Consider the following 72,089-nt stretch of genomic DNA (forward strand, 5'->3'; position numbering starts at 1 on the left):
TGCAAGTTGCTTGTAAAAAAAAATAGCCCTTCAAATCACCACCAGAGCAGGTTAATTAGCCTTCCTTGGCACATGCAACTGTACCTATTCTCCAGTTCAAAGATCAGTGTCGCAATTATTGTCTGAGTGTTCCCCTTTTGATCTCACTTTGAGACCAATCTTGGCTGGAGTATAAACATAATGGATTTTTTTCAACCATCAGCAAACCCCTAATTTCATCTGGAACTCCTTCTACCCCAGGGGTTGCCAACATATTGCTTTCCAGATGTTGGACTAATAACTCTCATCAGCTACAGTCAGCATGGTCAATGGTAAGAGATGATGGGAGTTGTCATCCAGCAACCACATTGCTGGACAGAACTACATTGGCTAACACTGTTCTAGCCATTCCCTAGGGAAGGAAGAGCCTGGAACCCGACCTCTGTCAACAGCTTTAAGACTGCCGTACAGACCCAGATACCTAATATGTTTTACCTTTCTATAAGATAAAATGGTTTAAGCCACTTTGGGGTTAATCCTGGGTGAAAAGTGAAATATATAAACATAATGGATGAATAAATAAATGATTGGTGAAGAGTTCCCAGCACAAAACTCCTTTCCTACAACTTAAAAAGGAGCATTTTTAGAATAATTTTTTTCCTGAGGGGCACTGAACTAGGTGATCCACCTTGAAAGTGAGGCTGCTGCCCAACATTGTGGTCCCATCACAGTGGTTCCATAAAACAACTTTGTAAATTTGAGTATAAATGCAACATCCATAATCTAGTATTATTTCAGTTTTGGGCTGGCTTCAGCCTAGTTTCATTCTATCATGGCTGCTATGTACAACAAGGTATGAATAAGAACTGAACTCAATGTCTGTGTTCCAGAAAACTATTTTAGGTGCACCCAAGGGCTTGTGCATGCACAGTAAGATGTTTCTCTAGAGAGGAATAAATCATCTTCCTGATGGATTTGCAACAGACCTCCTGGATGCTATCTGAGGCAAGTAATAGGACGGGTAACAGTCCTTTCCAATGGCAGGGCCAATGTGGATAAAGAGCACTGGGCTGAAATCGGGAGAGCTGGTGATCACCTTGAAACATCTCTTGTAGGATGAACATAGCTTTCCCTAACCAGCTTCTCAAGGCTATTTGACTCAAATAGACAGCGACTGGAATTCCCAAAAGGATTGTTTGGCCCACCCACCCAAAATGAATGAGCTTGGGTGAGGGTGACTGGCCTCCCTCAGCACATTTTGAAGACCCTAGAGCAGTTTATTTATTTATTTATTGCATTTGTATACCGCCCCACAGCCAAAGCTCTCTGCTCTTATATTGAACTTGGGCTTGGAACCAGAGTGGAGTGGGAGATAACCTAAATCAAGGGTGGTATTGAATTAGTGTCTTCTGTGTTAGCCCAGCTGCTTAGACTAGTGATAGGGGAACCTATGACCCTCCAATTTCATCATTCCTCACAACGGGCCATGCTGGCTGGACCTGCTGGGAGTTGAAGTTCAACAATCTGGAAGGAGTTAGATACTCCTGGCTCATACCCACACTGGAGATGGGGTGGGTTACAGCAAAATTATCCCATTGCAGATATTTTAAACTAACGTTAATAGCTGTAACCATTATTTAACAGAAGAATGGTGTCTTGCCTCTTTATTCCCTGATCTGCAGGAAAACAGTTATTATGAAAATTGGATTTAGTCTATGCATTATTGGAATTGATGGTTTAATAAGAATGTCTCTTTGGAAATATTAAAAAAATTACTGGAATGATTTAAGTTGCAAAGCTGTCTTTTATACTGAATTGGAAGAAGGAATTTGTTGGACTGATTCAATTTTTAATTAATGATGCATTTAAGTATTCATGGTATATATTTCTTAGATACTTGGTAAATCTGGATATTAATAATTATGTTTGTAATTGAATTTGAGTGTACTCTGTGCAATATATGTGTAGAATATAAATGATTTAAATGCAAGACATGGAATAATGAGCTCAAGTTACAGGAAGCCAGATTTTGACTGAACATCAGGAAAAACTTCTTAACTGTTAGAGCAGTATGACAATGGAACCAATTAGCTAGGGAGGTGGTGGGGTTTCCATTGTTGGAGACATTCATGAGGCAGCTGGACAGCCACCTGTTGGGTATGCTTTACCTTGGATTCCTGCATTGAGCAGGGGACTCAATAGCCTTATAGGCCTCTTCCAACTCTACTATTCTATGATTTTTTTTTAAAAAAAGTTGAAATACTGTACTAATATAAAAATCAAATAGAAAGGAACTAAAGTTTAAAACAAGCTGCTATAAGCCTCAAATGTTCATAGCCTTTGTCTTTTATTCTGCAATGAAACTCCTATATTCAACTAGAAGGGTATAAAATAGACTAGCAGAGCAATCCAAATGATGGGAAGCCAGCGGAAAGCTCCACGGCACCCACTTGCTGCTTGGGAGCTGCTGGCCTGGCTGGGCAGCAGTTCCATTGGGAACTGCACACAGGAGCTGGACAGGAAGAGCCATCTCCCACAAACAGGCCTACCTGGGAGTAAGTGGTCTCTGTAGGCTACCATTGATTTTATTTTACTGTGCCGGCCTATTAGCTGGTGGAATTATTGTGGGGATGGGGACTTGGGGAAGTGCTCCAAGAGCGACTTGGAAGTCACATAAGTCCCCCTGTAGCTCCTCCCCCCACCTCCCAGAATACCCCATTTCCAGGGCTTCTGCTGGCTCTCTGTCCACTGGGCTGGCTGTCCCCAGTGGACCCCTGGTGGTGGCAGGGTCCTGGTGGTGCTGTGGCTCAGTTGCAGTGGCGGACGCTTCTGTTGGCATAGCCCAGCTATGAGAGGCTGCCAGCTCAGCCACAGGGGCTGCTTCATCCAACTCCCCCCAGCCTGGCAGAAGTATGAGTTGGATTGTGCCCTAGGAGTGGAAAATCTTTTGCCAGTCATGTGCTCAAACTCAAGTGGTATTTAATATTCTTATAAACCCCTCTTCTGTTGTTTAGCTAGTTGTCTCATGAGAATTCTTAACATTTTTTATGTTTTAAATAGTTCTTGTTTGAACTAATATAAAAATAATTAAATATCTCAGCTCTGGTCAGGCTAAAGTTAGTTATGTGACTGAGGCTGCAAGGCGTTCCCAGGAGTAAGCATCACTGAAACAGTGAGGCATACTTTTAAGTAGAAACATGTAAAAGAATATGTTGTAAGTCCAATAGAAATCAATGGAACAGGTTAATGGCAACTAATTACTTTCCATTAATTCGCATGGAAATCACTAATGACTGTTTTGTTAGTAAGAACATCCCATGGTATGAATTTTTTTAAAAGGTTGTGAACATCCCACCATTGCACTACTCAAGTGCAGGAACATCTATGCAGCTGTTGCTCATTCCAAAACAAAAAAAAAGAAGTGGCAAATACCAAACAAGATACTTGCTTATCCAGCAGAAATATCCTGTTCTTTGACACTTTATCATTTGCTTCCCTCCCAATTCCATATTCTTTAGTTCTTTGAAGGCTCTGTATCCTGCCTCCGGCCTTGTGGCATACATCGTCCCCACACACATAATTATTTTTAAAGCAGCGAACATAAATGTGGCAACTCATTGGGATAATATTAATTTTATTTTATTTAATGCATATCCCACCCTTCCTCCCAGAAGTAGCCTGGGGTGGCAAAGTTAGAGCAAAGTTACCCCCTCCATTATGTGCAGATGGAATATTACTGCCATTGGAGAACTGCTAGCACAAGGTTAGCACTAAAAACAAAATCTCCCCCCCCCCGACTATTTCTGAAGAATGGATTTCAAAAGACAGGAAATTTCTTGAAGACAATCATTTGAATGAAATCAGTAAAGGCGGCAGAGGTAAATGAATGTAGAAATGATCACTAATTTTTGCATCTTCAACACAACACTCCAAAAATCAGAATAAGTGAAGACTAAACTTCCCCAGCGCAGAAGACAACTCTTAGTTGTCTAATTTGTATTGTCTCATTTCATTTTCCATATTTATAATGTTGTATCTCTATTAAGGTTGCAATCCCATCCCCACTTAACTGGGAGTAAGTCATATTGATCTTAATAAGTCTTATGTCTCAGTAGATTATACAGCCACAAGAGTGGCTGTATACTATAGCCAGTGTGGATTTTTCGCATTACGCAATGTTAAATTGAAAATACCCCCATGCCATTCTGATGCTTCCCATAAGCTCATTCAAATCAAAACTTTACAAATCTTATAGTCCTGAACTCAGAAATGCTTGCTTAACAACCATCTAAATTTTCATAGCGATACACAAAACAGTCAGAGAAAATCGAGAGTTCAAAGTGTAAAAAGAGAGAGAAACCAGGCCACTTTTGGACTTTTTTCTGTCAGAGTTCTCATAATCTGTTGAAATTAATGAAAAGTCAGCCGTGTTCACAGAGTACCTGTAATCCTATTACTGATTTGCCCCATACTCTCCTTCATCTTCTGCGGATTAAAAATTAGAAAATAATGCTTGGCTGATTTTTAATTAATTTAAGAAATTTTACATTGAACTCAATGATAATGTTGGGCATGCTCAGTAAGAACCAACTGTCAGTGTTCTAAAAGCCAGACTCACAGCTGCTGGGCTTACCTAATCAGGGGGCCACACCTACACCAGAACTTTATTTTACTTTAGACAGTCCTGGCTTCCCCCAAAGAATCCTGGGAAGTGTAGTTTGTGAAGGGTGCTGAGAGAAAACTCCTATTCCCCTGACAGAGCACCAGTGCCCACAGGGGTTTAACAGTCAGCTGCTCTGACTGAAGCTCTGTGAGGAGAGCATCTCCTAGCAACTCTTAGCACCTTTCACTAACTTCCCAGGATTCTTTGAGAGAAGAATGACTGTCTAAAGTGACAAAAAGGTCTGGTGTAAATGTGACCAGGGCTAACTTTCGTTTAAATTTGGGTGGGACACTATTGCTGTAGAATAAAAAGGTGGGGAAAACACTGAAAAGCAATGATACTGTTCAAAATGTTTTCCTTTTGGAAAGGAAAGGGGCTTCCCCTCTGCTCAGTGCACACCCACCTAATCTCCTCCCCCTCCTCCTTCCTGCACTCCTCCTCCCTTTTCTGCCCTTGTCCTCCCCCCCGCACCTCCCCCAGGTCAGTTTCACATATCCTAAACATGACTGCACAGGAATAAATCCCACCCAACTCAAAAATCATGCAAATGATCAAACCTGCCCTCCCTTCCTCCTCCCTCCTGTCCCCTCCCACTTGCCCCTTCCCCCCTCTCCCTCCTCCCCCCATTGTCAGTTTTGCCTATCCTAGTACTACAACCTGGGAGACCAGGGTTCAAATCCCCACACAGCCATGAAGCTCACTGCGTGACCTTGGCCAGTCACTGCCTCTCAGCCTCAGAGGAAGCAATGGTAAACCACCTCTGAATACCGCTTACCATGAAAATCCTATTCATAGGGTTGCCATAAGTTGGAATTGACTTGAAGGCAGCGCATTTCATTTTCAAACATGATTGCACGGGAGTAAATCCCATTGAACACAATAAGCATGCAAATGATCAAACCCACCCTCCCCTCCTCCTTCCTCCCATCACCTCCCTTTTGTGTCTTCCTTCACCCCTTCCAGTCCCCTCCTTCCCCCTCCCACTTCTTCTGCTCTCCTCTTCCCCCTTCTTCCTTCCATCTACTCTCCCCTCCCCCATGGTCAGTTTTACCTATCCTAGCCATGATTGCACTGGAGTCAATAAGCATGAAAATGATTGCACCAGCCTTTCCCCTCCTTCCCCTCTCCTCCCTTCTTTCTTTTTCCTTCTCCCCTGCCCACTCCAGGCTTCCATCCCCATGGTCAGTTTTACCTATCCTAAGCATGATTGCATGGGAGTAAATCCCACTGAACTCAATAAACATGCAAATGATCAATCCATTCTCAGCTAATTTGCACAGAATCCCATTTCTTACCTCCCGGATTAAAAAGCAGAGAAATTCATTAATAGGCAAAAAAAGCCTTACGGTTTAAGAACGTAATTATAGCCAACAGATATTTCTATCAAACTTTAAAAAGCAGGGAAATTGGGCAGCTATAGTGAATGCACCAGGGGAGCAGGAGATCTGATCTCCTCTCTGAGATATTGTACTGCCTTACAAATTGGTCAAAATGCAAATAGTCTTTCACAGTCCAATCAACTTCCTGTGGAGCTTGGGTTTAGTATCATGTGCCTCTGAGCATATGGTGAGTGGTGGCAACAGCTGCAATCAGCCGAAATAATAGAAACAAGACAGGTGTTGTGCTGATCTTGTTTTAGCAGGGAGGAAGCAACAATATTAAAACAGTAGATATAGTTCAGATAGTCACTTTAAATATATTTGATTACTTTGCATTTTAGTGAAGTTTCCTATAGAAAATCACTCTCCTTTGCTTCTGTTTCTGTGAATATGTGAAGTACAGCAATACTTTGCAACACTAAAAAACCCTCCAAAAACAATTTTGAAATAAAGGCACTGACTGTTCTGCAGAATAGTTTCCAATGGACATGAGGAGTGTCTCCGTTTGCACAAGATAAAACACTGGGAGGTGAAATATATTCTAGCAAAATTCTAGGTGTGCTCTATGTTTTTAATTGACATTCTCACCTTGCCTTAAATGAAGTGATTTAAACATAGCAGGCTGAAAACATGCATCTTAGGCAGGCCAAGTTTGTTTTTTCCAACAGCTGGAGTCATTCCTGAAGTAGCAATATATTGTAATTAGTCTGATTTTACATCAAACTGCAGTTCAGATTCAACTCTTAATGCACCCAAAATAGAAATAGAGCATAAACTCCACTTTGAAACACAAAAGGCTGTCTTCACCATCATATGACATTGAACAATAAAAAGCCTTTGAAATTAATAAAAATAAATTTGACACAGATTTCTAGGATGAATAATGAGAGAAATATAATTTTCTAGATTAGATTCTCTGTAGAAACAGTATTAATACAGAAAAGAAGCGAAGTAAGAACACCAACAAATATACAAAAGTGTAATTCTCCATCTTTGGAAATGGCAGGTGTTTCCTCCACTCACCATATGCTCAGAGACACGTTACCAAATTCTTCCAAGCTACACAGGAAGTGGATTGGACTGTAAACGACAAACCCAAATTGTGTTTGCATTTTGACAAATTTGTAGGGCAGTACAATATCTCAGAGAGGAGGTCAGGTCTCCTGCTCCCCTGGTGCATTCACTTAAGCTGCCCAATTTCCCTGCTTTTAAAAGTTTGATAGAAAAATCTGTTAGGTATAGGTTCGTTCTTTAACTGCAAGGATTTTTTGCCTATTAGTGAATTTTCTCTATGCTATGTTAAGGACAGTAAATCCATGTCAAGTTGACATACTAAAATGATGACATACTGTAATTTGGTTACATATGCTTTGGGGAACGGTATAAATATGTGCTGTAAAAATTAAGGGGGAGAGAACATTGGGCTTCATGGTGCTTCCATGTTGGTGTGATTTCTCTCCAAACAGCTGTTTAAACTTGCTCATAAAATAAAGTTTCCTGTAATGGATCTAAACACAACATGAAGCTTGTTTTTTCTTTCACAATTTCCGATCAGAGAAATGTTTTGGTTTAAATTGTATGCTCCAAGCAACTGTGGTTGATGCTTAATGGAGCATGCTTAATGATATCACTAGGGCCCACTCCCATGACATCACTAGGGCCCACCCCTGAAATATCAGAATTTGAGATGCTGCTGATCTAGCACCCCTAACCCTGAGCTATATGCAGAGTTAGTCCTATTGGTCCATTTCACTCAGTTTGTCATCCATTTCATTGGATTGCAACAATTACATGTTGAAAGAACATCATTTCTGACCGTATCAGGACGCCTCTATGAAATTATTGGTGCTGCAACATTGGAAAGAAACAATCCTTCCTTTAATTCACTTGCTCGTATTTTAAACGTATTTTATTCTGTTGTACACCGACCTGAGAGCTCAATGCTATAGGGCGGTCTAAAAATGTAATTAAATAAATAAATAAATAAATAAATAAAACCGGCACAACTATCCTCCCCAAATGACATTCACTTTGCAATGAAAGTTTACAGCTATCAGCAACCTGTCCCCCCCCCTTGACAACCTGCTATTTTTTCTCTTTGGCAACTATGTAATTCATTCTCACAGGATGTAGTGATGGCCACCAACTTCAATGGGCTTAAATGAGGATCAGACAAATTCATGGAGGATAAGACTACCAATGGCTACTAGCCATGATGACTATGTTCTCCCTCTACTGTCAGAGGCAGTATGCCAGTTGCTGGGAGTGATGTTGCACTCAGGTCCTGATTCTGGGCTTCCCATAGAAACCTAGTTGTCCACTGTGAGGACAGCATACTGGACTAGATGTGCTTTCCCCCCCCTTGCACTTTTTATGTTCAGTGGGAATGCCCTATCATTGCATCTGAGGTCCAAAAGGTTATAGCTATAAACTAAGTGCTAGAAAAATATTTACGCTTCACAGATATGTATGCGATGAGATTCCAACTATTTAGGACCTTTTGCCCAGACTCCATGCTTTTTTGTAAGCTAAATTATTGGTGCTGCAACATTGGAAAGAAACAATCCTTCCTTTAATTCATCCATGGATTGAAGATCTGACTTCCTTATCCCCTATATGTCAGTGGGGAGAACTTTTGATCTTCTAAATGTTGTTAAACTACAACTCCCATCAGCCCCAGCAAGCATGGCCAATGTCCAGGGATGACAGGGGTTGTAGTCCAGCAACATTTGGACAGCCAAAGGTTCCCCACACCTGCGATATCTACCTGCTGTCTACTGTTGACCACTTTGTATAACCATAGACATCCACATCTAGACTGCCTTTAATGACACTGTCTGTTGAAGCATACATTACTCATGCTAAGATCCTCTGCAGCATACAAGAAACAGAAGATACCCCATTCTCCCCCTCAATTCATTTCCCCCTCTGTCTCTTCCTACTTTTTTGTTCCTGCCAGTCTTTCATTGTTTGCATTCTTAAAAAAAATGGAGAAACTTGCTAAAGCTTCAGATACACCTCCCTGCCACATATGATGAGATAACACCAATCGCTTGGAGTAGTGGAGAGAAAATGCAGGCTTAAATCCAATTACAAAAAACAGGGGGGTTCATTTGGGCATTTTAAAGAAGACAAAATAAATCATTTTGCAATATTTGGTCATTTTGGGTTTTGAACCCCCCTGTTTTTTGTAATCAATATTGACCGCCACTATTTCTTTTTTATTAAATCCAATTACCCCTTCTCACTGCTACCCACGTTACAGGTAATAAGCACTGTGTCAGCTTCTGCCCAGCTGATTACATCTTATGCAGAAAGGGAGGGTATCTGTGAGCACAGTAGTGGGTCTCTGCTGCAATATGGTGCAACTTTCATTTCAAAGTTGCAGCCTTTGAAGCCAGGTAGTACCATTACTTGTAACAAGTAGACAATTGAAAAAGAAAGAAAACTCACACAGTCTCATGGGGACAATTTCCTATCCAGGAGCAGAGCAGAGAGAAATGATGATTTCTCTGAGTTCAAAAACACTTTTTAAATGGGCTTTGTGGCAAGAGATTTATGCTGAAAATGAAGGATATTAACTATTCAGTTCCATATGGTTTTGTCTGAATAATTCTAGAGAAGAGGCAAGCTATAAATGAGCCTGAGTAAACAGAGATAAATAGCAGAATTTAAATTTGGAAATGAAGATTCCACTTTTGTAAACTAGCTTTTTATGATAACTCCTTAAAGCAAATTGGTAAAACACATGGCTGTTCAACATCACTAATCTCTAAATTGCTTCTTTAAAGTAACAAATTAGTACCTTTCTTTGTTGCTTGATTTCATGTGGTTTGTTTGAAATCATCCATTTCTGGAGAATTGGAAACTGTGAGATGGTCAAAGTAATCCTGAAAGCTGGTGCAGTCCTTTGCAATCTCTCCCCCCCCCTCCTCTCACTCATTTCTGCACTTGGAGGATGAAGAGGTGCCTCCTCACACAACAGGTTATGCAGTGCCTAAAAATGTTCAGAATACTTCATCGTATACATTTTCTTGTAATGTTTACAGCAATCCTGTAAGTACTGGGTGGTATCCAACTAACTCATTTTATCAGAGCAAGGATTTCTGCTTGTGCAATGAAACTTCCACCCTCTCCTCTCCTTTCCTCATGTGTGCCCCATGCCATCCACAAATCTGCTCCAGATGGTTGCGAGAACCCCCAGAACAGATTTAGGGACATGCAGGGAAAAGAATAGTTATGCTGGATTAATTGATTGTGATTAAAAAGTCAGTTTGTCACAAAGTACAGATATGGTTAAGGGAGACTGTGTACACCCCATACACTGAATGACCATTTAAATAACATTTATTTATTTATTATTTTATTTATATCCCACCCTTCCTCCTAGCAGGAGCCCAGGATGGCAAACAAAAGCACTAAAAACACTTTAAAACATCATAAAAAACTTTACAATAAATTAAAATAAAACATCTTTAAAAACATTTTTTTTAAAAAGCTGTCAAGACATCTTTAAAAAAAGGTTAAAAACATATTAAAAAGCAATTCCAACACAGATGCAGACTGGGATAAGGTCTCAACTTAAAAGGCTTTTTGAAAGAGGAAGGTCTTCAGTAGGTCTCAAAGTTCTCAGTTTCCCCTCAAAAAATCCTGGGAACTATAGTTTGCCCCTCTCAAAGGTACAATTCCAAGCAAAATGTGTGTGCATGCTTCTCTTCCTCTCTTTCTTTCTTGGGGGAGAGTGGTAACCCATAGGGGGTGATGACCATGGAACTCTAAAAAAATTCTTTCACAGAACCAAAACATTGGTGACCCCTGAGCAAGGCTGGCCTGACACATGCTGGGGCCCTTGGGCAACAGCCTGCCCTGGGTCCTGACACCCACACACATGCACGCCCCACCTACCTACCAGGCAGGTGGAGGAGCGGAAGGTCAGGTGGGTGAGGGGGACGGGATGGCGAGCGAGCAAGCAAGCAAGCGAGTGGGGGTGGAGGAGAGTGAGAGGGGGAAGAGGGTGACTGAGCAAGAGGGGGAGAGGGCAAGTGAGAAAGCAGGCATGGGGAAGGGTGAGCAAGTGGGGGGAGAGGGTGAACGAGTGAGCAGGTGGGGGCGAGTGGGCAGGTGGGAGCAGGTGGGAGCAGGATGGCAGGGGGCAAGCGAGTGGTGGGAGAGGGTGAGCCAGCGAGCCAGCAGGGGGAGGGGGAGCAGGCAGGGGGAGGGGGAGCGAGGCAGGGGCAGAGGCTGAGCATGCGGGCACATGGGAGAGTGAACAAGTGAGTGGATGGGATGGCGGGCAGGTGAGTGACCGAGCAGGGGGAGAGGGCAAGCGAGGGACCAGGTGGGGGCAGAGGGTGAGTGGGTGGGCATGGGGGAGAGCAAGCGAGTGGGCATGGGCGGGCCGGTGAGCAGGTGGGCAGCGATCCGCAGCAGGAAGCCTGCTGCAGAAGGGGAGAGATACTCCACCACCATAACGAGGGGCCCTTCAGGGACCCCTGTGGGCCACAGGGCCCTCAATCAAGGCCCAACCTGGCCGGCCTTTGGGGCCAGCCCTGCCCTGAGTTTGGTTATGTTGGTGTAAAGTTGTTTGGCATATAGCAAGATAGTGGAGGACAAAAAAAAACACCCTCCCTTAGGGGTATCTTCTCTCAGAGCCACCAACTGCCCTGAGGTGAGGATTCCAGGAAAGACAGAGAGGTGAGCAAAAGCAAATAAACATCAAGGCCTGTTCCAGCTGGGCTGTAACGTTCCCCACCTCAAGGCCTTTCTGCAACCTACAACCCTGAGGAAGTATCACAGTTTAATATTATTATTGTGATTTAATTAATGTATCTTTATGTTAGTTTTAAGTTGCCTTGGAAAGATTTTATCTGGAAAGGTGGGATATAAGTAACTATAATAAGTAAAAGAAAAGAAAAGAATAAATACACATAACAAATGGAGACTGGTCCATTAGGGCAAATGGGGCAATGCCCCACCAGTCTGCTGTCAGCCAGCCCCCACCTGCCTGCCTTCCTTACAACCAATTGGGGGCAGCTGAATTTGTCATTGACTCTGGCTCTACCTGTTGTTGGTCTCCCTGCCTTTTGTCCTACCAGCCCTAATGGGTACCACCCACAGCCTTGGTTAATACGGGGACAGAAAGGAAGAGACAAATTGCTTCTGAGAGAACATGAGGATAGAAGAGAGAGCCTGTGGACCCACTTGCAGTTATACTGGTTTCACTGCAACTCCACCTGTGTGTTGTGAATCTGGGGACACATGATGTCAGTCAAACTTTGCCCCCTTTTACTTAAAAAGTGGAATTTTTGAGTTCAGATGCATTTTCCCTTCAGGCCAGCTTCACTCCAACTTCAGTCAACCTGTTGTGACTCCAAGATGTGTATCATGGAAACACTTTGCTGTGGGCAGTCTTAAAAGGTCTGAGATCAGCAGTGGGGCTGGGTGTATTCCAATCAACGAATAAAGATGTGTACAATTGGGTGCAGATTTGTTTCAAGCTACACCCAGACAAAATGATCTCACTTATTTTTAAGGAACTAGTGTGCACTTAGCCAGAGTGTGCATTTATGAGGGTGGCTCCTGATTTGCAAACTATGGTCTGCGCTGGGCTAAGAGAGATAGATGCTGACAGTGACAACTAAGGTGGGAAAACAATAAAAGAAAAAGTATAGAGAAAATGTAGGTCTAGATTGCAGGTCTTTTGAGAGTGAGGTGGTGTTGAGACTGTGTTGTGTTGAGTCTAGAGAAAATGAAATGAAGCTGGAACAGGCTGACATTTTTCAAATATTTTAAAAGCTCTCAAGATCAAGAAGGGGAACAACAGTGCACCCTGATGATAAGGCAAAAATCAGTAGGGTGTCTTCTGATGCAAAGTGTTTCATTAACATTCATATTTGGCAATGGTTTTCTTTGCTGCTGAAAAGTGAACCTCAGTGTTTGACTGAGATTTAGAGATAATGAAGTGCTTTTATTAATCTCCCTACACATAGAAGGAGCTGAGTATTTTGCTCCCTAATAAGTGCCATAGCCTCTATTTAGATTGTATTTTAATGATGCAACCTGATCCACAAGCTGTCAAATCAGACCCAAACATGTCATACTCTTTGCAGTCAATATTTTGGATTGCTATCCTGTTCATTACAGAACTCTGCTGAAGGTCAAATTCAAGGAATTCAATACTGAATTGCTACTTTTTAAAGCTACAAGGGGGAGGGCACAGGTGCTGGGTATGGAATCAAGCTTGCAGTTTCCTGTGTTTTGTCAGACATTACAACACTTAGCAGCAAGAAATGTCCAGAAGGACCTAGACATTCTTTGCACAACCTCTCCTAATCCTGCTGTCATTTAAAGGTTTTGCTGAGAAAGGAGTTGGATCTGGGATTTTCAACATCACAGGCAATTTATTATTGATTTAATTATAATTTCTACATTTAAAAATGTTAATTAAAACAGCACCAATATTAAAATATTATGATTTTAGAAGGCCAATTAAAATAACATCAAATGCATCACAACATGGATTGGGTGCAGCTTTGATGAAAAACATGGAGAATTCTGGAAATCAGTTGGATATGCTACAAAGGCAATGACAAAAACGGAATGTCACTATGCCCAAAAAGAGAAAGAAACATTGGCTTTGGTCTTTCCATGTTAAAAAAAAATCATATATATGGACAACAATTTGTAGCAGAAACTGATCACAAATTCCGCTTAGTGTTTAAAAAAGAAATCTGGTGAATATGCTCTCATGTTCACAGAGATTTTTCTTTCAATTACAGAAATATAAATTTCAATTGGAGTATCAGCCTGGAGTTTGGCATTGGTTGATGCACTGTCATAGTCATTTAATGGGAATCAAGTGAAGTTGGATGAAGATTTGGATCAGAATCAGGTTCATCTCAATGGCTTAGGGTAGTAGCATAAATGGAATGGTGTGACTGGTGTCCCAACACCAGGCACATGATCGGGGGGGGGAGTGACACAAGATTGCCATTGCCAATGCAATGTAGCTTAAAATAATTACAATAGCATGAATTCCACACATTAAAAAATAATTTTCATATTTTTTTCATTATCAAAAAAGTCAAAATAACCCAGCAGTAATTAATAAAACCATTATAAGTACTGAATGATAGTTTTATTAATCCTGCATAGGTAATTTTGATTTTTTTACAGCAAAATAAACATGAAAATTGTATTTAAATGTTGTGTACACCCAATCTATGAGCAGTGCAAGACTTCCAGGGGTCCCAGTGTTTACCCAGGGTTTGGCTTCCTTGGAATGAAGGTCAGTGGAGACTGTGGTGTCTTTAGGATACATTGTTTTATTTACACACGTAAGTGTAAGATGGAGGGGTTCTCAGCATTAACAGTCTAACAGATCTTGCCTCTCCATTAGGCTTGTAGGAAGGCACCCAAAAGTCACGTTCACAGACACAGAGCAAAGTCTCTCTGTCTCTCTGTTACTGTTTTCCAGCTTCACACTCCAGACTAACTCTAAAACACAGACCACTTCTAGCTATAGGATCAGGGGACCTCCATCCAGGTGAAGGGGGATTCTTTCTTTCCTGAAAGAGCTCCTATGGCACACATTGCTCTCCTAGACAAATCCTTACACATATTAATGGGCCACTTGACAGACCCATTGTCTCACAGATTAGTCTGGACAGTGGATCAAGTTTCTCTGCTAGAGATCCCAACTTCCACATATAGGATTACAAGCTTGAAGGGGATCCATAGACACCATCTAACTCAACTCTCAAATCCTATAACAGTATGAAATTTGTTCAATTATAATCATATTAGCCCATTTAATACATTGGATTAATGTGATTTTTGTGACATTTGGATGTTTATGGGAGTTTCAGTTTAATTAGACTGAGCTAACTCACTTTCAGTAGTCCAATATTGTAACCAGTGGAGGCTCTTTTACTAGGACTACAGGGACACAGCCCTCCCAATGAGAATATCAAGCAATTTTAATCCCCCCCAAAAAACCTAAAAGCCACACACTCTTTCCTGTCTCACATACATTTTATACTTCCATGAACTTACAGAGGCTTGTGGAGGCAGTTCTATCAATCTCCTGTTCTCTGGCTAATCAGCTCTCTGCACCACTCAACCAATCCTAATCCAAAAATATGGCTATGGCAAAAAGATTCTTCCCATGTGTTTGCGCAGAAAAACCATGTGATTAACATTTGAATATTAGGATGACTGCCAGCCCCTGCTGGGAAGGCCCCCACTCCCAATATTGTTGTGAGGGCTATCCAGCAGCCACATTATCAAATCAGGGACTGCTTGAAAAGCTTGAAGAACAGCTCTGCACCATGTGATACCCTTTCAGAAGCATACATCTGTTCTGAGTATGCTGAGAGCTGTTTCTTTGATGGCTAGATCTCCTTACAGCTTTTAGCATATTCTGATAAACACAAAAGGCAACAGGGAGTGTTTCCTACTTTGTGGAGCTTTTTTTGTTTTGTTTAGTATTTGTTTTGTGACCTTGAAAGAGAGAGCGCATGCAAGCAACAGTGGATACAGTGTGAATTTCTTTCTATAATAAATATTTTTTTTAACTTCATCATTTTGAATTTATTTCTGTGAATTGGACTGGGAGAATAAATGATGCATGGCTTGTGCATATATTGGAACAAACTCCATATTAACCATTTCCTTGCATTCACTCATTAAAATTGCAGCAGCTTCTGGTTAGGCCAGGGTAGGTTAATCTGAGCCATTTGCAATTCCAGAATATTTCCAGAAAAGGTGTGTAGATCTGCTTCCAACAAGCCCCTCCCCTTGCTTAAGGTCAGAATGTGTTGAATATAGAATGGAGAGAAATATTGTTGCTATTATTTGTTGCTTGCTTTTTTGTGAGTTTGTCAGTGAATTTCTAATTTGGGCTCTATGCCTGTCTGACTATCAAACTGACTGCCTCTACATTCTTTCCCAAACCTGGAATATATTCTCCCTACTCTCAGACATAAGAGGCTGATTATGATTAGGCCGGCGTGATGTATATGAGCAGAGATTATTACTTCACATGTTCAGGACTGAGCCATGAATTCCAAATATGTTCACTGTGCTCTGATGTGTCCTGGCTCAAATAAAACAATATTTTTTTTCTGTATTGGCTGGAATACTTTGTTCTCTTAATTTAGAGAAAAATGTTTTGGATAATGAAAAGTTAAATTGATTTTTGGGGGAAGGAACACTGAATGCAACTAGAAGCATGTGTCCCTCACATTTTGTGTGTTTGTTTAGTTTTTTGGCAATAGATGTGTAGGTGTAATCAATACATCAATTCAGTTGTGAAAATGCAAATTGCAGAGCAGCTGATATTGCTCTAAAACAGAGCAAAGATTTTGATACATATGAATCATGCACTGACATAGAGAGCTTCAAGTTTCAAGCATTCTGGATTTTTTATAAGCATCTTCATTCTGTTTTGCAATGAATTCATGAATATTCTTTATCAGAAGCCTACCCTAATATTGATGTTGCATTATGGATTTTCATAACTTTTCCTGTGATCATTGCATTGTGTGAAAGAAGCTTCAGCAAATTAAAATTGGGGAAAGCCCCCGGTCAAGATATGATTCCACCGGATTTATATCAAGCTTTCTCCCTATGGTGGCGCCCTATCTTAGCAGTGCTATTCACTAAAATCAACAAAACGGGTTATATTCCTCCAGGCTGGAGAACAAGTATAATAATTCCCATCTTTAAAAAGGAGATCCTGAAATTCCTTCCAACTATAGACCCATTAGCCTTTTGGATGTTGCAGCTAAACTTTATGGTAGATATCTTTTAAACAAACTTTTAGACTGGGATAGGGATCAAGCCATCATAGCCGATGTTCAAGCTGGATTCAGGGAAGGGAACAGCACGACTGACCAGGTATACATTCTACAACATCTCATTAGGAAAGTAAAGAAGGGCCCATTTAAATCACTCTACTTGGCATTTATCGATTTCGCGGCTGCATTCGATTCGATAGATTGCCCTCTATTGTGGAAGAAACTGGATGGAGCTGGCATTGATAAAAGACTCCTCTGGCTCCTTCAATTACTCCACCATGATACTGTTATAAGAATTTGCCTTGGTTTAAATGGTCTCCTTTCTCAAAAGATCCCTGTGGGTAGAGGAGTTAAGCAGGGCTGCATTTTGGCCCCTTTTTTATTTAACTTTTTTATTAATGATATTGTAGCGAAAATGGCCTCCCCCGATCTTTTCCCACCGTCAATTAAAGGAAGGAAAATTCCGGCCCTCCTCTATGCAGATGATCTAGTCCTGCTGTCCCTAAACAAGATAGGCCTTAGACGCATGCTCCTCAGCCTTCAAGATTATAGCGATACCCAACTCCTACAAATAAATTACTCTAAATCTAAAATAATGGTCTGCGGAAAAAATAGCAGATCTAAAACTACCTGGCGACTAAATGGCCATATTATAGAACAGGTGCATACCTTTAAATATCTGGGTATCCATATTAGTAACACCTTGGCCTGGTCTCCCCATTTGGCGTACATTAAATTACAAGCACTTAGGGCCCTTGGACAATTGAAGAAATTTTTTTATACTAGGGGAGGACAACTGGTAAGACCAATGCTTAAACTTTATACAGCAAAAATCCTCCTGTCAATTATGTACGGATCCGAGATCTGGGGTCCCTCCTTGCATTCAGCTCTTGAGCCTATTCAAAACTCCTTTTTTAAGCAAATTCTGGGATTGCCTAAAGGAACCCCTGCAGCACACTTGAGAGTCGAACTGAATTATCCTTCCCTAGCGGCAAGGATAGATCTGGCGTTTTTACGCTATTGGCGGAAACTTTCAATAGCCAGTCCATGTTCCCTTGTCAAGCTATGCTGGGAGGACCAGCTTGAGAACGGAGGCTGGGCAGCAAATTTTTCGGTTTTAGGCCCTACTTACCACCTAACAGTTAGCTCGTTTAGGAATCTTAATCTCAAGCTACTCCGAAACCAGATTCTCGATCATGTTGCACAACAAGACAGAGCGAAAATTACCACGTCACCCTTTTCTATTTGGTATCCTTCCATCAAACCTAATCATGCATGGCCCCCATATTTGGATATTTTGACAAGGCCTCCTCTTCGCAGAGCTTATACTGAATTAAGATTTCAGGTCATGCCTTCAGCAAACCTACACGGTAGATATCTTGGTATCCCTTTCGCAGACCGTCTCTGTGTATCAGGTTGTAAGGTCCCTGAAGATTTGACTCATTATATGTTAGCTTGTCCACTTTTCAGTGCCCCAAGAGCAAAATTCTTACTACCTTTGCTCTCCAGGGATAAAGATCTAAGCGGACCCCAGATAGTGGTTTTCCTATTATCATCAGATCAAACACACATAATACTCTCCATCGCCAACTTTGCTCTAGCTGCAAAGAAGCTCAGAGCCAACTATGTCAAATATTCTTAATGTAATTATTGTTTTAACTGCTACCCAAATTTTGATTCTGAGTTTTTATCTTTTTATATTTTATGTACATAATTATCTTATGCTTTTGTAATAGCCAGTGGCTATATACAGTATTAATAATAAACATAAATTAAAATTAATTAAGGCATACCTCCGATCTACAATGGGCCAAGAGCATTTATCAAGTCTTGTGATATTGTCTATTGAAAGTGTAGTTGCCAAAGAAATTGATTACAGTGATATTGTAGATAAATATTCTTCATTTAAAGTACAAGAAGTAGATGTTTAAATGTTAAGATTACACAATTATATATTAATATGACATTTCTAACTTGGCTATTTGATAGTGAAACATATAGGTATATCTTTCTGAATACGATAGATCAATATGACTGACAGCTGTACCTGTAAGTGTATGAATGAAACATTGCTCAATAACAAATGTAAAGTGTAACCAAAGTCACTTAAGACTTAAGGTATAAGAAGAGAGATATACCTGCTTGTATCTGTATATCTATAAGATCCTCCGTGGCGCAGAGTGGTAAGCGGCGGTAATGCAGCCAAAGCTCTGCTCACGGCCGGAGTTCAATTCCAACGGAAGGAGGAAGTCAAATCTCCGGTAAAAGGGGTCAAGGTCCACTCAGCCTTCCATCCATCCGTGGTCGGTAAAATGAGTACCCGGCATATGCTGGGGGGTAAAGAAAGGCCAGGGAAGGAACTGGCAATCCCACCGCATATATACGGTCTGCCTTGTAAACGTCGCAAGACGTCACCCTAAGAGTCGGAAACGACTCACACTATAAGTGCGGAGACACCTTTACCTTTATCTGTATATCTATAATTCAAGTTGACGTTAAACAAAAGTTATGATTTTCATTGTGTAACATATGCATTTTAAGAGTTTATGAATATTGTGATTACCAGTAAAAAATAAGACTGTCTTGCAAATTACATTTTAGCTTTGATTGTTTATACAAATAGTAATATGGCAGAGGGCACAGAATATATGGTTCACACTAAGTGCAGTTATGGTTAGTTATAGCACTAGCTTAAGGAAATTAGTTCCTGTGTCAGATGGTTATGGAAGAAAATTATTCAGGCAACAGTAGCAGATAAAACTCTTGCAAACTGTGATGGAGTCATTGTAGGGTGAACACTGATTGATAGAAGTACCAAGACCATACAGTACATTTATGTCTGATTTATCTGTTATAAATGGAGTACTCTATTTAATTTCTCTAAATTGAAAGATCCAGTGTGGTGTAATGGTTAGAATGTTAGACCAGGTTTCGAATCCCCACTCAGCCATGACGTCTCTCAGCCTAATCTTACCCACAGGGTTGTTGTAAGGATAAAATGGAGAGGGAAGAATCATGTACACCACTTTGAGCTTCTTGGAGGAAAGGTGTTATATAAATATAATAATAAAAAATGTGTTGTTGTTATGTGCCTTCAAGTCTATTACGACTTATGGTGACCCTATGAATCAGTGACCTCCAATAGCATCTGTCATGAACCACCCTGTTCAGATCTTGTAAGTTCAGGTCTGTGGCTTCCTTTATGGAATCATTCCACCTCTTGTTTGGCCTTCCTCTTTTTCTACTCCCTTCTGTTTTTCCCAGCATTATTGTCTTTTCTAGTGAATCATGTCTTCTCATTACGTGCCCAAAGTATGATAACCTCAGTTTCATTATTTTAGCTTCTAGTGACAGTTCTGGTTGAATTTGTTCTAACACCCAATTATTTGTCTTTGTCGCAGTCCACGGTATATGCAAAGATCTTCTCCAACACCACATTTCAAATAAGTTGATTTTTCTCTTATCCACTTTTTTCACTGTTTAACTTTCACATCCATACATAGAGATCAGGAATACCATGGTCTGGATGATCCTGATTTTAGTGTTCAGTGATAAATCTTTGCATCTGAGGACCCTTTCTAGTTCTCTCATAGCTGCCATCCCCAGTCCTAGCCTTCTTCTGATTTCTTGACTAAATAATAAAAATAATACTCATGAAAAGTCCAAGACTGGTAATTCCAAACTGTTTGAGATTTTACAAAATATTCATGATGGATATTTAGATATTGAAAAATGAAAGTGCATAGCTTGAACAGTTATTTATTGGCCTGATTTGAATCATGATACAGAAGCTTTTGTAAAAAGAAAAGAAAAGAAAAGTGAGGTATATCAGAAGTATTGGAATAATCAAGTAAAATGGATTTTTTAAGCCTGTGGTCTAAAATGGATTTGTTTGAATATGGGGGATATCAATATTATTTACTTGTTCTTGACATTATCCAGAGATCTGTGAGCTAAATAAACAGAGTGCAAAGCATGTCATAGACAAGTTGAAAGCTGTTTTTTTTTTTTGCAAGATATGGTGTTCCACAAACTGTTATAGTGGATAATGGACCACAATTTAGTTGTCAGGAATTCACATATTTTGCTTCTCATTATGAATTTAGTCATGTAATGTCTAGTCCAGGATATCCTCAGGCAAATCAGTTATTAGCGAATGGTGTCAAAATTATTTAGTGAATATTATTTAAAGCTATAGAAGCAAATACTTGGTTAGCTTTATTAAATAATTGGTTAGCTTTATTAAACTACAGGACACCTTTTTTAGAACATGGATTTTCTCCTGCAGAGTTGTAGTTCAGCAGGAGACTTCATGCAGAGTTGGTGATATGGGACCTTATCATCAAATGAATAAGAGATATAAGGGGGCACATAAAAAGAAAATGTACTATGGTAGGGGCAGTGGTGTTACCAGCTGGGATGTACACTGGCTTCAGCAGAATCCCAGATCCCCCCAAAAATTGGGTTGACCCAGGCTTCAGCCAGAATGGATTGAGGCACCCCCCAAATTGCCACAGGTAAGATTGAGTTTACCATGAGCAATCCAGGGGGACAGTCTGGTGGTGAGGAGAGGGGGAAGGAGACACATGCTGGCCACCTGTGTATTTCTCCTTCTTTCCCCTCCTGACAACATGTTTAATTAGGTTTAAATCAGGATTAAGCCCCAAATCAGATGGCGGGGTGTTTAACCCTAGTTACCAGCATTGCATAAAAATGATAGAGTGATAGTGCATAACAGTAAATGTTGAAGGAAGGGAGTAACAGTAACAAACCAAGTACCTCTACATTTTTTGAGGTGGAAGGTAATAATGGGATTGTCTATAGAAGAAATGGAAGACATTTAAAACAGGTGTCATCACCTGCTTTTTAGAGGATCAAGAATGTTGTTCTGACAAACCTAGGTCTGATGTTGAAAAAGAGGTTGGAGAGCAACAAGGTACAATGGAAAGGTAATAATATGAGTTAAGATTCTACAAACACTGGGGTACCACCAAAATGGTTAATTGACTATGATACATGAAATAGCACATTTAGGTAGTTAGCTTAAAAGATTATAATACCTTTTTTAAAAAAAATGGATGTGTGTGAAAAGGGGAGATGTGGTGATATGTGTTACTATATCTTTAAGACAAATAGAATCTTAAGAACAGGTCTGTTGTTAGCTTTGACAGTTAGTAAACAGGTTAAGTTCAGTTGATATATACATATATACAGTATATATATGTCTGCTTTCTTACTAATAAAATATATGTTCTAAATTGCTATATTGAATTTGGAAACTTCATATAGGAGACAACACAAGTCAATGTGGACTATTGTGTTTATTTACCACATTTATATGCCACCCAATCATCTCTGAGTGGCTTACTGTATCCATATTCACTAATAGGCAAAAAACCTTGTGATTTAAGAACATACCTATAGCCAGCAGATATTTCTATCAAACTTTAAAAAGCAGGGAAATTGGGTAGCTAGAGTGAATGCACCAGGGGAGCAGGAGACCTGACCTCCTCCCTGAGATATTGTACTGCCCTACAAATTTGTCAAAATGCAAACACCATTTGGGTTGGTCTTTCACAGTCCAATCCACTTGCTGTGTAGCTTGGAAGAATTTGGTAATGTATCTGTTGGCTATAGGTACATAGGGAAGTACAAAGGGAGGAGGAGGAGGGAAGGTTTGATTATTTGCATGTTTGCATGATTATTGAGTTCAGTGGGATTTACTCCCATGCAGTCATGCTTAGGATAGGTAAAACTGACCATGGGGAGGAAAGCCTGGAGTGGGCAGGGGAGCAAGCAATAAGGAGCAGGAAGAAAGAGGAGGGGGAAGGAGGGGAAAGGCAGGACAGTTCATTTATTTATTTATTTATTATTTAAAATATTTTTATCGTACCCTTCTACCCTATAATAGGGCACTAACGGTGGCTTTCAATAAAATTGAACACATACATAATAAAATTGTGCACAAAAAGATCAGAAAAACATTAAAATAAATTAAAATACATTACACACACACACAAAGGGGAGTGTTAGTGAAGAGTGGTAGTGAAGGTACTAAAGAAGTAAAATTAAAGTAGAAGGCTAAAATCAGTTCAGGCTTTAGCTTCAGTCCCTCCCAAAGGCTCTCTGGAACAAGAGAGAAGTCTCCGAAACTTCTGAAGAGAGAAGTCTTCAGAAGTCTCCAGAAAACCATCAGGGAGGGAGCACAGCGGGCTTCTTGGGGTAGGGTATTGCAAAGCTTGGGGGCACAGCTAAAAAGGCTCTTTCCTGTGTGCTTATTGAATTCAATGGGATTTACTCCTGTGGAATCATGTTTAGGATAGGTAAAACAGACCATGGGGGAGCAGAAGGGGAAGGATAGAGGAGAGGGAAGGAAGAAGGGGGGAGAAGGGAGCAGAAGGAGGATGAGAGGAAAAAGAGGGGATTGGAAGGGAAGGGGGAGAGGAGGAGAGGAAGAAGGGAGGGAAGGGGTAAAAGGGAGGTGATGGGAGGGAGGAGGAGGGGAGGGCAGGTTCAATCATTTGCATGCTTATTGAGTTTAATGGGATTTACTCCCGTGCAATCATGGTTAGGATAGGTAAAACTGACCATGGGGGAGGAGGGGGGGAGGGGGAAGGAGGGGATTGGAAGTGGGGAAACTATTAGCTACAAAAGAAAAAAACAGCCAACTTAAAACTGAATTTGATAGATTAAGAAATCATAAAAGGGAAAATTAAAAAGTCTGTGCCTGACACCAAAATGACCCAATTTTATTGGGGGATGATTTAGGAATATTACTTCTCCCCCACTGCATTTGAGGTATGTAGCTTTGCACTCACACTTACTGAGACTGCTGTATGAGGCAAGGTGGGGCACAAGGAAGTGGGAAGGTGCTGGTAATGCACTGAGGGGAAATACTTCCTTTCCACCTTAGGACAAGACAATGCAGCAATCTGCCTGCCCATTCAGTTGCTGACAGTGCCAGAGGATGAGACGCTCACCACTTTCAGGGCTGGGTAGGAATTGTGTTTGTTTCTTTCCCGAAGTGAAAGAGTACAGGTGAGTACAGGTTTTACAGCAGAAAGAACCATTTGCCATCCTAGGCATCATATGTCTAGAAAGCATCAGAAAGTCTCTTCCATTTCTTATTAGAAAACAACATGAAGCTGTCTCATTTATCATGCTTGCATATGAATTCAAGGAAACAGTGGTATATGCAGAAGTAGATGTGACCTTCATAGAACAGTGAGCAGCAGGCAACAGGCAGCAGCAGATATGAAGCTTTTTCTTTGTATTCATTTCCCTTGTTTTCTTTCCAACATACAACTTTATACTGGTTATCTAAGAAGAACCCTATTGAAAATGTCAGGGAAGATTTAAAATCAGAAGGAAAAAGCCCACCATTTCCTGCTACATCTCCCTCTGAATGTCATTTAGTAACACATAATGAGAAGACATGATTCACTAGAAAGACAATAATGCTGGGAAAAACAGAAGGGAGTAGAAAAAGAGGAAGGCCAAACAAGAGATGGATTGATTCCATAAAGGAAGCCACAGACCTGAACTTCAAGCTCTGAACAGGGTGGTTTACAAGGAGGTCACTGATTCATAGGGTCGCCAAAATTGACTTGAATCAAAATTGACTTGAAGGCATATAACAATAACAACAGACTTTCTCTCTCAATCACATACACACATATAAAGCTTTATGCTTTTTTGTAACAAACAGGTGATGATGTCTGTTGCATCCAAGGCAATTAGGTTCTGTTGTGAGAAAATAATGTCAGTTTCTCGCTCTGGCCCAAAATAAGACGCTAACAGCAGTTCAGGATAAAAACTTAAAAAATAATTATTAGAAAATAAGCAGCACTCACACCAGCAATTCAGAGTGAGTGCAGTCGAACCAGACTGTCTTGTTCCCCCGATATTTATACCCCTCAATAAACAACTTACAGGAAGCTTACAGTAGGAACTCCATATATGGTAATATTACAGTGTGTTACATTGAACTAGTTCCACCAGTGTATTCCCTGAGTCATGCTTCCGGCCATAGTACATGAACAGCTTATATTACTACGATGGCGGATATAGACATCCATTGTAAGATGGCGGTGCTTAATCAAAACAGTAGATAACTCTCAAGGATGGCCCTCAAGGAGGTGCTTTAGTGTGTCAGAGGAATTAACCCTTAACAGTTCTATTCAAATCTTTTTCTTGATGGGAGTGGATTATTGTGGAATGTTATTACTTTTGTTTTATTTGAATCAATGCATAAGAATATAATTCCTATTTTATGTGGGAGCGCATTTGCCTCCACCCCCCTCTCTTTCCAAAGAAGACTTGGGTAGTGAATTTCCAAGGAGAGAGGGGAGGTCACATGGGCCCTGCTAGCCAATCCGGAGGGGGGCAAGGGAGAAGGTTAAAAGCCAGTCCGCCCCAACTCTCCCTCATTGCTTGTTTGCTGTGCCCACCGTCCCACCCTTTCAGTATGAGCTAGTCTAGTTGCTGTTGAGGAGCTGAATAGGATTTGAAGGGGATCCGCACTGATCCTTCTTGTTTTGCCTACTCCATACTGCAGAGTTTAATTCAACTGGCTGCAAGCAGAGTGTGATTGCTTGCCCGGGCAGGTGACAAGGTGTGTGTGGGGGTAAAAATTTAGGTGTACTGAGGCATTTTGGGTTTGGGGTCATCCTCTGGGAATTCTGGAGCTTGATGCCTGTGTTGGACCTGGAAGATTGGAGATAGGTCCCTGGGAATTTACAGGAGAGGTTGCACAGATGCAGAAGGAGACCAAAGGAAAGGGAATGGATTTATGGGCCAAAGAAGAAAGAGTGAGAAAGTAGCAGAAAAAGGAGAGCGACTGCAAGGAAAGCCAGAGAGGAAAGAGAGAGTGAAAACTGATTTCTGGCTTGGTAAGCCCAGTGGTGAGCCAGCAAGAAAGGAGTGGAGAAGAATGTGGATGGAGGAAGGGAAACACTACTCTACAGAAAATAGACAAAAGGGTCCTGTGATAAGAACAGATTCCAAATTCCATCTCTTTGAATTCAAGATATAGTCTGGGGCTCTGAGAAGTGTTAGGCTCTTAATAGCGATGTTTCCAAAAAGCATGTCCCACTTCAAATCCCAGGCAGAAGCATCCCTGATGCTGTTGCATTGAGGAGCCTGAAAAACTTATTATTCTGTCTAAGCCTGTCTGTGAATCTCTCACAGTGTCTGCCCTCAAACTACTGTTTCAGTTATTTAGTAGACTTAGATTACATTATCCTTAGCTAAGAGAATTTTGAAGGATGACTGTGTTTCAGTTTGTGTATTGTTTCAGGAAATGCGAATTGTGTGGATTCGATTTTAAATATGAACTGAATCAAATTTCAACCATCCCTAGTCCTGTCTCAAGAAACAATTGTTTAACAAAGTTCCTGTGGAGACACACCATCTGAGTATCCCAGGCTATTAATACTCTTTTGCCAAGTCCAAGACTCTGTTCGGTATTGCCTAAAGGCAACCCACACTAATAGTCCTGTACACAAAAATCTGATAGCAAAACTTATTACAATATTCTTGCAAAAGCTAGATGGAATCTAGTCATGATGGAATAAGAACCACATACTTTCCTGAGAATCTGGCCTAGTCTTGCTGATGCAGTGATCCACAACTGCAGATAGCAATAGAGATCAATCTAAATGTAGCATATCTAATGGCATTGGTGTGGTAGAGGCAGTAGCTAGGGAAGGACAAAAAGGGAAGGCAGCAGACATTATATACATGTACACAATGGCAAAACTGACACTTGCATAATTTTCAGGGTGGTGAAGGGGCTATAGCTTAGGGATAGAGCACATGCTCTGTATTCAAAGGGTCCCAGGTTCAATCCCCAGCTCGGGCTAGGAAAGACTCCTGCCTGGAGAGTGGCTCCCACTCAGTGCTGACAGTACTAAGCTAGATGAACCAGTGGTCTGGTCTTACACAACTCAAATATAATGTAATGACAAGTTAAAACAAACATTGACAATGGTGCCAAAAATGGCAGCACTCTAATGAATTATCTCCCCCACTCCTCTAATTACAGATAGTAAAACTGGGTGTCTTTATGTCAGGTTTCCCTATTCCTGCTCCAGATCATTGGTTGCCATGGCAGGGAGCGGGGGGAGATGCACAACATTAAATCAGAACATGGGATACATAGTAGAACCCATTATAGAGGGGAGAACTTGACAGACAGTCTTGTGTGTATTGTAATTTGTAACATACAGTTTCACTCCCAAAGATGATGGTATATATAGCATTGTACAGTGTAGACTGGTTTGTTGGGTATTTTTTTTCTTCTACACCAGTACATATTGGAGCATAGGAAAAATATCCAGCAGGAAAAGACCGATAGGTAAGAAGCTTTGACCCATTAGTGTTCTGATCCATTTCATGAGCTTGCAGAGCAGTAACAATAATGTATTCCCTTCCCCCCCCCCCATTTAAACTACATTCACCATGGAGCTGATTGCTAAGCTGATCCATGAGCACTTGGCACTTGCTCCTTTTATTTTCCAGCAGAAACACTGATGAAAATAATAGGCCAAGACCTCTTACAAAAAGCATAGCTAAAGAACCTGCAGGACGTTCCATTAGAAAGCACAGACTATACTGATGTATGGTACCAATGTTTGTCTTGTTTCATACTGGGCAATTTCAGATTGAATGGCAAAGGTTTAACCTAAAAAGAAACTCATAATAGAAAGGGGGAAGTAGTAAGCAAACACAAAGATTTCATGGGTTCATTGTCTCCCTTCCTTAGCTATGAAAGAAATCAAAAGGAGCAGTACAATAACTACATTGTTAAGCTTACTTCAGCAATGCCTTTCTGTTATAATCAACCTTGTGAGCTATTCTGTATCTTGTTGATAGAACCAAACTGCAGCTTTTGTAGAACCAAGTATTCTGATACTGTCTTCTCCTTAACAATGACCACAATAATAGATTATGCCATAGTATTTCGTAAGTATTTCCAACCTATGATATCTGTCATTCCAGGGGTGGTCTTCACAGGTAATTTATATGAATAATCAAGATAATCTAAGCAATTAATTCTCTTCTTTGCTGACTTGTGTAGCCAGTGAATTGTCATACTGAAGCTTCACTGGGTTAAATTCTGCATAGTTTGCAGTGCTGTTAAAACTCCTGCTTTCCCTTTTCAAAAAGAGCAGCTTTTTAAAGTCCTCACTCTTAAAGTGAAAAGCTTAATAAAACGTGAAAGCAGAGTCCAGCACTGTGAACAGTTTTGGAAGATACTTTCAGTAGCCAGGATATGAGTTTTTCATAATATTTTCCTCTCTTTGCACCCGCATCCAGCTCCCCAACCTGCTAGCCACTGTTATGTGAACCATATCCAGTCTCTCCTTCTTCTGTTCCATAACTATTCCAATTTGCAGCTAGGGCAGTGTATACAAGCTAGGTGGGTAACACTGTTGCTGAGCTTATACCAAATATGATCTACCAAAGCAAATTTGATAGATAGTCCAGTCAGGTGTAGTCACATTTCAAGCTGAATCTTTCAAACCTGCACTTTCCAGAACAATATGAGAACCATAACACAGCCATCCTTTGAAATTCACACTTGGATTTTGCAATGCAGTTTGCCCACCAAACAATGTTTACAAAAATGCATATGTTAGGGGGAAATGTGCATAAAATGAATAGGAGTGAAAATAACATACAAAAATGCATTATATGGTGAGAAATTGCTTGCAACAATGTGTACATTAGTCAAAACTACCCATAGTGTGTTGCGCAGGCTATTTAAGTATGCAGGTCTGTTTAGCTAGTGTTGCACTACACAGTAGATACAAACTAGATATGGGCGAGAAATTTGATTCGGTTCACATTTAAAGCCAAATTTCTCAAATTTGCACTTTCCAAAGCAATATGGGAACCAAAATACAGCCATCCTTCAAAATTCATACTTATCCGAAACTTGCAATGGAGTTCTCCAACTATGTTGTGTTATGGTTTATTTCTAGGCTGCCTTTTGGCTAAGAAGCTCCCCAGGGTGGCTTACAAAGAATACACATAAATATAAAATACAAGTAAGAAAACAATACAATTTACATAAATTGAAGACAACAAAATCTTAATATTTTTTTTAAAAAAACAACAGTAGCTAAAAGCCAAATCCATTCATCTGTCTGGTAAAGGCTGGTCTCCAGAAGGATGTCAGAAAAAGCAGGTGGAAAAACCTGTCCCTTAATGGTCCCATACTCTCACCTCTGCAACTAAGCAATGTTTGCAAAAATGCATAGATTACGGGAAATTGTGCATTAAAATGAATATATTAGTGAATATAACAATCAAAATGGATTATATGATGAGAATTTGCTTGCAAAATGTGTATGTTAGTCAGAACTATACAAAAATGTGTTTATTAGGATAAATTTTCATTAAAATGCTGGAGAATTTTCATGATGATTTTAAAAAAAATTCAAATTGCTGCAAAAATTTGGAGAACTGAATTTAAGATTGGAAAAATGAGAAATGGAGAGAACTAAAACTGACAGAATTTTCCATCCCTAGATATGATATACCCAGGTTTAAATCCCTGGTCAGTCATATGAAGATCACTGGTTATCCTATGGAGATCTCTTGGTCTGAATTCTTCTATAGTGTTTTGTGAGCATAAATGACATAAGAATCGTAAAATACTTATTTTTACTGCTATGTAGAATGTGAAGTTTTACTTGCAATAACCAAAGGTAGGTACTACTGCATTTTACAACAGCAAAATGTGTGCAGAAATCTTGTCTCTCCCTGTTTTTACCCATCCATATGTCTATTTCTTCTAGTTCACAAGGAGATACTCTTAACAGAGCTGCTAGTGCATCCTCACAAGTGAACCCATATAGCTCATCTGTGATCATGGACAATACTAATTTGAGGAATTAAAATACTCTTCTTTTTTTACTAATGACAATTGTGCACTACAGACAAGATTGCATTGGCTGCGATGAAGTTGGTGAATTTCAGGGACTTAACAATGACCAATGAAAACTATTATAACAAGTGTGCTGCTTCCGGAGAGCATGCAATGATTGCAGCATGCTTGCAATTGTGATCTTTATAAAATAATAAAATTATATAAAGGATAAAAATCCCCCTCTAGGATGCACACCTTTACGTGGTGAGGGGGTTTGAGAGTATCGAAGAAGCTGAGAGCAATGCTATCAGGAGTCTAGACCAAGAGGCCACCCAAGGTGGAATGGTCAAAGCTGAGACATCAGATTAAGATGCATCCAGACTCAGAAGAAGGCAATGGTAAACCATCTCTGAATATCTTTTACCATGAAAACCCTATGAGTAGACTATCCAAAATGCAACACAAGATAGTGCTGGAAGATGAGACCCCCAGGTCAGAAGGCACTCATCAAGTTACTGGGGAAGAACAACGGACAAGTGTGAGTAGCACTGCGAATAATGACGCAACTGGGTGAAAGCTGAAAGGAAACCCAGAGACTGAAGCTCACAGATGAGAAAGGAGGGTCAGGAGTTGTACAATGTACACAATAGGAACATGGAATGTGGGGAGCATGAACCAGGGAAAGTTAGAAATTGTCAAGCAAGAAATTGAAAGTATCACAATACTTGGAGTGAGTGAATTAAAATGAATGGGAAAGGGACACTTTTAATTGGGCAACTACAAAATATTTGAGGCAGGAAATCATAAATTACAAAAAAATGGGGTTGCTCTAATAGTGAGAAGTGATGTACCATCATCCAAGTCTATGCTCCAACGGCAAATGGAGAAGTGGAAATGGACTTTACGCAGAAGTACAGAAAGAAATTGACCACACACCAAAACAGGATGCTCTGATAATCATGGGGGACAGAAAGCAAAAATAGGGAACAGAGAAGAACTAGACATTGTGGGAAAACGGGGCTTAGGAGATACAAATGAAGCAGGAGAGAGACTTACTGAATTCTGTGAAGTCAATAATTTGTTTCTTGCAAACACATTTTTCGAGGAACTGAGAAGACGACTGCCCACGTGGATATCACCAAATGGTCAATATAGTAATCCGATTATATAATTGGAAGCAGAAGATGGAGACGTTCCATACTTTCTGTGAAAACAAGACTAGCAGCAGACTGTGGTACAGATCATGAACTGGTAATATCGAAAATCAGAGTAAAGCTAAAGAAGGAGAACAAAGCAATCATAATGCCAAAATACAATTTAAATAACATTCCAGAAGAATATAAAGATCAAATAAGGAACAGATTTTAGGCTTTAAACCTAGCTGATAGAGAACCAGAAGAACTATGGATTGAAGTCAGAGACATTATGAGGGAAGAATGCAAAGGGACAATGCCTCTAGTTAGAAAGGCCTCAATGGATGACTGAAGAAACTCTTAAAATGGTTAAAGATAGAAGGAAAGCAAAAGCAAAAGGAGAGAGAAACATGGTTAGAAGCCTAAATGCAATAATACAGCGATTAGTATGCAGGGACAAAGAGACCTAATACAAAATTATTGTACAGAAATAGAAGAGGAGAATAAAAAAGGTAGAACAAGAGCCCTGTTCCAAAAGATTAGAGAAATGAAAGGGAAATTTACACCAAGAGAAGGGATGTTGAATAATCAACAGGAAAACACACTGACTGACAGAGATAAAATAAAAGAAAGATGGAAGCAATACACTGAACAATTATATAAAAGAGATGCAAGGATGACAGATTCATTCACAGAGGAACCATATGAATAAGAACCAGAAATTTTAGAATATGAGAATTTGTAGAGTTGCTACAAATTACTGAGACTGAATCAGTCCAAATTTTGACAAAAAAATTGTGAACATATATGGAAAAGAAAACAATGGCCTACAGACTGGAAGCATTCAATATACATCCCAATTCCAAAGAAAGGGGATTCCAGGGAATGCAGTAATTGTGTGGTAAGAGCATGTTGCGCCCCCTTTAGCAACAGGAATAACACAGCCAGACACAGATTTATGGGTGAAGTAAGGCCACAACTTTATTGATAAGAGCAAGTAAAGTGGGGTTGGCATGGCAGTAGGGCAAGGATCCACTTCATTCCAGCATGCCCATGCTGGAGGAATGCTGAATCAACCAACAAGCAGTTGGGAACTACCCTTGGGAGTTGGCTCGCTTTAGACCCAGGTGGGGTGTGAACCCAAGGCACCTGTGGTCCTGCTGACCAACCAGTGGGAGGGGTTGTGAGCTGGATGAGGTGGTGCCCCTCCCAAGCTAGGGGCGTGGCTATTATGTAACCCCACTGGACTCCTTATGGGAGTCCCCCTTATGATTGATCCTGCCTAATGCCATTTCCGCCTAAAGTTGTGACAGAAGTGAGTGAATGCCTAACAATTGCACAGCGAACCACTGAGAGATAGGTGAAAAAACCTGCTCAACCATGGGGCCAGATACATTGAGAGGAAAAATTTCTATCCGGCCCTGTCAACCAGCAACCCAGATAAACACAGCTCAGTAATGCCCTAAGACCGAGGGAGGTGGGTGGGAAAACCGGCACATGAAGAAAGAGGCCGGTTCTCAGGAGACTGGGGTCTGGCTCCACCCCTTGGCTGCTCTTGCGAGACTGCCCAGTATTGTGGGTGATCTCGCGAGAGCCAGGTCATAGATGGAAGAGTTCTAACTCCTCTCTCCCGTTGCTGCCTGGGGCACACTCCACCCCACAATTAGCGCCCCGTGCGGAGGCTCGAGGCTTGTCTTATCGAACTATTGCCTTAATATCCCATGCAAGTAAAGTAATGCTCAAGATTCTACAATAAAGGCTCTTACTATATATGGAGCGAGAAATGCCAGATGTCAAAGCTGGATTTAGAAGAGGCACCAGAGATCATATTCACCAATAGGCAAAAAACCTTGTGGTTTAAGAACGTACTTATAGCCCACAGATATTTCTATCAAACTTTAAAAAGCAGGGAAATTGGGCAGCTATAGTGAATGCACCAGGGCAGCAGGAGACCTGACCTCCTCTCTGAGATATTGGACTGCCCTAAAATTGGTCAAAATGCGAACACAATTTGGGTTGGTCTTTCACAGTCCAATCTACTTGCTGTGTAGCTTGCAAGAATTTGGTAACATATGGTGAGTGGTGGCAACACCTGCCATCTCCAAAGATGGAGAATTATATTTTTGTATGTTTGTTGGTGTTCTTCTTACTTTGCTGCTTTCCTTTACTAATGTTTCTACAGAGAATCTAAACTAGCAAATGTTATTTCCCTCATTATTCATCCTACAAATCTGTGTCAAATTTATTTTTATTAATTTCAAAGCCTTTTTATTGGTCAATGTCAAATGATGGTGAAGACAGCCTTTTGTGTTTCAAAGTGGAGGTTATGTTCTATTTCTATTTTGGGTGCATTAACAGTTGAATCTGAAACTGCAGTTTGATGTAAAATCAGACTGATTACAATATGTTGCTACTTCAGTAATGACTCTTAGCTGTTGGAAAAAAGAGGATGAATGTTTTGAGCCTGCTATGTTTACACTACTTTATTTAAGGCAAGGAGGGCACAGTCAATTAAAAAGTTAGAGCACACCTAGAATTTTGCTAGAATATATTTCGCCTCCCACTGTTTTATCTTGTGCAAATTGAGACGCTTCTGAGGTCCACTGGAGACTGTTCTGCAGAAGTCAGTGCCGTTATTCCACAATTATCTTTGGAGGGTTTTTTAGTGTTGGATCCAGACTAAGTTAGTTGAACTTAGGTGCCACTATAATCAGCAGGACAAATTAATTACAGCATTAAGTCCCAGTGTGGCGTAGTGGTTAAGGTGTTGGACTACTACCTGGGAGACCACGGTTTAAATCCCCACACAGCCATGAAACTCACTGGGTGACCTTGGGACAGTCACTGCCTATCAGCCTCATGAAAACCCTATTCAGAGGGTCGCCATAAGTAGGAATCAACTTGAAGGCAGCACAACCAACAACATTTGCAGTGTTGCTGTATTTCACATACTCACAGAAATATAAACAAAAGAAAATGATTTCCTATAGGAAACTTCACTAAAATTGCAAAGTAAATCAGACATATTTAAAGTGACCATCTGAACTATATCAACTGTCTTAATAATGTGGCTTCCTCCCTGCTAAAACAAGATCAGCACAGCACATGCCTTCTTTCTATTATTTGGGCTGATTTCAGGTGTTGCCACCACTCACCATATGCTCAGAGGCACATGTTACCAAATTATTGCAAGCTACATAGGAAGTGGATTGGACTGTGAAAGACCAACCCAAATGGTGTTTGCATTTTGACCAATTTGTAGGGCAGTACAATATCTCAGAGAGGAGGTCAGGTCTCCTGCTCCCTTGGTGAATTCACTCTAGCTGCCCAATTTCCCTGCTTTTTAAAGTTTGATAGAAATATCTGTTGACTATAGCTATGTTCTTAAACCGCAAGGTTTTTTGCCTATTAGTGAATTTCTCTGCTTTTTAATCCGGGAGGTAAGAAATGGGATCCTGTCCAAGTTTGCTGAGAATGAATTGATCATTTGCATGCTTATTGAGTTCAGTGGGATTTACTCCCCTGCAATCATGCTTAGGATAGGTGAAACTGACCACAGGGGATGGGGAGGGGAGGAGGAGGAGGGAGCAGAGGAAATGCAGAGGGGAGGACTCAGATGGGAGCAGGCTGGATGGGGAGGGGCGGAGAAGGACAGGCTTGATCATTTGCATGTTTATTGAATTCAGTGTGATTTACTCCCGTGCAATCATGCTTAGGATAGGTAAAACTGACTGGGGGAGGGGGGAGGGCTGGAGTGGGCAGGGAAGGAGGAAGAAGGAAGGGGAGGGGAGGAGAAGGGAGAGGAGAGGGGAAGGAAGGGGAAAAGCAGGTCTGATCATTTGCATGCTTATAGAGTTCAATGGCATTCACTCCTATGCAATCATGCTTAGTATAGGAAAAACTGACCATGGGGGAGGAGGAAGAGGAGGGGGAAGAGGAAGGAGCATATTGGAGGTTGGCAAAGGAAGGGAGAGGGGAGGGTAGGTTTGATCATTTGCATGCTTATAGAGTTCAGTGGTATTTACTTCCATGCAATCATGCTTAAGATAGGTAAAACTGAGCATGGGGAGGCGGAAGGGGAGGGGGAGGAGGGTATTAGATAGGGATGGGGATGGGGACGGAGGGGCAAAGGAAGGGGGAGGGAAGGGGCAAGAGGGAGGGGATAGGAGGGAGGAGAAGGGAGGATGGGTTTGATCGTTTACATACTTTTTGAGTTCAATGGGATTTATTTCTGTGCAATCATGTTTGAAAATGGAAATGGATTGCCTTCAAGTCGATCCTGACTTATGTTGACCCTATGAATAGGGTTTTCATGGGAAACAGTATTCAGAGGTGGTTTTACCATTGCCTTCCTCTGACGTTGAGAGGCAGAGACTGGCCCAAGGTCACCAAGGGAGCTTCATGGCTGTGTGGGGATTCGCACCCTGGTCTCCCAGGTCATAGTCCTAGCATAGGTAAAACTGACCATGGGGGGAGAAGGGAGGGGGAAGGGGCAAGAGGGAGGGGATAGGAGGAGGCTGGGAGGGCAGGTTTGATCATTTGCATGCTTTTTGAGTTCATTGCGATTTGCTCCTGTACAATGATGCTTAGTAAAGGCTGTTACATCTTAAACTAAATCTGGCAGAAGCTGGAAGAAGTAGAAGACCATCTGGCAGTTTTGGAAGCCTACAAGAACATCTATGAGGAGAGATACCATCTACAGGCTGCTATTGTTTGAGTGTGCATTGTGTTCGTGTGAATGAGCTCGAGTGAATGTGCTTGGAGGATTCCATCTGAGGTCAAGACGTGCCGAAGAGGAGAGATTTAGTGCTGGCTGCTTTTGGTTGTGTATGGAGCGTATGGTATGAATGCATTGAGTGATTGTGTATGTCTATGCAGTCCCAGGACTGGAAAGACTGGTTAGCCCCAGTGACACTTTGTATTGGACCTGATTGACCCATCCCTTAATATCTCTAATAACATCTTTTGACTTTTAATATCTAGGCTTGTTGATTGGCGGACGGGATAGGGGCATGTGTAAACCAGGGAGGGGGGAAGGGGGGAAGGGGGGAAGGTTGGGGTCCAAAACATAACGAGATTGGGTGGCAGGCGCTGGAGTGGTGCTGGGGGCAGACCATGTCAATCTAGAGGAACAAGGAATAGATACATAATATCCATCCCTTGTTCCAGGTCTGTCCAGAACCAGAAGGAAGCTGGGGGACGCAGGATTCCTACCAACCTTCGGCTGCTGATGTGTAATGCCAGGTCTGTAGTACAAAAAAATCTACCATCCGTGATGTGATCCTGGATGAATGTGCAGACCTGGCATGTATTACGGAGACCTGGTTGGATGAAGCCTCAGCTCCTATTCTTGAGGCCATGTGTCCACCAGGTTTCCGCTACGCACAGCAGCCAAGGGTGGGAAGGCGGGGAGGGGGAGTGGCAGTTATTTATCGAGAGTCGTTGATCTTTGCCAGACCTCCCCTTCGTGGGACTAACTTTGTTGACTGTATGTACTGGAGGTTGGGCTCTAAGGGCAGTTTAGGGATCCTGCTCATGTACCGCCCACCCCGCTGCACAGCAGACTCCCTGGCCGAGGTGCTGGAGGTGATCTCGGATGTGCGAATGTTGTCCCCGGAGCTGTTAGTTCTGGGTAACTTTAACATACACGCCGAGACCACTCTCATCGGAGCTCCTCGGGATTTCCTGGAAACCATGGCTTCCTGGGAACTGCGCCTTAGTAATAGTGAGCCCACCCATGTAGCCGGTCATACTCTTGACCTTGTATTTGTCCCAGGGGGGGAGGGTAGTGTGCTGAAGTTAGGGGTTATTTCTTTTACCCCCGTGTCATGGTCAGACCACTATCTGGTAAAGATGGATCTCTCGATGCCACACGCCCTCCGCAGGGGTAAAGGTCCTATTAGAATGGTCCGCCCCAGGCGCCTGATGGATCCAGATGGTTTCCTGACGGCACTTGGGGAATTGGAACCTGCTGAAGGTTGCCCGGTGGAAGCCCTGGTGACAGAGTGGAATGAGAGGATCACCAGGGCGTTAGACCGAGTGGCTCCGAAACGTCCTCTGCCCCTGAACAGAACTCAGGTAGCACAATGGTACACACCACGGTTGCGTACTTTGAGACAGGAGGTGATACGACTAGAGCGCCGGTGGCGGAAGTCGCGCTCCGAAGATGCTCGGACACAGGTTAGAGCAGCAATAGCTGCCTACCAGGTGGCAGTAAGGGCAGCAAAGAGGGAATTCTTTGCTGCCTCTATTGCATCAGCAGAGTGCTGTCCCAGGAGGTTGTTCCAGGTGGTCCGAAGGCTGGTCGGTCCAGTTGCTCAGGAACCCTTGGAACAGTCCAAGGCCTCCTGTGACAAATTGGCTAAGCACTTTGCTGATAAAATCGAGCACCTGAGGAGCTCGATTCCATGCGCCGTGGATACAGTGAGTGAGCTAGAGTTGGCCAGTTGCAAACTGGTCAATTGGGAGCGATTTCGGCCTCTTGCATCTGAGGATGTGGACAAGGTGCTCTCATCTGTAAGGCCTACCACTTGTCTACTTGATCCTTGCCTGTCGTGGCTCCTTATGAGCTGCAAAGAGAGATTGGGCGAGGGGATCAAGGCAATGGTTAATACATCCTTGCAAGAGGGTGTTATGCCACTAGCCCTCAAGGAGGCTATTATAAAACCCATCTTAAAGAAGTCCTCCTTGGATCCCCAAATTTTAAACAACTTTCGCCCAATTTCGAATTTACCATTCTTGGGCAAGGTCATTGAGCGAGTGGTGGCAAATCAGTTGCAGACACACTTGGATGAAACGGATTATCTAGATCCATACCAATTGGGTTTCAGGACTGGACATGGAACTGAAACAGCCTTGGTCGCTCTGGTAGATGATATGAGGAGGGCATTGGATAGGGGAGAATTCACCTTCCTTGTCCTCCTGGATCTCTCAGCGGCTTTTGATACCGTCGACCACGGTGTCCTTTTAGATCGCCTGGAGAGTTTGGGATTGGGAGGCATGGTTTTACGGTGGTTCCATTCCTTTCTCTCCGATAGGCGTCAACAGGTAGCATTGGGTGATAAGGTTTCAGACCCCTGGCCTCTCAATTGTAGTGTGCCACAGGGTTCTATCCTCTCTCCCATGCTATTTAACATTTATGTAAAGCCGCTGGGAGCGATCATCAGGAGATTTGGGCTGCAGTGCCACCAATATGCGGATGACACTCAGCTCTATCTCTCATTTAAATCTTCACCGGAGAGGGCTGTGGAGACCGTATCCAAGTGCCTGGAATCCATGAGTGGATGGATGGGTAGGAACAGGCTGAAACTGAACCCTGATAAGACCGAGGTACTACTTGTGAGAGACAAGGGAGGGTTGGGAGATGTTGACCTGGTGTTTGGGAGGGTGAGGTTGCCCCTACAGGACCAGGTCCGCAGCCTCGGGGTCATTCTTGATTCCAAGCTGTCCATGGAGGCTCAGATTTTGGCTGTGAGCCGGGCAGCTTGGTATCAATTACATCTTATACGTAGGCTGCAACCCTACCTCCCTGTTCAACAGCTCCCACTCGTGGTACATGCCCTGGTCACCTCTTGATTGGACTACTGTAATGCACTCTACGTGGGGTTACCCTTGAAAACGACCCGGAAATTGCAACTTATACAGAATGCAGCGGCGCGCTTACTTACCAACAGCCGCCGCCGTGATCACATTATGCCGGTGTTATTTGATCTACACTGGCTGCCGGTTGTTTTCTGGGCCCGATTCAAGGTGTTGGTATTAACCTTTAAAACCCTGTACGGTTTCGGCCCAGTTTACCTGAAAGAGCGCCTCCACCTCCACCAATTATGCCCCCCGACCAGATCAGCCACGCAAGGCCTTCTCTCAATCCCACCAACCAAAACAGCTAGGTTGGTGGGTACTAGGGAGAGGGCTTTTTCTGTGGTGGCCCCCACTCTCTGGAACTCCCTCCCGTTTGATCTTCGACACGCCCCTTCCCTGGATGTATTCCGCAAGGCCCTGAAGACGTGGCTATTTCAACAGGCCTTTGAGATCCTTGGGATGGGTTAATCTCCATGATTTTGTCATCTATTATATGCTGCAAATGTAAATATTTTATAAATGTATTGATGACTGTCCAGTATTTTATTTATAGAGACTAATGTGACTGCATTTGATATTATTGTATTTTATCTCATTTTAATGTACGTCACCTAGAGTGGCTATCTGCCAGATAGGCGACACACAAATTAAATATTATTATTATTATTATTATTAGTAGTAGTAGTAGTAGTAGTAGTAGTAGTAGTAGTAGTAGTAGTAGCTCAAACAGGTTTCCATTGTGTTTCATTTTTCCATTATAAAAAATGGCAAAGGCTGTTTTCTAAGGTTTCAGATTCCTGTGCAGTTCTTGAATTATTATAAAGGGGAAAAAACCCTGTCTACCCACCTTCCACCCTGACTGGCAGGGGTTTGGATGACATGGTGGCTCTGCCACTCTGAGTGACCTGAGGGCAGAGTTCAAATTGTAGCCTGGAGTGTGGAGGGAAGGGAACTATTTATTTGCTTATTGTATTAACAAAATCCAACTTCACCTCCAATGGTTTTCCTCAACCCATACTGCTGCCACCATTTAGCATCACTTACATCCTTTGCATCCTTAACTTACCAATAGCCTTGATAACTGTGGGATACAGATAGTGGTACAAAGCCAGTCGGATACAGGTATTATATTTAACAAATATATTAAATGTTTATTCCAAGATTATGTAGTGCACAATTTTATGTGGTTCCTTAAATATAGCACCATCTCTTTAAATGGGTACACCCTTTACTAACTTGTTATTGTCACTTTAAAAACCAGCAGCTTATTTTACACTACTATTACTAAACTAAGATAGCTTTAAGGAAGCAGTTAATTACACTATTAAAACTCTTTTGCCAGATTGCCCTTGCATTTACTCCACCCCAGTTAACACCAATACTTTACAGTTAACACCAATATCAATATTGAAGTGCAGGCCTGTTTTTGCTATCCTGTCCTGAAATCTCCCTCTGGCTCTCCAACCAGACACCAAAGCTTAGCATTCCAAATTGCTTCTCACCTCCTTCAGCACTGTAGTTAATTCTCCCCTCATCTCTTCAGCCTGAGTCAAGTCTTCAGCCACCAATCCACTCTGTCTTCTTTCTTCTTTCTTTCCTCTTCCTCTGCTTTCTTCTTCTGGCTGTCTACCATGAACACCTATCACCAACCAACACAAACTCTTTAACCAATTTCCCCTGCTAACTACACCCAGCCACATAGACACTTCTTTTGGCCCCTCTAGTCTAGCCCCAGCCAATCTCACTGTCTAAGAATTCTAAACCTGCTATCACCACCCAGAATATGCATATCTTCTATTCTTCTTTTGCATATTGAGAATTCTATCTTTATCCCCTCCTCAGCTGTTAGTAAAGATTCCTGACAGCTAAACCAGCTTTCACCTGACCAGACAGAAGACTTCTCCCATCAAACACATTAAAATGTACATTACAGTACACAATATATTTACACAATACCCATTAAAACACGTTTTAAACAAAACAGGATTTCTTCACACAAAGCAAGAGATTTATCACTTATTCCAGTGGAACTAGAATATAATTGCTCCTCAAAGATACACTTTCTATAAGTTCTCAAGAAGTTGGCATCATTTGAATTCTTTGTGCTTCAGTGGTATAGTATAATGTTTTTTATGAAATCTAGGAGACAAAAAGTTCTCCTAAGAAATCCATTAAAAAGAAAAACAACATTTTCACTTGTGTATTTGACATCTTTATTGCCAGGAACATAAAACAGTACCCTGAAGATTTCCATCTCAGATTCTTAATAAGACTCAGGTCTAAACTGTTTATGAGCTTGAAAACCCTTAAGTATTGTTTGTAACAGCAGGTAAAACAGCACATTACTACTTAGATTCCAGTTCTGAGAGAGAAGCTTTTTTCAAATGCTTTTAATGTGTGTTATCTACTTTTCATCTTTCTCTCTGTGTACAGCTGATACTGTAAAATTAAAGTAAAATCAGCCAGGAATATTTAAAATATTGTACATAGCTTTGAACTTTTCAGTTGAGGAAACATGCTATTTTAAACCTGCTTCTAATCCCTACTATCAGTCATTAAATTGATAATGTATATGCCCCCAAAGTAGCATACAATAAATAATTAAAACATAATAAAAACAATTTTAACACAGTACAAAATTGGGGAGCAAACTAATAACCAGGGCATAATCAACCCAAACCAAAAGCTAGGTAAAGTGAAAAGGTATTAACAACTCACCTAATAGGCCAACCCAACCTCTCTATTGAGGGAGTGCCACAGACTAGATGCTGCTGTAAAAAAGGTAACATCTCACATCCCAGTCAGATGTATTTTTGAAGGAACTGGGCATTTCTGTCTCTTAAGCACACTGGCTATGCACATCATTTGGGATGGATGTACTAAAATTTCAGATTTAACCAAGAGTAGAGATAGGATCCGTTGGCTGGTGCCAGTTTGAAAGCATTCCATCAACCTAACTGGCTGATATCAATTTGAGCTCTTTCTTTGTCCGCTAGCTGCTCCTTTTACCAATCAGTTTTTCCCCTGCAAAAAATATTGATATTAATATTGATAATTTGAAAGGAAATATCAGTATTTTAAAGGAAATATTGACAAAAGAAAGGAAATATCAATAAAATTATAATTCTTAATATCAATATTTTAGAGGTGAATTTTTTTTATAAAAACATTTTCAAAAGTAGCAGCAGGAAATCGCTACATAAAAATCTTATCTGCAACAATAGAGAATAAACTAATGAATGGAAAATTTGGTACCAAATCTGAATTGGGCAGAATTATAGCACATCCTTAACCAGGAGAAAAGCCCAGTAGCTTCCACTAGGGATCCCTTGACTGAATCAATTTTGTTGCAATTGCTGTCTGAATGATGCAATAAGTGGCTCAGTGAGAGTGAGTTGGGGAAGTGAAAGTCTCTCTATATTTCATTCCCCAAGGAGAACCTGATTGAGTGGTTCCTGTAGCAACTTTTAAGGAGAGCAGCATTTCAGCAGCTCAAATGCAATCAGACTGGGCTAGTCTTGATATAGAGGAGATATACTCTCTTCCCCATCCACCCTAGGCCAGCTTTACTAAGGAACTTTACTACCTGATGATGAAGAACCAGTTTGATTAGGTCTCATCTCTGGGGAGGGATAAATGGAGACTTTAATATTTTTCCCACAAAGGCTAACCAGTATTCATGTGACTGTCATGCCTAACCCTGACCTGATACCAGACACGGAATCTTCTGAGGACACACCAGACATACCAAAGATCAAGGACCATGAGGAGCAGGCAGGGTCTCCTGGAACCAGTGCTGATGATCCCCTTGAGTGGTCCTCCAGGCTTGGTCCTTGGAGAAGCCCTGGAGTTGTTAGAGGAGGAAGAACCACCACCACCCTAGTCCTTAAGAATGTCAGTGCCAAAAAGTTGGGATCCAGACTGAAGAGCAACCTCATAGTATGTGTTTGTGGACTCAGAGTTATCATGTTACTTGCAAGTAATGGGTCTTTGAGTATATAAATTCTCCCTTTTAAGCCTTCTAGTTGCTGGAAGTAAGATATGTTTCTGTTTCCTTGTTCTTGATTGTAGGGCTGTCTCCTTGCTTAACTGATGTTGAAGAGTTAGCCATTTCCCCTCCACAACCTTTGCATTCCAGAAATCTGTATTTAAAACATATGTTCAAGCTAAGGAGAGGGGGGAATTACCTTCCCCTTCCCAACAACATGCCAGCTTTAGCACTGCTTCCACCATGAGAAATGGGAACATGGCAAGATGGTTTGTTTGAACAGCAGTCACCCATACCAGTTGTATATGAAGTTCTTTTCCATTCCAAAATCAGTTTGTCACAGAACACGACAGGCCACTGCTTGAGTAACAATTGCATATAAAACTAATTATGAAATTATTTGGATCCTAGCCTGTGCTTTGTGCAGAAAATGTACACTTTTAAAGAAAATCTACAATTATTAGCTTTAAATCTGAAGACATAATATATAATTGTAGATCATAAAATTAATTCTTCAGTTCTAAAAATGAACAGCAGCTTCAATTGCTCTCAGTTTTTCCTTTTGTGCTCATATCTATACTTGAGTACAGATGGACTTCATAGGCAAGTGTGAGATTAAAGCATTAAAGATTAATTTCACAACTGTAGCTAACATCACATGAATGTGCAGGCTCACTGGAGAATAAAGTTGGAACAGGTGTAAGACAGAGTGAAAAAATGTGTTGTGCTGATTGTAATCAAGATTGTTGGTTTCTAGGCACAACAGAGAACATATTTAGAAGAATATGTGGGGGTGTCTTAGTAGAGATTTATATGACAAACTGAACAAAATCCTGTTTCACAGACTATTAAGCACATCCAGACTTAAGATTGCTGTCTTTTCTTTCACCAAAATCATCGCTGACCTACATTTATTGTTTCACATGACACAATAAGCTGTTCACACCTGTGTAAATACTTTCAATTTCAATTTTCATAAACCATCCTAACAATCATTTTTGCCCCATACCATACAAAGGCAATTACTCTGCATATTTATAAAAGGGGTTTAAAATAAAATGAACAGTTTCTGCAATAGCTGTTGATGGTGCTGAAATCCCTAACCTTCCATCAAGATATTGGTGAAGACTCTGAATGGTCAATTGTAGTATACAAGTCCACTAGATAGAAAGAACTGTTTTGTACACCGCCCAGAGAGCTACTAGCTATGGGCGGTCTAAAAATGAAAAAGAAAAAAAAAACTAGTGCAGGTTCAGTTACTTGAACCGTAGTATTCTGTTTGTTCCACCACCTGTTCCTGTGCTTTGTATTGTCACTTTACTCTTTTCTGTAGTATCATAGTTGTCCCACCAGGAACCTTGGCAACCTTGGTCTCTCTACTATCACAGATATATATGTAGCCTAGCCATGTTCTCCCTGAGTTTCCGCTAGCACTATAAGTCAATGTAGTTATCCTTGATTGAGGAGGAAATAATACCCTCGTAACTAATTTGTGCTGTGCTGTTTACAGCTCACCAAAATCATATCAGATGCTCAGAAAATCTGCTTATAATAGCTGTCTTCAGCTGGATCCATTGGGATCCAACTGCTGATTACTTAGCCTCTGAGTGAAATGCCCTGGATTCACTAAGTTATTCAAGCTCAGAATAGATCTAATAGCCATAACTCAGAGACAATGACAGTGGATGGATGACCATATATCCTACTTCACAGAGGACAATCCTCTATTTGATGGAATCATATTGAAGGGCTGTCCAGCCCAAGTCTGGTTTCAAGATAAGGAACAATAACAAAGAAGAGCAAGGGCTTTGAAGTTGCTCATCAACATCTGGACAGCAGACTGCTGCCATGTTACAGTCTTCCCCACTAAGCTGAGATGTACTGAACTGCATTTGTATTTTAAAGTAATTACTTCTGAACATGAATCTATATGTATACATTAGCTTATGCAAACATGCAATTCTGTGGCCTTTTAAGCCCTCTTTTGGTGATGAATATTCTTCTTCTGGCAGTTCATCAGCAGCCAGTGGAGGGGAAAATGTTTCTACTGTCCATGTCAATGGCATATTGTTAAAAAAGCTATGTTACATCCTTGCCATGGTTCAAATACCATTTGAATTCTAATGATCCTCCTTCCTTAGCAGAAAAATGTATCAATAGAGAGAAAGAGAGAGAAAGATTTATCTCATTGGATCCTACCAATCTAGGTGGGAGAAGATGCCTGGACTAACTATGGCTATTTCACAATTCAGCCACACCAAGAAAACAGCCATCCAAACCATTGGGAAATCCTCCAAATAATTCTGAAATGCAATGGTCTCTTCTTCTTTGGGAGAAAATCTACATAACTGATGCATCAGTTCCCTTAACCTCCCTTAATTGAAGCAAGCTGCAAGTTTGTTCATAGCAATTAGCAGGTTTTCCAACCCAACTGGTTCTTATGTCTTTAACAGTAGCTTGATATGCAGAAATTAAGCAGTTGTGTTTTCTTAGTATGGAGATACATCACTAGAGGGTCAGGGGTTTTTGCATACCAAATTTAATATGCCAAAATATAGGAGTAGGGCCAGTAAAACTGTGGCAACCCTAAATGTACTATCACACATTACTCACTATCTAAACTGGCCATTTAAATTCACCTTGTGTATCACTACAGTGAGTGTGCCATAGACTGGCACCTTGATTATTGAACTGTGCTGAAAGAATGTGCTCTCTTTGTTTATTTCAACACAGGCTTTCTCCCTGTGGTCTACCTTGTGAATAAGTGCTTAAGGGCTAAATCTAATTACAAAAGCTTTCCCTTAATATGTAATTTGCACTAGTGCATTCCTCTGAGAACCATATTTTAAAACAATCAGTATAAACTATGGCCCCGGCAATCTGAACCATGGCATGGAGAGGCTTTAATCAATTTACTTAATCTTGTTCAAATCTTTGCAAATGTTAAAAGGCCAGCTTTGAAAGAAATGAATCTTTAAGAATATTTCTGAGATAAACAGAGATGAAAGGAATGGTTGCCACAACTGAAAGCTATTATTATCCAAGATAAAATATCTCAGTGTTGTGTGCCCATCATTGTTTTTACTTGTATACAGAGTAAAACAGCAGCATATCACCAGCCAAATGTGTTTTCCACCAGCCTTGGCAATACTTTGATACAACTATGTCTGGAATGTGCTCCAAATTAGTATGCAAAGCTTGATTATGAAAAGTCAGCAAGACTTGAAATTCAGATTCTGATTATTTCCTTTTTATCTCTAGGTACAGTCAAACATTGTATAGGAGCCATTTATCCATTACTGACTCAGTTTATGTTTACAGTATTAATGTATTGTAGATTTTCACATTTGACAAATATCTACAGCAAACATATCCTGGTTGGCTTTGAAGGAAACAACATTAGAAACCTTGTAAAAACGGAGTAAGAACTCTTAACACATGATATATTGCTCAAATCTGAGGGTCACATGCATAAACAAAAGAACAATTTTTCTGCCTTTGGCAAGTTATTATTTACTGCATCCAGAGGAAAAGTAATATTTGTTTTATCACCCTTAGAATTCTCTATACCCAAAATCTTTAACATTCAATCATGCTACATGAATACAAAACATTAGCCCAGAGCAAGAGTAAGTTAACTTAAGAGTAACTTAAACAAGCAGCATAACCACCACAAAAGCCAGCAGTATGTTGTAATTAACAGCACAGCAAAATGGGCATGATCTAGTGAAATTTATTTGACAATAATGGGCGAAAGCCAACTAAGTCATACAGGGAATAGATCCATGGAAATCAGTGGACAAGTCCTTTGATTTCAGTGGGTCTGCTCTGAATATGACTAATGTTGAATATCACCCATAGGGACTGAGGCTGAAATCCTATATACACTTATACCACCTGGATATAAGCCCAAATGAACTCAATGGGATTCATTTCTGAGTAGACATACATAGAATTCAAAGAATTCAACAATACATTTTAATGCTTTCAATATTTTTAGACACAGATAATTTTTTCTGGATTATGTCTTACGGCTCGTGCACAGCTATGTCATGCTGGAAATGGGAGTGGAGTGTGAGGATGGGTGGAAAGGGAAACTCAAGCAAAGCAATACTGCTGGTGGATGTGGTCTTAGAAACTAGAGCTGTGCATGGATACCCTGATCTAATTTGTAGCTTTGATTTGTAAATACAGGCCTGGTTCAGACAGATTTATGTCCAATCCAACTATATCTGGATCACAATCCAGTTATTACAGATCTCTGGAAATCCCATTAACTTGCACTGCAAAACTAAAATGGCCATAACTTTCTTGTTTCTGTACATAGGACATGAAATTTGAAGCCTTGGTAGCCCGTATAGAGGGGATTAAACCTGCCATTTCATATGGGTAGCTCCAGGTGTTTTCATGATGGCCACTTTTAAAGTTTGCTTTTTTTAAAAAAAGCATTTTTTTAAAAAAAGACTTGGAGTGCTTAGTCATGCCAGTTCTCATTATCCTACGTTTGCCCAGTTCCTTCCTTTGAGATCTTGAGAAAAAAATGATTTTTTTTAAAAAAAACCAGGGCTCCTTATACCTTTGCCTCTGGTTCCCCCCATCATATGGATGTGGCCCCAGAAAGTTCCCTGTGAGGGACTCTGGTCCTTGGGCTGAACAAGATTCCCTGGCCTTCCCAAAATGTCTTTTTTCATCCATGTGCCTTAAGATCTTTATGAGAGGCCCTGCTTTGGTTGCCCTATCAAACCTGTTTAGCTTGTTATTTTACTGTATGTTTCATTATTACATGTTGCATTGAGCTGCTTTTGTGTTTGAAAGACACTGTAGGAATCTTAGCTGGAATGCAGGGTATAAATTTAACCCATAAGTACATAAACATGCAAATAAACCAACACAAATTTTGGCATCTTTCACATCACTTTAAACACAATACTTTTCAATGTAGTCAGTTCACACATTCAACCACAAACAATTTTTCCTTAAACTCAAGTGATGAGCATTCATGTGAACTGGCCCACAAAGTCATAACCTTTTTGATGACCTGGCTGCTTACTCCCAGGTAGGTGGGGTTAGAATTGACTATGTTGTTTACTTTTCAACTGAAATGTGTTTATCATATTTTTTTTAGCACATAAGAAAATGTCATACTTATTGGAATACTATTTTTATCAAGAGCTATAGCCAGCATGAAGAAATTTCTGTGAAAGATATCCTTTAATAATGAGATACTCCTATCCTACTCATTTCATTTGCCACCTGTAATCCTTTTTGATTGCAGGATGCTGACCTTAGGGAGCAGAGCATAGTGATATTTCCTGGTAAAGAAAATTTTTTTTGCACAAATAAATCTCAGAATATCCAGATATTTGAATCCAGGCAATCTGTTTCGATGATGCATACATTTCTTCTGTTATGCCTGTGTGTTCTCTGCTCATAGAGAGATAACAAAATAGAAATAAAGGATTGTATTCTACTAAGTCTCCAGCTGCCCCCAGCTAAAGCCCATCCTGCTCTCTGATCACAACCTGCCTCCCGGAGAGATGCTCCACCTTCAGAACAATGGACACACAGGCCTGCTGAGGCTTGAGTCCTGGAGCCTCGCAGCTGGCGGACGCTCCCCCCCGCCCCCCCCGGAGGAAGGAGAGGCAAGAGAAATGGCAGCAAACTGCACCAGGGGAGCAATAACCTTTTACCTGCTTGTTGCCCTCCTCCATGGTCAACGTAAGTTCAGTTTTCTGACACTTTCATAGAACGGGGAGGGCGGCTTATGGGCTTCCCTCGGTAAATTATGACTTTTATACTGTGTTTATGTATATGTTCATGTATATGGATATTGTTTATGTATTTTGCTTTGTAACTTAATTTGATATGTTTTTTTATTGTACCTTTTGTATTCCACTTTGAGATCTTTTAGATAGTAAGCGGTCTATAAATGGAAATAATAATAATAATATGTCCTACTGAGAGTAGACCCACTGAAATTAAGAAACCTAAATTAGCCATATTTAATCGTTTCAATGGGTCTACTCTGAGTAGGGCTAGCAAAGGATCTGTTGTAGAGCTTTTTGCCATTTAAGGGTATACATTCCTTGACTATAGCAGGCTGTAAATTCACTAATAGAAATTTACTTGGGTTGGATTAGCCTTCTGTGAATGAAAGGGCTCCTTCTATTCTCAGAAGGGCTGGAAATCCAGCAGAGATTCCTGCTGGAGGAAGGGTGGAGGCAATTCTTGCTGATGCTCCCTTTCTTCCTCCCATTGTTCCAGAAGATCTCCCAGTCCTCCAGAGCAAATTTCATGGGAGCATAGGAAGCTGCAGGGAGAAGCTGCAAAAATTGCCCCCCTTCCTCCAGCATGGGCATCCTATGAACGGAACTCTGCTCACAAAAAATCTAGATCCAACCAGAAATGAAAAAGAAATTGAAGCAATGAAATCCAATCTGAATAGGGTTACTATATCCACCAGCCTAATGTATTGCTGCACGCCTCCCCCAATCTCCGAGCGGTGAGATTTCGGGGGTCCCTGCACTCATCCAGGGTTCAGTTTCCTTTGGGAAGAAGGTCAGCGGAGACTGCGGTGTCTTTATGAAATATGGTTTATTTATTTACACACATTCTAACCTGAGCTCAAAGATGGAGGGGGGTTCAATGCATCAGCAGTCTAATATCCAGCTTTTCCATCTGGGTTGCAGGAGGCACCCCAAAGGCCATGGTGCAGAGAGCCAGTCTCTCTCTGCCTTCCAGTTCCCAGCAATTCTCTAGACACACTAAAACTACAAGCACAACTTCTGCTGGCTGCCAGGAGTGGGGGGATGCTCTCCTGAAGAGTTTCAGTGACAAAAGGGTCTCCCTGGCCCATTCACCATTGCTAGGCAACTGATCGGCCCATTATCTTACCTGGCCGATCTATTTGGTTAACAAAAGACTCATTTGACCAGCAGAGAAATCCTCATTCCAAGGCACAGGATTCCAAATCAGAGGCTGGAAAGGGGACCCACAGGAATCATCCATCCCAACCCCCATGCTCATAACAGTATAGAAACCTTTGGGTGTGGTGGGGTAAGATGACATTACTCATAAACACAGAAGCCATGTTTGAGCACCTCAAGTTCTTAGAGGCCACCAAGAAAAATAAGAGACATCAGGTTTTTTCCCCTTGCTTTTACAGAATTGGAGGTTTCTGCAGTGCACAGACAAGTCTTCACTTGCTTTTGCTATTGTTCCTTCCCACAGATGCCACAGTCTGCTCTTCAGCTCCTCAAAACTACACACATACACAGTGCTCTGCTTTTATAAACAAATTCCTTGAAACTGTGTACCAGGAGAGGAAAGGCATGGGGTTACAGGAGGTGCTGGAAACATGGAATTATAGAGGCAGAGATAGAAAAGTACTCAAGTCTGCAGGAACAGGAAATGTACAAATAGAGTACAATGGGACACAGTTTTCAAAAGTTTTTAAGTGATTTCAGATACAGCAATTTGATTTTCACGAGTGCTTCTTGGCTGCAAAGACAGCTTTGCCATTCCCACCCAAGTACTGGGAAGCAGCTTAACTTTTCTGTCCGTTGCTTTATCACAGTGATGTGGAACCCTTTTTTGGTCCAAGGACCACCTTCCCTTCTGGGCAAACTTCAAGGGGCAACATGCCAGTGCTGGGTGGGGCCCGAGGCAAAGGCAGGCATCTAAAGTTTGCCCTCTCTATTCTCCATCCAGGCAGACAAGAGTCTAAGGATACACACCAGCCAGGGAAAAGCACTTGAGGAGGGTGTGAAGGTTATCGTAATGAAGAGAATGCAATCAGCCTACTTTCCTCAAAGGTTAAAATTAATTCAGTTTTATTTAAATCCTCCATCTTCAAATCAATACATTATTCTTAGCAATAATATAACTGCCTAGCTACCGCTTTTTGACACTCTCCTCTTAGAGTTTGGTAAAACCAGAATTTGAACATTTTCTATACCACTGTAAGATTTTACTGTTTAGACTGGCTGGCTTCATTACCTGGAATTTTGAGCTTGTGTGGAGATAATGATATACCTAGGGAAGGTGGACTAATCATCCCAACTTGGATTCCAAAATGCTCACCTGTTTTGATCTGGGTAGATCATGACCAAAATCAGATCATGGGTTCACTTTAGAATCCACAGTCCTGCAGAGGCAGTCCAAGGGCTGCCGGGCTGCCTCTGTTCTGGTAAAAGCTATTTCTTGCCTTCTTAAACACTCAAAAACAGGTCATCCAGCTGCCTGCAGCCTGGAGCAGCTATGGCAAGCGGATTCTTCCTTGCTCTGCACTTTGAATACAATAAATATGTCCCTCTCAGAGTGATGGGTCTTGATGATGACCTGTCACACTCAAAAGGAGAACTGTGCAGGAAAAAAACCCATGCCTGCCCCCAGTTCTGGAGGGCCGAGGTGTTTTTCATACAATTCCCACTGAGAGCAACAGAACATCATTACCCACCACCTTCACCACACACACACAGCTACCACTGCTTCCTCCTCTAGCACCAGGAAGGGCCCTATATAAGGGAACACACTTTGCACAGGGTGCCTGAGACATGGGGAGAATTACTGTTTCCTCTGAACAGTCCCACAAGAAGTGAAAGGATTGGGATCTCCCTCCCAGTACGTCACAGTTATTCTCAGTTTGTATGAAATGGCCAGGAAGTGCCTCAGACTTCCCACACCATGAGAGGATCCAATCTCTACTGCTGCAGATAATTTATCTTACTGACAGGGTCTCCTGGGAAGAGAGGAAATTGCAGCAGTTCCTTCCTTCTCAGTCCCCTGCACAAACCGAGAAGGGGTGCAAATTGCCTTTTCAACTGCAGGCTGTCCATCTCAGATACACTGATTAAAGTGTAGTTGCAGAGTTCCATCATTTTAGTGATGACAAGTGCAATCCTTTATATGTCTACTCAAGAGTAAGTGCCACTGAATTAAATGAGGCTCACTCCCACATAAGTAGGTATGGGACTGTAGCCAATATTTCCTACAATAAAAATATAAGACACCATAATTTCAGTAGACTGAGAGCAATCACCAGCAGCACAATCCAAACCATGTCTACTCAGAAGTCAATCCTCTTGAATTCAATGGGACTTATTCCCAAGTATGTGGGGTTACAATGGCAGCTGAGGTCAATCACTGGGCTCTTTTAAAAAAATCGTTAGCGTTTAATACATTCTGTTCTTGTAAAGCTTTTAAAGATAATTGGCAAAGAGCACATAAAATTGACCAATAATTAAATATTATTATATAATTAACTAGAATAGTGATCGGAGGTCAAACAGAATACTTCAAAACATTCATGCTCATACATTTTCTCCAGAATAAAAATGAGAACATGCTAATGTTAGAGTATCTTATAATAATAAGATATGGATTTAATGATTTTTGAGTAAATTGCTGGGTTGTAACTGTAAGCAAACCACTGTAGTAATTACATTAGTGTTTAGCTAGCTCTGTAGTCTTTTGCTCCTAGGAAATACTATATTATAGCTGGGCTTCACTTCTGTTGGTGTACATTTTTATGATGACTAAAGTAACTCTTTCATTATGAAGCAACTATATATGTATGTATATATATGTGTGTGTGTGAGAAGACATCTAAGGGAGCAATCCAAACCCAAGATCTACTGGTATGAATGAGTTAGGATCTGGTGGATTGGTGCTATGCCAGCCTAAGTCCCCAACCTTAGCTCAGCTTGAGATAAACCGGTGTAAGTCCCTCATCCCAGTTCATCTGGGGCTCAGCTGAGGCTGGTGTAAGTCCCAAAAAAGGAGCTTTCTGGGGCAGGACTGGGGTGGACTTACTCTGGATCCTAACTTCATTCCGCTCAGTCATGTGACCTGGCAACCTGGTGGAATTTATACCAGCAAAAAGGATGATGTAAGTCAAACTCTATTTTAAAGACTCCCCCTTCCACCAACAGGCTTGAGCCAGCTCAGCCACCAGTTACCTTGCTGCTGAATGAGGTATGGATGTGGCATACTTTACATTGGTTTAACTTAAGCCTGCATAAATTATGCTGGCTTCCCATAGTTAGGATTGATCCCTAAGTGGTTCATACTAGACCATCTAACATTCATTGGTTCAATTTTCATTTGTTACAGAATGGAGTAACAAACAAGCATGAATGGTTCCTATTTGGTATCCCATTTCTCACTTGTTCTGAGAAATGAGAACAAGCTTACCTTTCTCCATCCGCACTGGAGTCTCATTCAGTGGCTGCCACTTGGAACGTAGCAGTTTATTTTCCCAGAATGTCCAGACACTGCATTGTTCCAGGACATTCTGGGAGAAAACAGTGGATGCAAATTGGAGACACCACTTTTTTTGTGGTGGGTTGCCATTTTTCTCCAAAATGCCATATTTAAGGTGTTCTGGGTAAACAAATGCCTAGAGGAGGTAGCAGCCAAAAAAAACCCCTTCTGTTGCCACCACAGCATAGAAACTGTGGCAGAGAACAGGGATGGGACACCTGTAGCACTCCACATGGTGTTGGATTACAGCTTCCTCTGTAGTCCAAGAGCTATGGGTTATGCCAGCTAGAGCTGATAGGAATTGAAGTCCACCAGCAGATTCTACATCTCAGGCATAAATGGTGGCAAAAAAAAGGAGGGGGGAAGCTAACACAAATGTAACAAAAACAAATGTAATTTTCATGAATGAATAATTAAACAAGTGTTTTTTTTAATGGAGTAGAATAATGAAATAAGAAACACAACAGAAAAAGGAAAATGTAATATTATGTATAACAGAAATGTGAAATATTTTGATGCTTATATTCATTGTGTGTGTGTTTGTTTCATTTGTATATTCCACTTGACTGCTTTGAGTGCCTGGATATGAAGAAAGGCACATAATTTATTTTAAGTATGTCTTCAGTCTTTTATTTTTTTAACCTATGAAACACCTGAGAGACCCTTTGGATTTTTCTGAAAGATTTTGAATTACAATTCCTTTGTGAAGGGATATATTGCCATTGTGAGATGCCGGGATGCTAAGATGGAGAGGAAGAAAATAGAAGATTTTCACTTGAAATTGTCATGTAGAGTTAGGAATTGACCAAGTTTGATTTCTTACTCAAACAGTTTCTTGCTATGGACAAGCAAACCATATATGACTGTTGTTGGCTATGTATTTAGAAACACTGTTTTCCTTTTCATTCCGACTACAACTTTCAATTATTTATGTATGTTCATTGTTCAGTAATAAATATAACCTGTTAGTTTTAAGCTGGGATGATTCATAAGAACCTAAGAGCCCTGCCAGATCAGATCAAAGGCCTATCTAGTCCACCATTCTGTTCTCACAGTGTCCAATCCGAAGCCTATGGGATACCCACAAGCAGAGTATGAGTGGATTGCCCAGCAACTGATATTCAGAGGCATACTCCCTCTGACACTGGAAGTAATATAGTCATCATGAATAGTAGCCACTGATAATCTTGTCTTCAGAACGTATGAAGAGGCCAGCTGGATCAGGCCAAAAGTCCACCTAGATCAGCATCCTATTCTCACAATGGCCAGTTGGATGCCCACAAGCAGGACATGAATTTATTTAATTCATTTTTAAAGCATCCAAATCGGTGACCATCACATCTTGTAGTAGTGAATTCCATAGTTTAACTATGCAGTGTGTGAAGAAGTACTTCTTTTTCACTGTTCTTAATCTTTTAATGTTCATTTTAATTTAATATTTATTTATTAAATGTATATCTCACCCTTCCTCTCAGAAGACACCTAGAGTGATAAACAAGCAACAGAACAGTAAAACATCTACAAAACCTCTTTAAAACAAAATATCTTAATTGGATGTCCTCTAGTTCTAGTTGTATGCACGGGAGGATCTCTATCCATGTTCTCCACATCATGCATAATTATATAACCTTCTACCATGTCCCCCTTCCACATCTTTTTTCTGAACTGTATTGGAACCTTCCCTCATGGAGGAGTTGTTGCAGTCCCTTGATCATTTTGATTGCCCTCTTCTGCATCTTTTCTAGTTTTATAATACCTTTCTCAAGGTGTGGTGAACAGAACAGTACACAGTATTACAAGTGTGGTTGCACCATAGATTTGTATAAAGGCATTATGATATTGACAGGCAGTTTTGTTTTCAGTCCCTTTTCCAACAAATTCTAGCATGGGATTTGCCTTTTTCACAGCTGCCACACACTCAGCATTTTTAATGAGCCATCTATCATGACTCCAAGATCTCTTTCCTGACAGTTGCTATCAGTTCAGACCCAATTAGTGAATATGTGAAGTCAGGATTTTTTGCCCCAGTGTGCATCACTTTACACTTGCTTACCTTGAATTGCATTGGCCATTTTAATTCCTTTTGGAGTGATTGCTTTAAAGCTTCTTGACATTCTTTTTGTTTTTACCACCCTGAACAATTTGGTGTCAGTAGCAAACATGGATGCCTCATTACTCATGTTTAACTCCAGATCATTTTAATTAGTTAAAGCACCAATCCCAGTACTTATTTCTGGGAGAACCTACTTCTTACATCTTGTCCTTGAGAGAGCTGTCCATTTATTCCTGCTCTCTGCTTCCTGTTCTTTAACCAGTTGCAGATCTATAAGATGATTGCTCATCCCATGATTGCTAAACTGGGAGTCTTTGGTGAGGCACTTTATAAAAAGCTGTTTGAAAGTCTAACTACACATGTCATGTAAATTACAACTATCCACATACTTATTGATACTCAAAGTATCCTAAGAAGTTAGATAGGACTTACCCTTGCAGAAGCCATGCTAATTCTTCTTCAGCGAGACTTGTTCTAGAGTCCGGCTAGGAGTCCAGAGTCTGTGAGTTCAGTTCTCCACTCATGTCTCCTGGGTGTAAAGGGCCATCTAAAGATCACCCCCACAGGGAGTGGCTCAGGGGTTACGTGCCCTGCCACCTGTGCAGCTGTGGGCAAGCTGCATAATCCCAAGGAGCCCAGTTGCCCCCCAGCTCACAGTTGTGGACAAGGAAGGGACTGGCTTGTGCAGCTGTGGCAAGGTGAGCAGGCCCTCACCAGCTGGGGAGGACTAGCCTCAGAGGGAGGCAATGGTAAACCCCCTCTGAATACCGCTTACCATGAAAACCCTATTCATAGGGTAGCCATAAGTCAGGATCGACTTGAAGGCAGTCCATTTCCATTTTTTTTCCATTTTGGTAATGTTATCTTTAATCATGCTTTGCACCAGATTCTACTAGCCTTATCTTATCTCATGAAAGCCTCCTATGTATGCATACTCAGAAGTAAATCCTATTGAGTTCAGTGTGATTTACTCCTGTCCCAGGTAAGTCTGCATAGAATCGCAACCTCAGTAAGCATAAGATAACACTTTGGGGAATTGGGTGATTAGACACAGGGAGATGGCATAGTTGTAACTCTGAAAGATTTGTTAACTGAAGGACGTACTTTTCATAGATTTTAAGAAACTCTGCTACTCAATAATTTAATAGGAGATATTGGCAGAACTCACAATTTATAGTGTGTTTTACAGTGGGATTTCATTTCAAGGTAAAGATGAATTAATTAGACTCCTATCTAACACAGTACATTAAATGGTCTCTAGGGATTAGGAGACTATACGCTCACCAAAGGGGCCAAGGGATGTCACAGCAATATGATGTGCTTATCAAATTCATAAAAGATATTTGAACTTCATATTTTTTAAGATCCACAAGGTCATCTCTTTGTTTAGAGAAAAGAAGCTGATAACAAAATTAGAGATTTTTTTATAGTGAGAATAATTTAAGACAAATATGGCTGATAATTTTTATTGCACTGTTTGTAGAGTATGAATGCTTTCTCTTTCTATTATTTATGCTACTTTATTACAATATATTTAATTTAAAAGGACAGATTGTGCAGATACAATTTTCTGAAACTGGTTAGAAGCCTTAGTTGAATCTTTATAGAAAATCTCTTCCTGAATTAAAGTTTGCATTAATCACATATAATCCAATCAGAATGCCAGACAAGGAAATAAAGATATAAAAGTATGCTGCACTTGATTGCTTGTTGCCAGGAAAGAGTTTTCCAGGTAAGTGCTTGACACTCCATTTTCTTAGTGTATTGCAATTTTTTTTTAAATGTGCATATTCTAATGTTTTCTAATGCCTTAACAGTAGCAGTCTAATGCTGACAAGTGTATGGAGATCTTTTATTCCAGCAACTAATGAAAATGGGGAACACCACTGAACCCAGAAGCAATCTTTCTGTGAGCCCACTCAATAACCTCTTCACAATTTGGTCTTGTTCATACTGTCTGGATCTAAACTCAGTCAAGTTAGTAGTGATGTATATCTTTCCATATGCTAAAATTAAATAAGAGACGACAGTTAACACGTAATCCATGTTAGTATTTTAAATGAATAAGGAATGTTAAATATGTGTAAAGAATGGTTCTTAGCATTCACTCTGCTAAAAGGTGTCCTATATTTTATCTTTCCTAAAGCAAAACAACAACAAAACAAACAATATTGTATTAGCTTGCTCTGCCCAAACCTGGACAACAGTAATAAAATGACTGCATACTGTTTTCAGAACTGGAGAAAGCATTTCAATGCAGCGTTATTTCTCTAGAAGAAATGACCAACCAGTAACTTTGACTCCAGTTATCACTAATTATCCAGATCAAAATAACGTAACTGAGTGGAGACAACAGTGTAGTGTTTTTTAATCATACGATGGGATTAAACTCACTCACTGCAGTTGTCCATGACAAAATATATTCCTTGCTCCTTATAAATTTTGCCAAATTTACATGGCCCCAAGGGAAAAACAAGAGAACCCATAACGGAAGAGGAGAGAAAAATGAGATTAAATTTGCTGTTTGGTCCTGATGTGGCTAGTCAGTGTGAAATTGTCAGGTCAAGATTCATATGTTTCTTTATAATATATTCTCTCTATGATAAAAGATAAAAGCTGGGAAAATAACTATTTAATTACTATAAATATATTGCAGTGGTTAAAAACATGCATTATTATAAGCTGGAATCAATCATATATTTACTAAGTAATGTTATGAGCTGACCCCATGTTTAATGTATGTAAATTTCCCATCTAAGAGTCTTTATAATGTATAATCCTACTGTATAGAATATTACATTCAGGTATGCAGACCTCCTCATACAGTATATAGTCAAACCGTAAAAAGTTTAAACTGGATAAAGTTTTTTGTTCCCCCTCCTTCTTCTTCTGAGCAGGCAGCCAATGTACTCTTGCTTGTATCACCAAAGGAGATAAGTTTCTATGAGCTGTGCCACAGGAGGAAGCTCCTTACATGGTGTGAACTACATCTGCTTATAAATATTTTACCAACTAGTTGGGACGTGACTATCGATATCTGCCATCAGTGATGGAGCATAAATATTGGACAGTAAATGATGCAGCTCAGAAAGTACAGCTGTTTAACAAGGTTACAGCTTGGATAAACTCCTATATAAGGAGAGAGATTTATACAGTAAGCCACCAGTCCCCTAAGGGATTTGGTTGAATACATTGCTAGGCTGCTTGCTGCTGGGAATCCGAGGCTTGATTTTACTTGGTTCACTGTGGGTGAGAAATAATATTATTCATTATTTTCTGTATGTGTTAAGATACCTGGATACCTAGACTGTTTGCTTTGCTAATACTGAATGGTATATGGAATTACTGCATAGCTTAATTATATTGAAGAAGGCACTATATACTATCCTTACTTAATGTTGTATTAAATGGTTCTGATTTGCTGGCTAAGTCTATATGTGTAATTTGTATAAATCAAATATAAATGTGTATGAAATAAAAAAGATTAGCATTCTGTTGTTGAACTCCCTTTTTTTGTTGTTGATGTCTGCCAAGTCCTATGCAGGTTTTGGGTGGCAGGTCCAACCTTAGCTTGTCTGTTCAGATGACTGCTGTTGGAGACTGTGTAAGCTTAGGCAAGCACAACGTCTGATATATAAGGACCCTGAATAGCCAACAGGCAATGGGAAGAACATAGGAACCCTCAGTCTTCTGCATTCACATGAGAGAGGCCATCCACGTGGTTTCAGTAGTCTTAGGCAAGTCATTGACTCTTAGGGTCAACCCCATCAGTATGGCAATGATAACTTTGGTCAACCTTACAAGACTGTTGTAAGGATTACTGAGATAATATATATGAAACAATAGTAATATTACCTATAATCACACTGTCCTGCACAGCCTTCTGCACATATACATGTCACATTCATGCAAGCATTTGTACTTTTCTGCTTTTACTTAGAATTGGTTTACTTGTTTTTGTAGTATATAAACTTTTACTTTTGTTTTTAAATGACTGCAAGGTTTTCCACACATCAAAGGAAATGCAGTCTTTACAGTATTAACATTTGCAAGTATTATTATTATTATTATTTCTTTCACTTATAAATCACTTTCTATGAAACATCTCAAAGCAATTTCACAATAAAATAAAAACATAAATAAAAATTGTATATATAAAAAGTTAAATCAATTTCACATCCAGTTTAGATACCAACTGGGATAAAAATCTTCATTTTGAAGGCTTGTTGAAAGTGTAAAATTGAGACTTCCGGGAAGGGTGACTTCGCTTGTGCCTGCTTTTGGGACGGGCTCCCGCCTCAAAAGAAGCTTATTCAGATATAAATCAGTCAGAACATTTTTTTTTTGACTGATGAAATTTCTCCCGGGCAGGGAGAAACGTAGAGATCAACCTCAAAAGCCTGTTTTTGTTGGGAGGACTGGATTTCATTAATTTATGAGATAAGGTCCAGCCAACAATGCCGGACGGACTTCCGAACAAGCTCTATCTGTTTAAGCGATACGTTTATCTTTTCTTTAAAGAGAGAACGGACTAACAGGCAAGCACCCTTCTTTCTATTATTTTTTTTACCTGGTTTAAATTGTTGCAGCCAAAGGAGATTTGTCAGATTGATCGGCTTTGGACAACTTCTGGGTGAGCTATAACTCTTCTCTGTTATTCACGAAATTAACAGCTTATCTCTGTTTCTGTCGCAAAAAGCTGTCCTGGAAGTGCATTCTAAAGATATAAACAGAAGAGGGATTTCTATTCCTGATTTCTATTCCGAGGAATATTATATTGTCTGGGACTATTCTCTTTTTGGTCTATTTTATTTTGACGAATCTGCTTCTTCACGACGCCACTAGCTGTTTTGATGCTGGGAACTAAATTTGTTTTGCATTCTTGAACATAGAGAGATAAGGCAGGCTGCTCTGTTTATACTGTGATGTCATCAAGCCTGGAATATTAACCCAATTGTTGCTGAAATAAGAAGTGGTTCTTCTTTATTTTCGTTTTGCTTTGTTTTCGTGGTTTTAAAAATGGCAATCAAGAAAGTGGCTGAGAATCTGGAAGTAACTATGTTTCAGAAAATAATGGATGAGATTGAGATAACGAAACAAACCCTGCGACAGGGTAGTAAGGAGCTGAAAATTGAACTGAGCAAAATGACGCAGGAGCTTAAAGAAATAGGGGATCCTGTGAGAGAGGAGAATGAGATCAGAGATGAGAAAAGAAAAAATAAAGGGAAGATACAAGCCCTGGAGATTGGAACAAATGTGGAATTGGAAAAAGATCTGGAGTTTATGGATTTTAGAAATAAAATCTACTGTTTGGAATTTAACATTATCTCTGAAGAAATTAATGAAGATATTAGAGATAAAGTTATCAATGGCTTGGATAATCTTTTGGACTGGAATGACGTGATGGAGTTTGATATAGAGAAAATCTATGGAATTAACTGCAGCCATGTGACAATGGAAAAACTCTCAAGAGATGAGCCGGTGCATTTTGTAAAAAAGAAGAACAGAGATATGACTTTACAACAGTATTTCAGCAACTTATTCAGAATGGATGGCAAGAAAATATTTGGGATAGAGGAAATTCCCATCAGACTCTTATTATATGACTATGGCTACGACAGCAAGATTATTATGGAATACTGATAATGGAAGATTGGACCCTGAAATTACTGGACTTAACAGGACTATTGAAGATGGAAGATGGAACTAATAGGGATAATGGAATAATGGCTATTGAAATTATTGAACCTAACAGATTTTGATGAGATGGATTAATCGAAATGTTTATTTGGACTATGGTTATGACAATAAGATTATTATTATTATTAACGAGATGGATTAATTGACATGTTTATTTGGAGAAAAATTGATAGATATATTTCTTAAAGAATTGAAACCTCTCTTTGACTTTTTGTGGAAAGAATAAAGTAATGTTTATGAGATTTGATGATTAATTGAGATAACTACTGGAGGAAAGTGATTTTATAATATGATTTAAGAGACAGGATTGTTATATATTGTAGACCTATAACTGATTTGATCTGTGACAAATGGGAAGTCAATATTTTATTTTTTTTGTTTAATTATTTTTGTTTTGTTTTGTTTTTTGTCTTTGAATGTTTTATGATTTTGTTTTGTATGTTTTATGAAAATTTGAATAAAAATTATTGTAAAAAAAAAAAAGAAAGTGTAAAATTGAGATATAGAATTTTGTCCAGAAACGTTCTGCTAGGAAACTAAAGATAGTTTAAATAAACATTGAAACATATCTCTCCAATTTAGTGATACATGGGCTTTCTTGGACTTGATTCAGAATGAACTTACCCAAATCTAGTTACTTTAAGCTTGGTTTAGATGACTCAAATTAGCTTATTTTATGTTCAGTCCTATACTGAGTTCCATGTCTCTTGTACTCCTCAAATGTCATTTGTGACATGACAATGCCTGGAGGTCCCTCCTTTCCCACCCCTGTCCCTTTGCAAGCAGCCTCCCCTGGTGTGCATGACAAGGCAACTTGAACCCTTTTGTGTGCCTTTGACTGCCCACTTTCCTCATCCTCAAACTCACCTGTCATTGCAGGGTGTGTCTGTGTGACAAAAAGGGCTCCTATTGAGGCTTTCATTAGGAGGTGGCAGCAGCATCAAGAAAATGGGGAAATATATTTTTCCAGGGCTTCTGGTTTCTCAATAAAGTACTTTGGAGCTCTTAGAAACTACAGACTATTGCTGCTGGCATGGGGTGGGGTGGTGGTATCAGAGGTAAGCTATTTATGAGCCCAGACGTTTGGGCTGACTCACAACTAGCCTAACAGTTATATCCCAAATTCCCAATTTCACCTAAATCATATGTTCCTAGAATATTGATAGCTTGGTTCTGTCCTATGCTATGTCATCAAAGGGTCAGAAGGAATGAAAACACAATCAAATCCAACTCCAAATCCCAAAGTGGGATTGGCCAGGCATCCCTTAGATTATCTCACCTAAAGCAAAACACAATGTGCAGCGAGGCAGTTGGGGGCCTTGGTGCAGTTTCCTATAAGGGCCCCCTTTCCCCTAGAAAGGAATATATGAAGAAAAATTAAAATCCCATCTGTTATGTCAGCGGCTATCTATTAACTCCCTATTTTTAAAGCATAGTCAGTTGTGGACATATGGAAGCAGGAGGGAGGACCAACAGCTGTATAGTGGCCAATTCAAATGTGCAGGGTCCCTTCATGTTAGTCATAGACATGCCCCTCCCCCTTTTTTGCTGTGGGGTTGAGAATGAGATCCTTGTTAATGCCTTCTCCCACAATATACTTCCTTAGGAGCCAATAAGCATGAAAGGGGAGAATGTTAGTTGCCGAGAAGGCCCTTCTCAGTGGCTGACTCATCTCCTTGCATTCTGACTGGTTTCAATCAGCAGGAAAGGTCAAGGAAGCATGTCAGAAGATTCTTCTCAGTGGCTAAGACACTCCCCTTTCATGCTGATTGGCTCACAGGATGCTGGAGACACAGGGACTCTGCTGGGACCCTGCTCCCAAAAAAGTAAAAGGTCTGAGACCCCTCCCAGACCCTGGACGACTACACCCCTGGGGACCAAGGAGTCCAATTACACTAGTTTTGTTCTCCCTGTTTCCACCTCAAGCATTTCAACCAGTGCCAAGCAGATGGTGCATATCCCATATAAATAGGGAGAGACACTTGATTTCCCCATTGGTCATAGTCCTGCCACCCAAATGGCAGCTTTCAAATGGGAACAAGAAGTGAAGGCAGTGTGTCTTTCTGAGCTCTGTGGGGCAAAGAGGAAATTAAGACCACATCCTTATATCCACTTGCCTGGGAGTAAGTCCCAAAAGTAATGGGACTTACTTCTGAGTAAAATAGGATTGCACTGTCAAGATAAAAATTTGTTCACAGTTTTTGGTTATTGTTTTATTATAATTACGTTGGGCATAATAAAGAATGTATTACAATAAAAACAGGAAGGAATGCCATTTCACATTCCGGAGGGAGAAGAGGGGAACCTGGCACCACTAATAATTGGCTCTCTATTTGGAGACTCCTGTGGGAGGGAGTGGGACTCGGAAGGAGGTGGGGGGAGTGGGAAATCTCTGGTGGTGTGAAGAAAAAGTAAGATTTCTGCTCTTCCCTTTGCAGCTCTTTCACATCTCCAACTCAACAGAGGTACAAGTGTTTCATTGATTTCCACAGATGTTGGGGGACCCAACAATTTATACCCTAATAGTCTTGTCTGGATGCATTAGAAACTGAAAGAGGAGATGGAAGGAACCAGTGAGGGATGCATCACAGAGGCCAAGGCCTCTCCTTTCTCTGTTTTCCTCCCTCTGCAAGCTCTGGGCACTTTTTTACCCCAAGACTTCTCTTGTTGAGTAAGGTGAACCGGATGAAACAACAATGAATGGGTGGAAGCAAGAGAGCCCCTTGCAGCCATATATCCTATTGCAATTGCTCGGGTTGCACCATTGGTAATATGGCCTTGGTGTGCAGTGTTCCAAGATGCTTGTAGAGTAGGTAGCTGAAAGAGTCGTGTGAACTGGGGCCTACATGTAAATACCCAATTGCATGCAAGCTCCGTTAGTATATTTAATTGACACCCCCCCAAAAAAAGTGTGTGTGTGTGTGCGCAGAAACAATGTAATGGTGGATTATTACAAATGACATTAAAATAATAGAGATTCTAGCTTGTCTGACAGAAACCTTTACCTCTGAAGAACAGAAGCAACTTCACCTGATGCCTAGCTGATCAGCCTGTAAGTTGCAGACCTAGCGGATTACAATTGGAAAAAGAGAAAGCAACTGAAACCATGCATCTCAGGGCAACACCATCCTGGATACATAAAAAAAAAGTGTAGCAACCATATTTTACAACAAATTAAAGCAAAATGGTAAATACTAATGTTGTTGTGCATACTGATCCAGTGGGAGGTAGAAACTAGGTTCATACATGTTCTGCTCTAAACAATATTGTTTAGATTATTCATTGATTGGCACAAAAAGCCTCTAATACATTACAATTTGTAAAGTAGCATATGAACAAATCAGTTGGTCCATATGCACCTGCATGATATTATTGTTGATTCTAGACATTCTGAATGGAGAAATCTGAAAGGGAGATAACAAATATTATAGAATCAAATTCCAGAGCAGGGGTGAAGCCTCCAACTCCTAGGTTTTGCAGAGGTAGGAGCACAAGAAGGAGGGGGGCCGCGCAAGCATGCATGCGGGGGGGGGAAAGATGCAGCGGAGTGAGGCGGCGTCCTGCACAATGCGCAAGATCTCTGACTTACACAGAAAGGACACACACACCCCTCTCTGTGCCTGGGAAGGGGAGAGCAGCTGCCGCGGCCAATCCGGGCTGGACTTGCCAGGATCCGGCAGTTTTCACGCACAGGCTTCCCAAACCTTTGCCTCCAGCGACCTGGGCCAGGCCAAGAGGCACTCAGGAAAAGAGGCATTAAAACTCTGCAGAGTGGTCGTTGCGCTGGGGCAATGTGGTTGCTGTGGCTGCTCCTGGGCTCTGTGGTCTGAAACAGAGACTCGAGGGGCCTCTGCAGAGAGGGGAGCCCTTGGTTCAACAGCGTTACAAGCGGCAGAGACCCCGAGGATCTCTCTGCGGAGGCAACCGAGGGAAAGGCACAACAGCCCTGCCTCAGCAAAAGGCGAGCCGCCACCCTGCCTGAGGCTACTGCTGTCAAGTACATCTCCCCCAAGCACCAGCTTATCAAAATCGAAAGCAACAAAGGGTGCAAGGGAGGCAGCGGCGTCCCCATCACCTCGAGTCCTTCGGCAAGGCCGGGCCCAGCCAGATGAAGCTCAATAAGTGCATGGAGCAAGTGGAAGGCGGCGGCGTCTCCAGCACCAAGAAGGAGAAATGAACGCAGGAAAGCCACGGCAAGGAAAGGCCTCCAGTGGCTTCTCGCTCTCCTTCCCTCTCCCCATTGGACTCCACCTTTGGGACCCTCGCAAGGTGAACTGGCGGCTCCAGGGCCAGAACTGCCATCACACCACCATCGTAAGCAGGAGCCCTGGCTTCCGCAGGCTGAGAAGGCTGTGCCACTCCCAGAACTATGGGGATAGGACTATGACAGAGAGAGTGTGGCTAGCCTTGCAAAGTAGCCCAATGCCTATAATATTTTGCCAAAGTGAGGGGGGAGGTAGTTTGTGTTAACTTTGAAATGTATTACCAATTGTATTGTTTTTATTGTTTATTGTTTTATTTATGTATTATTGATGTTTTATTGATATATTATTGTTTTATTGGTGTATTTTTATGTGGGTGCTCTTTTGTAAGCCACCTTGAGGGCCTTTTGGCCGGAAGGCGGGGTAGGAATATTAAAATCAAAATTAAATCAAATCAAATCAGATACCTCCAAAAGATCTCTGAAGTGCTCCTGTTGCTTCCCTCTGCTGCTGGAACCAACTATAACATTTTTGTCTGTATTTGGTAATTCTAATTTAAAATGTAGAGTTGGAGGAGAGTGTTGCAAATACCATGGACAGCAAAAAAGACAAAAAAATTGGGTGTTAGAACAAATCAAACCAGAACTAACATTAGAAGCTAAAGTGATGAAACTGAGGTCATCATACTCTGGACACATAATGAGAAGACATGATTCACTAGAAAAGACAATAATGCTGTGAAAAACAGAAGGGAGTAGAAAAAGAGGAAGACCAAACAAGAGATGGATTGACTCTATAAAGGAAGCCACAGACCTTTACTTACAAGATCTGAACAGGATGGTTTATAACAGATGCTATTGGAGGTCGCCGATTCATAGGATTGCCATAAGTCTTAATTGACTTAAAGGCACATAACGACAACAAATAGCTCTATTGAATAAGAAATTTTAGGCTCTAATTTGCAGTTTGTTGTGGAAGTGTGCGTTGGAATTGGATACTGGGTTTAAATCAATTACCTTCATTGCTTCTTTTGTATATTGTTTACTCTAAATAAAAACCATTCTGAATGCTACAAAATTACCAGTCTCTGTCTTCATCTAGTGCTGTAGATTAAAATAAATCACAAGGTAGAATGGCACTATCCTCCTCCTATGGCTGAACCCATCCACCTCAATATGGATTGGTAGAATAAATTATCATGGTATTTCAGTTCAGGTAGTAGGGGCATGCACATATTGTTGTTGTTGCTGTTGTTGTTTTAAAATACCTTAGGGAGAGAGTTAGGAACCTGCAATCTGACCACCCAATTTCATGTGGGTGGAGAGAGAGAGAGAAGCAAGGTAGGACAGGAGAAAAAGCCAAAATGGATGGAACTGTAGGAGGAGGATAGGGAAGAGCCCTCTGAAAGCAAAAAGGTTCAGACCACTGGGAAGAGTTCTCTGTTACTACTCTGGCAGTTTGCTGTGTGGGAGGAAGAGAAGGGGAGAGGGAATAAGGGATGGCCCTGCACACCAGTCACTTCAGGCTTGTGCATCAGCCACCGGTGGCATGTAGTCCCAAGAATTACTGCCAAAAGGAATGTGGCCCTCAACAGAAACAAGTTCCTTACCACTCTTGCTTTAGGGGCTCACTTTTGTCCACAAAAAAGGGAAGCCCAGAAGCACAACTTTAATTGCAAGATTTTAGTCCTGTAATAGGGCAGAACTAAATTAATTGGTTCAGCTTAGAAAGCCACATTTTAGGATCTGAACAATATCAGATAAAATTGTTTCTTTGTATGAAGAAGCAAAATATAAAACAACCAGACCTGACAATTCAAATGAATAAATGTGTTTTGTTGGGTACACAGTGAGGAGAGATTATCTGGAGGCTTTCATACATAGATCACTGTTAACATCAATCACTTTTATGAAAGAAGGAAAATGAAATAATCTCTGCTTTCAGATCTAAAGAAATAAAGTATGAATACTTTCAAGTAGACATTAAACCTATCATTGCAAAGTGTTTATGCATTTATCCACTTAACATTGCCATATGATTCTCAAAATGACTCAATTTTTCTATTTAATTTGAGTGAAGCTGCTTGATGTACAGTTTAATTCGATGTATGTGTCACTTCTAGTGATTTCAGTGGGACTTACTCCCATGTAACTCTGCATAGGATTTCAGCAATTTTGGATTGCTTACTAAATATTAGTTATTAATATTACATGATGCAGAGCTGTAAATGTTTTATATCTAAAACATGGGCCTTGCAATCCTATGGTGCCACAGGAAGAATTAACACTCTGTCTCAGAGAGTGGAGAGGTCTGACCTGAAGGGGGTGGGTGGGATGTGATCAGTGTCAGTGATAAATGTCAAATGCCTCTTTTCCACCATTGCGGAAACTTCTGTAGCCTTTGCCGCATCTGCACTGGAGCTCAGACGTTGGTAGGGTGAAAAGGAGGCACGTACTGGTTCAGGTTGAGGGCATGCCAGGTCAAGACATGGAAGCAAAATGTCCATAACCTCCCCAGTACTCTGACATACCCCCATACCAGGAAGAAAACTACACCAGCCCCAACACATCCCCAAGCTACGGAAAAAACTACACTAGACTTGGGGCTCCAACTACAACTAGCCAGTGACAAAACTACAACAGTGGAAGGGAAATTGTTGACAAACAACCCACGAAAATGACGGAAGTGCACAAGAGTACTGCTCAATCCTCACTTCCACCCTGCTGTTGGACAAGCCAGTTCAGCTTTTAAGGTGACATGGATTTCAGTGGAAGCTGAATTCAGTGGGACTTATGACAAAAAGAAGCACAGGAAAATAAAATGTTTATTTTTCATATTAATAGGCACAAACTAAATATTCTATAGAAAACAGATGTCTTTCTTGTGGACACATTTTTGTATTTTTATGGTAGAATGAGGCAAAATAAATACTTACATCCCAAACATACTAAACAAGATTGCAAAGGATTAGTTTGTGAATACCATGAGACTTCATCACATTCATAATAATGTTCCTGCACTGCTATTTATTTTACACATAAGAGCTCCTGCTGTTCACAATTCCACCAAGGAACAGACTATTTTTTTTCCCCAGATGAGGGGGAAAATGATAATACAGGTAGAACACATGCTTTGTTATGGGATTTTCAGCATCTGTAGATCTGTATGAAGTCATAAAAGCAATCCGATCATTTTGGGCCTCCCAGTTTACTGAAATTATGTAAAGTGATGCGAGCATTTATAAATGCTAATGTCATTATGCATTTCATCTGATGACTAGGTGGTGGTGGTGAGGCTTATAAACACCTTTATTTCTGCAAGTCTTTTGCATCTTTCACCTTAAGAAGCAGTGAGAGGCAGAGTAGCCCAAATAAAGACGGGGCATTCAGCAAGGGACTAACATCTGGCTGCACTGGCAGCCATTATCAGGCTTGGATGGGTTGGTTATTTTCTGTATTTATAAGGCCGCTTTTCAGGATTGCCCCTTTCAAGGTAGTTATTTTTTTCTGTGACATGACCAAGAGGTGGAACGTCTGAGGTCCAGGAAAAGACTTTTTGCCCCCCTAGTAACTCTTGCCTATTTTATTGTGTTTTAAATATATTGGAAGCCATTCCAAGAAATTCAGTTAGTATGCAGGATAGAAATACTCCATAAATAAAGCTAATGATGCTAATTAACCCAATCTTGTTGCCACTTAATGGACATTCTGGAAAAATCCATGTATTGTACTATACATAACTGTCCTGAAGTAAATTGTAGAATATTAAGGCTGGGAGTGACACTAGACGCTTCAGAAGCAACGAGAATGGTTTTTCTGGTTGTGTTTTGAAGTGACTCTTCCTTCAGCTGGATACACTTCCCTTCCCTACTGCTGACTTCAGAGCTTTCAGGATTGCCCACAGAAAGGTATTGGGCCAATCAGTGTCTCTGCCTGATCTTACAGCAAAACATTCCCATTGGCTACAGCTGGAGGGGCAACAGGTTAATCTACCAATCAGTTCCAAAATCTGACTGAAGCTGAATTGGAAAAAAAATGCATTTGAGCTGATCTGACCAGGTTTTAGAGTAAAAATGGGGCAGAGTTTGACTAGCATCATATGCCCCCATTTTCTGAATGCAGAGGTGGAGATATACTGGAACCGGCACAAGAGTAAGTGTGTCTCTACCCTAAGACTGCAATTCTGTACCAACATATGTGGGAGTAGATTCTACTGAACCCATTGATTTGTTGTTGTGAGTAAATGTACATAAGATCAGGCTCTGGAACAGAATAAAAACAGACTAGCAAACTTAAATTGGGAACCCTACTTGTTTAATCTATTATCTACTCTAAAACAAGGGTGTTAAGAGTCAGATCCAAGCTACCTCTGGCAAAACACTTCTGCAGCTATGAGCACTCCTGGTAAGTACATTGGATTCCAGGCTGTCACCATTTTCTCCATCTCACAATGAAACATTCCAGAAGTAGATGTTCCATAACTAAGAGCTGTTGGGGGTTGGGGAGAGATTGATTTATTGAACATGAGATGTGCATGTGGAAGTTAAGGGCTCAGCAAATGCTAAGAGAGTATTGAGCTAAAACCTATCCAGCCTTCCCAACTAGTCAGAGCTTGGAAAAGTTACTTTTTTGAACTACATCTCCCATCAGCCCAATCCAGTGGCCATGCTGGCTGGGGCTGATGGGAGTTGTAGTTCAAAAAAGTAACTTTTCCAAGCTCTGCAACTAGTACCTCCAGAAGTTTGGCATTATAATTCTCACCATTCCTGACCACTGGCTGTGCTGCTTGGGGCTGGTGGGAACTGGAGTCTGAAATGCCGGGTGGGCTGCTATATATAGTAAACTAATTCTCTGGCCTTATATAGCCAAAGAAAGAGTTATTAGCAGGCTCAGGGAAACCCCAAAGTTCATAAGAGAGAAACCCTAAGCCAGCCTTTCCCAATCAGTGTGCCTCCAGATGTTGTTGGACCACAATTCCCATCTTTCCTGACCATTGGCAATGCTGGCTGAGGCTGATGGGATTTGTTTTCCAACAACATCTGGAGGCACACTGGTTGGAAAAGGCTGCCCTAAGCACTCCCCACTGCAAACATATACATACATACATAGCCTAATAAAGATTAAGCATGGTGAATGACTGCAGAATGTTGAGTGGCTAAGAGAATATATAAAACAAGAGGAGGCAAAATGCCATGGAGTATTTATTTATTTATTTATTTATGAAAATATTTGTATATCTCTATTTTGTTAAACATCAAAGCGGTTTACTATTGCGCTGTGTGTAATTTGTGTGCTTAATTTCGTTTAAAGCAACACAACAGCAGCAGAGTAACAGCAGATGTTGAAATGCTAGTGTGCCAGCGTGTGCGTGAGTTTGCCTAAGAAAGCAGGCTTTCACCCTGCATCAGCATCACTGAGACTTGAGACTTAGTAAAATAAGAAAAGCTACTTTATTTATAGAAATACATAGTAGATAGAAAAGGCATACCTAGTTCTAACTAGCTAAGTTGGAGGCGTAACGCCCAGGTGTGGGAGTTAGCCCCATGCTTGGAGAGAGCAGAAACAAAGGGATGTCTCCTCTCTTCCGGACAGTCAGAGGACAAAGGAATGGAAAGGGCGGAAGAAGGAGGGGCAGGTAAGCTTCCCTAAATACGTCACAGTCTAGCGACAGAAGGAAGTCAGTCAGAGCATCACAGGTAAAGGTAAACAAGCCTATCCATCTGGAGGATCCTAGCTCTATCTTTCCTCTGGAGCACAAACAAAAGAACAAAACAGGAGTTGCTCTTGCCCCACTTCCAACACCCCTTCTCAACGAGTGTTTGGTTCAGTCCATGAGATTCATCTTGTCTCGCAGCTTGCAATGTCTGACTTTGCCCAACGCCTTCCTGAGAGCGTCTGCAGTCATGTCTTCTGTTGGACAATACTCCATCTTGAGCAGTCCTCTGCGGTAGGTGGGTGCTTCACATCTATGTACTTGGTGCGTGAACTCACCCCTTCTGACTCCAAGAGTCTGTTGCATACTTGCTTGCTTCCCAGTCCCTTTTGGTTGGCGAGTTGGTTTTTCAGCACAGGTATCCCATTGCTACCACCACATATGGCTTGGTAACAGTACTCATATACAGGCTTTTCTTTAGCATTTGGCTTCTTCTTGAATTTCCTCTTGTAGCCTGCAGCTTTCCTTCCTTGAGGAAGCTTGGTCAGTGTCCAAGTTTTACTTTGGTGTAGAGATTCCAGCTCTTCCTTGGCTGCCTGCCTCCACCTCTCAGCTTCGGCTTTGGGTAAGGCATCAATCACTTTCCAGGTCTCTAGTTTTGGAATTTCATCTCTTATGAGGTAAGCAAGTCTCTCTGGTGGTACACCTCTGTTGGTGCGCTCAGAGCATCTGGGTGCTGCGGCTGCCCCTTCTGGCTCTGATGCCTGTTCTGGCTCAGTTGCCTCTTCTGGCTCAGACTCCTCACCTTCCTCTGCAGGTATATTGTTATACCTTCTGTGGTGGAAGAATAACTCAGCTTCTTCTTCCATTTCACTGTCATCTGTTTGGTGTGGTGCCCCTTCTGGTCAGTGTGTGCACTTCCTTTCATCAAAGTGGACAGCTCTGCATACTTCAACTTTGCCAGTTTTGGGATCTATTACTTTGTATCCCTTTTGCATTGGAGAATATCCAATGAATATTACTTTCCTGGCAGTGTTGTCAAGTTTGGATCTCTTTTCCTTTGGGATGTGCACAAAGGCCTTGCACCCAAATACACAAAGGTGAGACATACTTGGTATCCTATCATGCCACAGTTCAAATGGTGTTTTGTTGGTTGCAGATGCAGGAAGCAGAGCTTGGAAGATTACTTTTAAAAAGTAATAAATTACAGTTACAGTTACATGGCCCCCCAAAAAGTAGTAATTACTGTTACAATTACAATTGCTCTGAAAGTAACTGATTACTTTATTTTTCCTCCAAAGTAATCACTACAATTACATTTCAGTTACTTTTAAAAAAACGCCTACAAGGTGCTGGCCTTGGTTGTTGCACATCTAAGTAGCCTAAAACAACATTAAAAATAAACAAACACATACAGAGGTAGTAGAATAATTCTTTTTATCCATAAGATAGCAATGGTGGTCTCTCTGCTGGTAAGGGTGGTGGGGAGGGAGGCTGAGGCCACTACTCAGATCTTTGCACGTCAAACCATGTGCAACCCCCCCACTCAGCCAGCCAGCATAATCTCTCTCACTTAACCACATCCCAGGACACTCACCCAAGCACACATTTTCCCCTGAGATGCAAAAAAGTTAAAATACTGCAAATGCAGCACAGTAGCCAGAGAGGGTGGTGGAGGCCACTTTGTGTGCCAAGTGCAAACACAGTATTCACACACACACACACACACACACACACACACACACACACACACATTGTCATCTTTCACCTCCACAGTTCTTTATCTCCATTCTGCTGCTGCCTCCTTCTCCTTTATCCAT

The sequence above is a fragment of the Rhineura floridana genome, chromosome 1 (assembly GCF_030035675.1).
Source record: "Rhineura floridana isolate rRhiFlo1 chromosome 1, rRhiFlo1.hap2, whole genome shotgun sequence".
In the NCBI taxonomy this organism is placed as follows: Eukaryota; Metazoa; Chordata; class Lepidosauria; order Squamata; family Rhineuridae; genus Rhineura; species Rhineura floridana.